Consider the following 72089-nt stretch of genomic DNA (forward strand, 5'->3'; position numbering starts at 1 on the left):
CTTTTTCAGAGATTTTAGAAATCGAATTTAAAGCTTACGAGGCCATTCACTTGCTCCCATCTACTACTCTCCACCACACAAACTGAAGGATGTTTTCTGAAAATGTCTCTCCTGTTGATTTATGATCTGGTGGAAGCTCTTTCTAAAGGGTCGGGTTAAGGGAATGATGGTTTCGTGGCACAGAACAGCAGATCGGAGGATTCAACTTCCCTAAGGTCAGTTTCAGAGCCAGATCAGTGTGTTCCAGGCCTTTTCTGCTACTTGGTGGTCTTCTGCTCTATAAAATGAACCAACAATAATGGCTCCCACACAGGGTTTCTAGGAGTTCATGTGTGTGAACTGAAAAGTGCCTGGTCGGTGTTCACTAATCTGGATGGCTGTGACTTCTGTCTTCCTAGACAAATGTGCTGGTCTCAAAGAAGTGTCCTCCTCTTGAATGAATGCTGAGGTATTAGAGTATGATCTAGTCTAGTTCCTATTACCTCTTCCCTTTCCTCCTCAGATGATCCCATCTCACCTCTTCAGTCTTTCTTTCTGCAGTGTCTTTGTCTGAGCATGAGAATACGCTTGCTTCCCTGTACCTTCTGCCTTAACCAGCTGCGCCTCCTGAACTCACACCTCCCTCTGGCTCCTGCTGCCTCCTGCCCCCACGATTGGGACTCATCTGTGTGCAGAGAGCCGTGTTAGGCTCTGGCCCCAGTGGTCGCTTAGTGGTCAAGACTCTGCTCCTGGACGTGGGGCCTGGAGTTTTCTAGTAATGCCCCAACCGGTGCCTGATTCTGGGGTGCTTGTTGGGGCTGCCCGTCTTAGGCGCGGTCTTGGGTAGTACTCAAGCAGCCATATTTGCATTCCCAGTGGCCTGATTCTTTTGCCTTTTTTAGTTGTACTTGGTTTAGAACTGAATTAGCAAGTGGAAGGGAATAATTTGTTTGCCTCCTCAAACCCCAACAACGGAGCAATGCCAAGATTTAAGGGACAGGTGGGGAAAAGTCGGCTGCAATTTGATCTGTGCTCGTGGCTTTATTATAATCCTGGTCAGGAAGCCACACAGAGCCCTTCCTGTCCCTCCCCTGGCTTTCCCCATGCTCCTACGGAACCCGAACGCTGTCTCAGAAACCCTGATCATCGCTGGGATTTGGGAAGCTGATACCAATCAACTGGCATTGATGTAAGAGATTAAACCCATCTGAAAGCCTGGACCCAGCTTGCTGATGCTCCTTAAACTGTGCCAGCAGCCCAGACAGGCTTGCCGACCCAGACTGTGCTCAGGACAAAGAGCAAACTTCTTCCTGTGGCACGACTGCCCTGAGCGCCTGTCACCTCCATTGCCTTTCCTCAGAGTTCTTCCTGCTCCGGCCACAACGAGCTTCTTGTGGTTCCTTAAATAAGCCGTGTAGTTTTGGGGTTTTGCAAATAGTATATACTTTGCCCAGAAGGAAGTTACCATTCTTCCCCATTGCTGACTGGGCCCATTTTGTTTATCCTCCTAACTGTAGCATCCCTGCCCCGAGAAGTTTCTCTAAGCAAGTTAGGAGCTTCTTCCTCAGGATTTCTTCCAGAGTTGAGTCTCCCCTGGACCCTCAGGGTGTAGAACAAGGCCTTCTCTATCGCGGGCACTGAGCTTGGGGTTATTGGGTGAATGAGTGCCTTTTCAAGGTCACTACAGATTTCCTACTCTCGTTTGTCCTGCTTTGAAGCCCACTAAATAATTCCCATTTCTCTAGAAAATTCCTGTAACAATTTGGCATAGCAAAGCTGGATAAACTTCACACAATGAACAACAGCGTGAGAAATCAGAGTAGAGTAGAGGTCTTGACATGGGTGAGATTTCCCTGTGTTTCCAATATAGATTCTGTCCCCCCAATGAAGAGAATGATGAGTTAGCTTTTAGTCACTTCAAATCTGAGCAGCCTACATATATAGGCTATACATAATACATATATAATATATATAATGTATATAATATATGTACGGCCTCTCATAAAATAGAAACTAAACACGTTTAGTCTGAAATTTTCCTCCAGATCATGTATGAAAGACATCATACATACTGTGGTGTTAATGGGTTTTTCTAAGTACTAGATCGGTCCGGACCTTGCCTCAGACCATAGCCTTGCCCCCCCACAATCCTACGCATTACTCAGTGCTACCAAGAGAAGGGTCGCCACCATCTGTCACCATACAACATTCTTGCTCCCTTACTATTGGGCTTCTTGTACCATCTCAGTTACAGTTTTTTTTTTTTCCCTCTTTACCTTTCTTTCCCCCTCCTCCACCATTTCTAGGAGTAAACGTGATGTCTTCAATTTATCACTTGTACACATGGAAGGCTAGTAAAAGCGTGCGCGCGCGTGCGTGTGTGTGCGTATGAAGATGTGGAAATGTCGTGAAAAGAAAATCCTTCTTTTTCTAAAACTTAAAGGAAAAATTAGAACTTAAACAACTTGAGGGGCTTTTAGCTTCGTGGTACATCTGGCACATCGGAAATACTTAATAAATTTTTGCTACAATTGCTCTCACAATTTTTAATGTTATTCCTAGTATAAAAGGATCCAGTACCTGAAAGCAGGTTGTTTTTATATCAAAGCATATGTGGGGACTATACTCTCTTGGGCCTCCATTCTCCATAGGAAGTGGAGATTGTATACATTAGCTGGAGTTCATCCAAGCTACTTTTGGGACAAACAGGATCATGTGTTTGGAACAGAGGTCAACAGCTGTTACTCCTCTGTGGCATTCCAGAGATGTGGACAGATGTATTTGGATTGACCTTCCTTATTCAGTGAGTGTGGGAACCCGTGGGAAGGGGTAGGGGGAAGGGAGATGCCACAGCGGGGAGGGCGGGAAGGCTCCCTTGGGGCCCAGTAACATGAGAGATCACTGCAAATACTGTTGAAGTGAACAGTTCCATTTCCTGGAGGTTCTGTGCTTTAAAACATGTGAGGGGATGAAGGCCCTTTAACTTTTTTTTTCTAAAATGAGGAAAACCAGGCATCACAGTTTTCCCAAGGCCAGGACAAGATCGCACTTCCTGGAGAGGTCAGAGGTTTCCTCCTTACCATTCCGCTGATTGCACAGTAGGGAATAGGCGAGGGTCAAATCAGGTTTAATACAAGATGTGGAGTGAAATACATTCCTCACCTTGCCCTCCTAACTCCAGTCATATTTAATTAACATTCCTGTTACTAGAAATACCCAAATGTCCCGGTGGTTTCAAAAAATCAAAAATTCAGCCTGACTCAGGGCCCTTGGTACCTTTGCGTAATGCCAGCAGTAAGGCAGGCGGTGGGTCTTGTAGGAGACTGAAAGAACATGGCTCCATGAGACCATCAGAGTTTCTGAAATAAGATTTGAGAACAACGTAGTAGACTTCCCTCATAACAATACCTCAGGGTCCTAAAACCTATAAATTTATAGTCCTAACAGTTTAGCCAAAATCTGATTGGTAGTAGTGGTAGTAGTCTTTCTCAATCTTCTATGATGATGACTGACATTTTCAGTACTTGCCACTCCCCTTTTGCTTTTTATTTATTTATTTTTTTCTTCAGATTACCACGTGAATGAACTTGTTGGTCATGAAACTGACCTAAAGCTCAGTTCAGCATTGCCTAGGCTCACCATGTGCCTTTGCGGGTGGTACACAGATTCCCAGTCTCCTCATGGTCGATTCCTTTCCTGATGATGTCAAAACTACACACATTTTGTTTCTTCCACTTGGCTGGGTCAGCAGGGAGGTAATGAGAACAGCGTACTTTTCACTTCAGGAAGACTTTGCAAGTCACATAGAATTCTTGCTGAATCTTTTTTTTTTTTTTCTGGTATTCTTATAACGTGTTATATTAGTTTCAGGTGTACAACATACTGATTCAACAATTCTATGCATTACTCAGTGCTACCAAGATAAGTGTAGTCATCATTTGTCACCATATAACATTGTTATAATAGTATTAACTATACTCCTTATGCTGTACTTTTCATTTCTGTGACTATTTTATAACTGAGAGTTTGTACCTTTTATCCATTTATCTCTTTTATCTATTCATTCGTCTCCCATCCCCCACCCCCCTCTGGCAACCACCAGTTTGTTCTCCATGTTTAAGAGTCTACCTTTTTTTTGGTAGGCTAATTGAACATAATAATAAAAAATAATACAAAGTAGAGTCTATTCTGTTGTTTGTTTCTTTGCTTCTTTATGAAGTTGGTGCTAAAGGTCAGATGAGCCCATTAAAAAAGACACATCTTCTCTCTAAAAACCTTGCTCCTAACCACTGCACTGTCAATTACATATTCAAGCTCTTGGTTGACCAGGATTTTGTCTGTTTCTACCACGACACATGCATCTAGACCAAATCACTCAAATCCCTAATTTGCTACTTACTGTGTGGTGGTAGGTAAATCACTTAACCTTTCTAAGTTTCTGTTCCTTGTCTATAAAATGGAGATATTAATAGTATACACTTTATAGGCTTGTTGTGGAGATTAAATGAGATAATACAGTGTAATGCTTAGTCAGCTACAATAACTCCTAACGGAAAGCCTCCAGAAATGTTAGCTCCACTTTTACCACTTGGGGTGTTAGGTCTCCCTAAGTAATTGTTTTAGGCTACTTTTTTTTTAAACCATATTTTTTCATGTAATCCTTGCTAATGCCTTCTAGATTGTTCATGCAGAAAGATCTTTTTGTAATAGCTATTTACTCGGTAGAAGTAATCAGCAAATATGACAGTAGTTTCCCATTTTTCATTTCTTTTAGGTGCATTTTTTTTTTCAGGCTTTGGTTCTGCTGGCTTGTGCTAGTATGCACGACTTTCTTAATGTTGTCTTTGTCTATTTTTTGAATAAGCTTTTCCTACCAAAAGCTGGGGTGATGCTACAGAGCTCATAGAGAATCTCAGGCTTCATTATTTTCCCACAATCGCCATGTGAGCATTTGAAACTCTGTAAGTCAGAGCTTTGAGGAGCATTAGAAACTAAAATGAAAGGTAAGTTTCTGGAATTTAGACCAAATAAGGTATTATCCTGGTAGGCTTGCTGTATATGATTTAGAGATAACCACATGACTTCTCATGGTTGACTGGCTTGACAACTAGAAATCTTCGTACTCTTCAATGATACTTTGTAGTTTTTTACTAGTGTATATTATTATTAATGCACCGAGCACCAAGGAGGAATACTATGCTAATTTCTAAAACAGAGTTCTGATGGTACTCATGCCATGAAGAAAAACCAATCCACATAAATATATTGAACATATATTCAACGATCCATTTTGGTTGACCCAACAAACATTTATTCAGCTGATTGTAAATGAGTATGAAATGGAGATCCATTAAATCTTGATTTCTATCCTAAGGGGGGCAAGATTTACACATTTGGGAGATATGAACTTGTTAAGTAAGGTAATCTCATCTCCATTTTATTCATGAAGAATTCAGGCTATCCATTTCTAGGATCAGATAGCTACGAAGTGGCATGACTGGGATTTGATCCCCAAGCACAAGGCTGCAAATCCTGAGTTTTAGTCAGTGGAATTCCAGATGCGTGATTTTTCTCCCGTATCTACCATTTCTCCAACACCAACTGGATGTCCCACAATTCAGTTCAGTTCTGACACTGTTTAGTTAGTGTCAGATCCTACAAATTAAGGGCTCAGTTCCAGGAAACTGCCTTCGCTTCAGATGCCGATTTCAAGCCTCAAGTTGTCACTCGTACTTCCATCTGACTGGCCTATAAACTGGGTTTCTTTCTTTCTTTCTTCTTTCCTTCCTTTTCTTTTCCTTCTTTCCTTTCTTTCTTCTTTTTTCCCGTCCTTCCTTTTTTTTTTTTTTTTTTAAAGATTTTATTTATTTATTTGAGAGAGAGTGAGAACATGAGAGGGGTGAGGGACAGAGGGAGAAGGAGACTCGCCAATGAGCAGGAAGCCTGATGTGGGGCTCGATCCTGAGACTCCAGGATCATGACCTGAGCCAAAGGCAGGCAGACACTTGACTGACCGAGCCACCCAGGGGCCCCTAAACTGGGTTTCTACCAGTCCTTGCTCAGGTTCAATAAATTGCCCCGAACAGCTCACAGAACTCATGAAAACACTTATTTACTAGGAAATTGTCACTCAGGAAATTCCAAGGGATTTAGGAGCTCTGCATCAGAAACCAGGGTCAAAGACTCAAATAGTAAAACAGAAGATTCTCCTAGCACCTTTATTGAGTAGGAAGTTCCAAATGTTTTAGGAGTTATTGGCAGGATTCAAGGACAAAGACCAAAATATGTCTTATATCATTTTCTTACACCCCCACGTCCCCCATAAGGCTCTTACCCCCCAGCCTTAGTTCCTATTATGTTTCAAATAGCCTGTAGAATTTGGCCACTTGTATTACATATTTTTTTCTGACAAGCCATGTAGTTGGGACTTCAGTATACTTGTTGATTGATTAAGGTCATTTGTTTCGTCATGATATATATGTCCTTGCATTTCAAGACCAGGTGTGGATTTAAGCAATCTGGAATTTCTTCAGGAAAGTACAGGTGCAGTTTTATGAAACAGTTTGGTTTATATCTCCCCTGTGCCATTTTGGGTCACTCGCTCTTTTCCTGTCCATACTCCAGTCACACAGACTCTGAATACAGACTCTAATAAGACATCTTGTTAAATAGGACTTGCAATGGAAAGGTAATGTATATTCCTTATTCTTTCATCCCGAAGGAATTTACAATACTGGGGAAGGATTGAAAGTAGGGAATCAGTCAAGTGCTGTGATTAGGGAACAGCAGTTCAAGTTTGAAAGATCTAGGTATTTGTTTGGTTTTGTTTTGAGAAAGAGAAAGAGAAAGATGGGGCTCATGCAAGTAGAGGGGAGGGGTAGAAGGAGGGGGAGAGTGTATCTTAAGAACGCTTCACAGTCAGTGCGGAGCCCCATGTGGGGCTCAATCTCGTGACCCTGAGATTGTGACCTGAGCAGAAATGAAGAGTCAGAAGCTTAACCAACTGAGCCACCTAGGCAGCCCAAAAGAATTAGGTTCTAATCCTGGTTGTACTCCTTCCTGACCCTCTCTCTTTCAGGGTCAGTCTTCTCTTCTGTGTAATGGGGATGACAATAGCATCTTCCTTACAGATTGTGCAAGTATTAAGTGAGATCAGGAGGGTAAAGCTCTTGGCATATTAGCACTTGCTCTTATTATGGGAAACGTAGTAGGGTCCCTTATTTTATCTCTATCATTTCTACTTCCTGGTATATGGGAATACTATTAAATTTCAAGAGGAAATGTGAAAGGATGCTAATGAAATGATTTACTTCTTTAGTGGGATACATGTTAAAAACATTCAAAGTCTGTGTTTCTTTTTATTCTAAAAAATGAAAACCAAATAAAATTGGTCAAGTAGTGAAATCAAGTACACTTAATTATTGTTTTGTGAGTTTGTGTAAGCCATCTAACTTCTCTGGGTTTCAGCTTCCTCCTCTGCAAAATAAAGGATCTAGACCAGATAATTGCATGGTTTCTTTCCACTTAATTTGATTCTATTAAGCACTGCCATAGATATAATATTAACTAGATGCTATACAGTCATCTTTAATATACTGAAGATAGTTATTAACTCATGCCTTAGCCTTTGTTATTAATCATAGGAAAATTTGGGGAGTCTTTGTTTCTACGGTACATATTCTTAATCTGTGCAATGAGCTTCAGAGCCTCAGATGGTGGATCTGAGCTGTCCGGTAGCTCCATAATAGGGATTATCTTTTAGAGAAGGGCACCTTGCCTTCTGTAAGTTGTGCCTGGAACGACATCAGGCCCTGGGTAAGATATAGAGGGTCAGAGCCAGGAATCCTGGGTCAAATTCGAGAAGTAAATCTTCCCCAGGACTGGGAACATGACTTTATCATTTACTTTTTAAAAAAAATTTTTTAAATATTTTATTTATTTATTTGACAGAAAGCGAGATCACAAGTAGGCAGAGAAGCAAGCAGGAAGCAGGCTCCCTACTGAACAGAGAGCCCAATGTGGGGCTCGATCCCAGGACCCTGAGATCATGACCTGAGCTGAAGGCAGAGGCTTTAACCTACTGAGCCACCCAGGCGCCCCTATCATTTACCTTTAATTCAGAAGTGTAAGTGAACCATTTCCAAGGATGAATTGTTCCAAAGGGCAGAGAGAGATGTTGGTACAAAAGGGTCACCAAGATCTGTTTGTGAGAAAATTGAAAAGGAGACAAAGAGGGTCTGTCAGCAGACAAATACTTCTGATCCATCATTTCTCAGATGAGGAGAAAGAGACATGAAGACTTCTTTCGCTTATAGCTAGATCATCAAAGATGTTTATGGTAACATTTTAAAATAGCAAAAAAAATTGGTAACAACACTAAGGGATTGTTAAACAATTTATGACATAATTATAGGATGGAGTATTATGCATTAACTAACAGTGATGTTTATAAAGAATGCTTAAGTGTCATGGGAAAATGTTTAAGGTGTAACAGATAATAGTATATATCTGTTGAAAAATATAAATAAAACATGATATTAAACATGTAAAAGTCTTGATAGAAAAACATATGGAAGGCAATGGGCCAAAATATTAACAATGTTTGTATCAGGGTGGTGAGATTATGGGTGAGTTTGTTTTAATAATAATTTAATAATTTATTTGCTTTAATAATACTTTAGTAATTATTTTTAACATATAAAAATGTAAAATGTATCTTTTAATAAGTTTTCTATGTGAATATACCCTACCTTAACAGTCAGAATAGAAAAACCATGTAAGTTATCTTAAAAAAAATACAGAACACCCCAACTTAGGGTAGTCATATAAAGCTTAGATTATCAGGGAAGGAGAAAAAAATTACCAGGAAGGTTTTGAGGAAGCCGTTGAGTACAAGATCTTGACCCGGATGGTAGATGAAAAGAGCAGGGTCGGCCCCACCAGTGGGATGACTCCATGTAGAAGACCTGGCCCGCCGAAGAGGGTTGCAGAGGTGTGGTTGCTGGCTTGGGGAGCCTGTTACAGAGCCTGTGTTCATGCCTCTTACTCAACCTTGAATGGCTCCTTGTCATGCTTTTGGAGTCTCCCTTTGCTCAGGAAATCCCCTCCAGATGCTCACTGGTTGGCACTTGCTGGTGGGGTGTGTTCTTGGAAGCGAGCTGGGGAAGGCTCACTATAAACCGAGCAGTGTGTGCTAAATGCTCCACAGGGCTACCTATGTCCCACACAAAAGTTCAATTCCTAATATCTATTACTCCTCCCACACTGATGTGGATGCTTCCCAAATCCCACATAATTCTTGTTGTCTTCTTGACACAGTCTTTCCTCATGCTCTGAAAATCTCTCCTCTGCGATTGGCCCTCTTCCTCCTTTAGAATACTTTGTTTGTCTGCCCTTCCATTCCTGCTGAATTCGAAGCACCTATTTCCACAGCTCGGATACTCGTGTCTGGAGAATAATTCTCATGAGCCCATCGTAGAGTAACTGACATTCTTTTTCAGTGACAAGAAAAGCTTGTCTTTAAAAGAAGAGGAAAAGTCTAAAGTCATCAAAACAATGTAATATCCTGTGTGAAATGTTGCAGTCATGATGCCTTGTGGTTTGAGTCCCTTGATCATGTGCCCCGAGGGAAAGAAGTTGGTGGGGGCTGTGAATGACGGAGACGCTCAGGCTTCGGCAGGTGCATCTTCTGTTCCCCTCACACTCTGCGCTCCTCGGGGAGGAGGGGCTGGAGCCCTGGCCCACCATTAGCACAATGATCCTCAGGCTCCTTCTGGCTCTCAACTTCTTCCCCTCGATTCAAGTAGCAGGTAAACATTTTTCATTTCTTTTCTCCTCGGGGTTTTTCTTTCCAAGTCTTTGGTGGGCTTGGCTTCTTTTAAATTTCAGACAACTTATGAAACGTGGACTTTTGAAATGTGGCTCTACCGTGGCAGCCCGTTACTTAGAAATTCACTGAGTCTCAATCTACAGTATAATATTTTAACAAACATTCTTTGGAATTTAATGAGATTTGTTTAGCTATTAATTGATAGTGTCCCAGGAAGCTATAAAAATGTTGCTTTTTTAAAAAACTGTATGATAGCTGCTTAAGTAGGTGGGTCCTGAAAGTTTTGGATTTAGACTGCCAGAATTCATACCACTGATCCATTTCTTACCGGCTAGGTTTAGATTAGTATGTGGACTTTCTAAGCCTCAGTTTTCTTCTTTATAAATTGGGGATGGTAATAACCTCATCTCAAGTTCATTGTCGGGATAAAATGAAATGGTCTGTGTGAAATGCTTAGTATAGTCAGAGCTTGGCTTGCAAGATGAATGTTAGTTGTAGTTACGACTCTACTCGAATTGAATGTGTCAGAATGAATTTTGGAGTCATTACAGAATGTGACACGACACAAATGCCAATAAATTACTTTCTTTTATAGTTGGCTGAAATCTGTTATCTTAGATTAAAATCCCTTAAGTTCCCAACGATGATGAGGAGGATATACCTAACACTATTATAACAGAGCTCCATTTCAGATGAAGAGACTGAGGGGTAGGGATGTGAATTTGTCCAAGGATATACAGATATTCGTTATGGGACTCAGGGTCTGAACCACCTTTAATCTGACTCTTCGGCCTATGCCATTGACCACGACATCATTCCACCTAACGTGATATGGTTTATAATTTCATAGCTCCAGAAAATTCCAGGGGCCAAACCATCTTTGGAAAATCACAATTCCAAACAGAAAGAGCTTGTTGCTTTGGTGGGCTGGAGACAGGTGTGTGTTCGACTTGTTCTCAGAGTTAGAAAATTGTCTCGCTTGGCTCAAGATTTGTATTGATGAATGAGCACGTTTAAATAAGAATCGTTCTTTTTCTCTTGACGATACATTGAAAAGCCAGTATCGTCAGTTTTTTTTTTCTCATTTATTTTGGTGGGTGTAGAGGCTGCATTATTTGCTGTTATTCTTAACATCGTGTGCATGGGCTCCAAAGGGTGTAATTTCCCAATGTGCACAAGTGATACAATTACAATTACGCCCATCTATTTTTGTTGCCCTCTGTGCCGGTGAGCATATTTACAAACTGTGTGTATTAATAAAATGTCCCATTCAGTGAAAGACATAAGCTGGTGAGCGGGCTTATGCCCCAGCGTCTATCTGGCAAGAATCTTTAAAATTTATTTTAAAGAAGGTCTTTAATATCTATCTTAAGGGATCTTTAGAATTTATTTTGAAAAATATTTAAAATTTCTTCATTAATTACAAGGAAAGGATAGACAGAATAGGCAGAAAGGAAAGAGAAGCTCATTCTCACAGAGACTATTTAAGTATTTGTACACAAAATACTTTCCTGATGTGCTCTTGGACATCCATCTGTCATCAACTCACTGAATCTCTTTTGAAGATGTTTCTGACTCAAAGCTTTAGATTTTTCCTTTAGAACATTTATTGAAAGGGGGGTAGCTTCAAAACCCTGTTAAGGACACACACATGTGGGACCTTTGTTTTCTCTTTTGAGATGCATCTACATTGCGAAGACCAACTCACCCCTGAAACAACTTTTACGATGTGATGCTGAGTGGCCATCTGATGAAGTAGGAAAGGGCTAGAGAAGGCACTTTTGAAGTGCTTCTCTCAATAAAAAAAACTTTTGTGATAAAATAACTACATCATACCAAAAAATGCCTGATCTATTCTAATCAATAGTGCAAAGCCTGCCGTATGCTCTTTGTCTGTATTTGTCCTCCATGAAGAAATTACAGATAAGGTAAAATTCTCTGGTCACATTGTCATCGTCCTCCCTAGCATTAAGAAAGTTTTCTGGTATGGCTGTGTTGAGATGTGTGTGGTGTGTTGTGTATGCGTGTGTATAGGAAAAACAGTATTACTTGGTATCTTAACTAACTGGAATTTCGATTAAAATTTTTTTAAAAAACAGGAAACTAATTTAAAGAGGTATAATTTAGGGAGCATGAGGAAAAATTCACTTACACAATTCCTTTCCTAAAGTCACATGTTTCCTACCAGATTTGAGTAATTATGGAATTGAGATCCAAAACTGAGAGGATTCTGTTGGATTTTCAAATAGGAGTCTGACTTAAAACTGTAGTTCCTTGAAAGAGAACCAATTTGTGATGGATGATAGAAGGAGTGTGCCTATAATAGATGGCATTGTTCATAGATTTTTCAGACAATATCAGCCATTTTTCAGCAAGGCTAATCATCCAGTATGAAGATAAAGATCAGGACAACTTATTTTTCCAGGAGAGGATTTCTTTTCCTTTCTCCCCAAACCTCAGCAAATAAACTGTCAAAATGGCCAGTTTGAACATGATTGATTTCTCCAATGCTTCTGGATTTCCCTTGGCACTTTTTTTTTTTTCCTCTGAGAGAGGCACAGAAAGCAGGAAGATGGTTGGTTTTTAATAAAAAATCATCAGCAAAGCAAGGTAATTAAAGAGTTCATTTTTAGTTCAGCCAATGCCCCCTTTGAGGTAGTTGTTCATAATGGCAAGTAACTGATCTCTTATAAGGAAGAGCTGCCATGAGGGTGAGCTTAGGAAAGTAAGAGAGAGGGAGAGATGAGCATTGAAAAGGCATTGTCGTCCGCAGATTGCCTATCTGCCTGATGTCCACTGCACAGTAGCCTGGTTTTTTTAAAATTTATTTTGTTTTTTTTTTTTTTTGACTTAAAAAATTGACTGGGTGTTTTGTTATCTCAAGTAAATTCAATGGGCATTTCAAATGTATAGATGTTGTTTAAGACAGGATATTACATTTTTTTTAAAGGCAACCATCCAGAAAAAACTTTTACAGCAAGGACTGTAAAATCAATATCAATATATCGATATCAAGAAATAGAATGAGTCATTTTCACAGACAGATTAGAAAGAGAAATGAATCTGTGATCGTAACTCTGAAGCTCTCACATTAAAACCTTTCTTACGGGTCGGGGGGGTGGGGATCTTGTTGTCTCTTCTTAACACATAGACTGTCCTCCCTTTTAATGTCTTTATTCTATTTTCGTGAGTGGACAAATGCCACATGAGTACCATTCAGCTTTTACCATGTGTGGATATTTTCCTTCAAGTATTTTCTGTAGGCAGTGTGCTGACATTTACAAAATGAAAATTTTTGTGCTACCAATATCCTAGAAGAAAATTCCGTTTGTGGTTTATCATCTCTGAAACAATAGCTCTTTTATTAACTAGTGTAGGCATAGATAAGGAGACACGATTGCCAACTTTCTTGTCTACAAATCAGAGGGCAGGTCTTTCAAAGCATAGTTATTTTGCAGCAGGTCACTGAAAAGGATAAAATCTTTCATTTTCCCCTTTAATCTTGGTTAAATGTTTGCTTGCCTCTTTTCTTCAAGAAGTTTGTTACTTATGGAAATACACAGAGGCCAGTATGAGTATTCTTCTCAGTAGATGGTTTGGCTGAACTTCTGGGAAAAAAAGACATCTGGGTGGTTTTGTGACTGACTGAAGGGGTCTCAGGTTTTTGAAGCTGTGTTAGAAAATCTGTCTCTTTTATGGCGATTTCTTGACACGGCGTTGTCATCAAAACATGGTACCCCAAGCTTTCAGACTGAGAATTGTTGCATAAGAATGGGTCCCTGGAGCTGGGGGGAAGGGAACACAGGCCCCATGGGGAAGTGGTTGCAAAATGGGTGTCTAACTTCTTGCTTGTTACCCTCATTTTGATGACCCTGAACTTCAGAAGAGAGGAGGACTGGATGGGGTCAAGGGCTACCTGGTCATTTGTTAGAGGATGTGAGAAAGAGAGTTTAGACTCCTTTGGTCTTGGTATTTAAAATATTAAGTTCACTGGCGTCTTGACTGGGTCTGTGTATCACCACGCAGGTTACGCGTGTTTATGTTTTCAGTGCTGGATGAAAACCTGCACTGTGGTGGAGAATTTCTTACTTAACTCTGAGCTGCAACGTTATCTCTGCATCACCATTACCGTCATCTTTTCATTTGTCATCATCTCCATTATCTGTGGGACTCTGGCTGCCACGGCAACTGTGTTAATGGTTCCTGATGGTGTCATAAATGTCACCCACTCATAGTTCACTCTGACCTCTGATCTAATCGGGGGCCCTTTTCTGCAGGATCTAAGTGAACTTCGTGGCTCACAATTCACCATGTAATGTATTGATTACAGCAGGAATTCCTGTTCATCACCCACTCTTCATACAAGAATCTGCATTACTGACATGTCTTACATTGTAATAGTGACATCGATTCCCTTGTTGGGAACATAGATGGTTGTTTGATTTTTTTTTTTTTAACCCTTGCTGAGAAGGGGGAGGGTTGTGCTTTTCATTGCTTAGGGATACCTAACAGATGTTGAAGTATCAGAACATCACTGTGGCTGTAATCAGCTTCCATGTAACCCGATGACTTTCTTTGGTATTGAACACTACTACTAATAAGGTTACAGAATTTAAGACCATCTTTAGGAATATTGGGTCCAGGAGGGTTCCATTTCTGATCCACAGACTCTGTCCCATAGAAACTGGGTGAGAATGGGCACATTTGGGAAGAATGTTTCCTTTTACTGAAGCTCCCGGGGGGACTAAAACAGGGTATTAATAGGTTACTGTTCTCTAAAGTACTAGGTTCCTGTTCTGTAAAGTTCCTCCTTCTTACATGTTAGCAAGACAAGTCTTCATTCGTGTGCCCATTTGATAGGTATTTATTAACATCTTCTAGTTGCTATTCTAGGTACTATGACCGATACAAAAACCCAGTCTGAGCTTCAATGAAGTAAAAATGAGAATTGTAGAATCTTTCTAGAATTTTTTTTCTTTCAATTTAGCATCATTGTGAATGATTCACTCTTTGTGGTAATTTATTTTATTTATTCTCTGTATGTAATAATTTAGTTTAGTTTAAGCAGCAGCATCCATATAACTGGTGAATTCAACCAGAGACATTCAGAGACGGGCAAGGACTTGGATATCTCTCAAGCTATTGAACCAGTGGCCATGATGATGGCTCCTGGAAGATGCTAAAGAAAAGTGATTTTGCAATGTTCCCTGGCATGTTTTGGATGATCTAAGGCTGGACCCCTCTTGCTTATGCAGTCAATCATCTTTCAAACCGCAATTTGCGGCTTTCTCCACAGTCCCTGTGAAGACTGCTCTGGGCGTTTTTGACTTTTCTGATGCTAGAGCCTTCCTGGGGTTCCCTCTCTCCCCCTTTCCACCTATCCAAATCCTGCTCATCTTTCGTTTCATGACTATAATGCAAGATTCCCTTCTTTTGCGGAAGCTCTCCGGGGGTATTCAGCCTTTATTATGGACTTGAAAGAGGAGTTCCAGTGGCAGTATAACTCAATCTAACAAAGACTTATTAAACCTCTGTTATATTTCAATCTTTACGGGAGTCTGAAGGAATATAAAAAGAGGAAAAGAGGTATAAGGACTTAGCACACAAGAACTGCTTGTGTAACTAACCAAGTTCTCTCTGCAGCCATAGACTTTTTGAAGCTGAGAAGACCCTACATGACATGATATAGCAGTGGGGAAACAGATAACGAAGTCTTTGGCTATTTCTCCTGCTGTTTCATGCCTTAATGACTTTGTATACATTATGCTCGTAATCTGAAGTGTCCCCTACACCTCTCACTTGAAGAAGCCTTCTCTGACACCCTAAATGGCAAAGTGAGGGACTTCTTTCCTTCTCAGGGTTCCCAAAACTGTTATTGTGCAGTGATACATCTGTTTCTCCTCCTAGAGTATGAGCTCTTTGCAGGTAGGATCATGTCTTATTCATCATTATAACTTCACAGCACAGCGAAGATATAACTGAAGATTCCAGCACAGTGTTGGAAGCATTATTAGGTGTTCAACAAATATTTGTTGAAGAAGGAGGTCAATCAGTTAGTACGAAAATGAGGAAGCATAACATCAATATTCTAGTAAGATTAATATAGAATAGTAAGCATTTATGGGAATTGAATGGTACATTAAAACTAGATACAATTTGAATGGGTAATGTTTTTAATAATTCCTAGCTCATACTGATTTTTCACTTATAATGTGCCAGGCACTATTCTCCCTGGATTCCCTTATATTAAATAGTGTGTTCTTCCCTGAAATCCTCCAAAACAGTTGCGAAGATCTTCTTATCTGTATGATGAGGAAATTGAAGGATGGAGCAAACAGAGCAACTTGCCTATGGTCACCCAGCTAGTAAGTGAGTCAATCCAGACCTTTGCTCCAGGATTCATGTTCTTAACCAATTCCATGTAACTTCAGAAGGGAGAAGCAATACAAATAAAGAAATTAAACCAGGGATATTGTTCTGTGTTCTCAGCCAGAACTGAATGTGTGGAAGTGTGGAAAGGTAGGGTAGAAACAGGTCAAACCAAGACTGAGCACTGGTACCCCAAGTTTGGACTTTATTTTCAAGGCATTGTGATGCGGCTGGAAGCTTTTGGAAGCAGGATGGTCTAGAATGTATAGAGACTAATGGCAAGGGGCCCACATTGTAACACTTTTCCAGGAGGGGGGTAGTAGTTTAGAATTTGGGTAGCAAAGGTGGGAACAGCAAGAAGTGACTATTCTGAGGGATGCTTGAAAAGTAGAAACTCCAGGATATAGTGCCTGGTTTGTGAAAGAGAGGGGGGGATCAAGAGTGATGTCAAGATTTTTGGCTTCATAGGGGAATGGTGGTATCACCACCTGCCATCAAGATGTTGTGCAACTGAGTTTTGGGGAAAACTGATGTTTAGTTTTAGAACATTGAGTTTGAAGTAAAGGCTTGAAATGGCAGAAAAATGTCCTGTACAAAGCTGAAGCTATGGGAGCCAGGTAAGAAGAAAATATCTAGGAATCCTCATCTTTGGAGTAAAGCTGATGTCATGGGAAAGGATGTCGGTAGAAAGGAGAGAGTTGACTTGTATCTGGAAAATTGCTCTATTAGGAGTTAGCTGAAGAGGATGATCAACCAGTGAAGGAGACAGAGAACATGTTTGGAGAGAAAAGAGGAGAAAGAGCCTTGATAGAACATCACTAAAGCCAAAGGAGGAAAGAATTTCAAAAAGAGACCGTGCTTAATAACATCAATTATATAAGGGAAGAAGTGAATAGTGGCCTGGGAAGGCTATTGGTTTTGACTAAAAGGAAGCCAGCTGGGACTTTTGAGCTTAGATAGAATGGTAGGAAAGGAAGATAAGACTTCAAAAGGTTAAGAAAAAGTGGAGGGGAACAAAATAGAGATAGTAGAAAGAGAGGAAATTGCTAGGTAAAGTGAAGACAACTGGGAAGTTCTATCAACTGTGATGTTCACCATTTATTGTATATGATATGGTAGGTATGTAATAAATGTTTGCAAACTCAGTGACTTTATTATGTTTAAGATGTAGAAGGAACCAAGTGCTGCTCTTGAGTGTGTGTGTGTGTGTGTCATGTTGAAGGGGTGGAAGGTAGAGAGGGCCATTAGGAAATAAAAAGAGAAGGAGGGAGAACAATGAAGGACAGAGGCAGTTTTCACCTGGAGATGGGGAGAAAGATTTGGAGCACAGAGGATGAGAGTATTAGAGAGAAGAGGACAAATCTCTAAGAAGAATGGGGAGGGAGAGAAGAGATTTATACAGGCAGCAATATAATGTCAGGATGGAGCAGGGCTAGATGAGTGATGATTACATGCTGGCATACTTGATATTAAAAGCTTTTCCTTAAAAAATATATCTATTTCATTCTCTCAGAACAGGTTTTAGAGTTAAACCTGTATCAACAAGGGCCACTGGATAATACATGCCTTGACTTTGAAGACTTCGCCCATCTCATTTTAAATTTGTTTGAGCCTTCAAAAATGTACAATATGGCTTGGCCTGGCCTCAGCTCATGGCTGAAATAAGAGGGTCACGAGGTTCAGATCAATCCTGCCCAATATCATGGGCAGGGCTCCAGTTTCCAGTCAGGAAATTTAATCTCAGCATCTCCCTGTGTTTTTTGGACCCAGGATGTAGCTGCTTGCTGTTGGCTTTGGGGAGGCCATGTCTGTTTTTCTACCCTGCATTCCCTTTTATTTTTTTCAAACTTAAAAGCTAACACCACTGATTTCTCAAGGTAGGGGGGATGTGATTAGGAGTTTTAGTGTGTTGAAATGTGACAAAATCCTTTCTAGGCCTTCATTTCCTTGTCTGATATGTGAGGGGGTTGGACTTGAAGACATCTTCGGTCTATTTCTGGCTTAAACATCCTTCTTACATGCAATAGAAGCGCTGGCTTTTATCAGTTGTAACAAGACAACTCAACCACCCCACCACTTTGTGGATGCTCTCACAATCTGAGAGAGAAAATAAAAAGAACCGCTGAGCAGCAATATCTGAAACTGCTTGGAGAGACCACAAACCAGAGTGTTAGGTCCAAAGATGCTTGGAAATTATGGCAGGACTTGGCTTTTTCTTTTCTTTTTCTCCTCCACCTTCCTATATAATATTAAGCTTCCATATAGTAATTATTTTCAAATTTCCAAGTCATGACATTTGCCTAGAAGATTCTGTATGTGTCAGGGTGGCCCTGCACAGACTCTTTGGAGATGTAAGATTGAGTTATTGTTATACTGTTTATGTAGAAAGCTATGAAGCCCTAGTTACCTACGGTTTGGATTACAGGCAACCTTTTAGGGTAATAAAATTGGATATTTGGGAGGGGTTTGGAAGCTTTTATATAAAGTGCTCTGCCTTCTTGGTCTCTTAGATTATCTTTTAGCATTAGGGACTTAGAGGACAATTGTAGACCTTTGAACTGTAGGGGCTGGGTCACATCATACCCATTTATGTTGCTTTGTGTTTAGGAAGTTTCAATCCTGGAGCGCTTACACCCTGCATTGCTGGGTAGTGTATCTGAGCATTTGGGATGGATGACAGTGCAGGCAATGGCTTTAGGCATGTTTAATATTAACTATCATCTTAATACACATGACATCCTGATGTACATAACTATTTGTAACTTTCTTGAGCTCTAGTCCAACACATCTAACTCCTGGACCTTTCCTTCGGGATGCTTTACCACTCAAACCCAGTGTACCGGAAACTGAACCCAACAGCTTTTCTCCAAACAAACATCCTCTCTTCACTTACCTAATTTTGCCAACAATGCCTCTGCTTTCACCCTTCCCCAGCCCACAAACTCTGTGTCATTTCTGATTCTCGTTCACTGTCAGTGAGTACAACCGGGTACCCACTCCTCATCCGTCCTTTCTATCCCAGCTGCCTCCTCTGCACCTCACACCCTGTGAGCTCACATCAAAGCTATTGCAACAGCCTCCCAATTGGCCTCATCCTCCTCTCCACCCTCTCCAGCAAGTGTGCTCTGCACTACTGTGCTAACCTTCCTGAGGGGGCCTTACCACCCTATTCTCAACTCAGGTGTCTTCAACGTCTCCCGTTGCCTTCCTAGCAAAATCCATGTGCCTTTTCTTGGCATTAAAGTCTCTCTGTGATTGGAAGCCAACATCTTTACCTATTTCCCCTCTATGTAAACGGAATGCTCTGCTGGTCCCCAATAAACCTTTAAACTACATCTATTTCCTTCATCTTAGCCTGTCTAAATTTACCCCTGACTTCATGGCCCAGCTAAAGGCCAGTTTGTCTTCATAAAAGCCTCGAAATCATCTTGACTGGAAACAAGGCCTCTTTTATATGACTGTTAAGATAGGGTCGTGGACCATCATGGCAGTAGAGTGTAGCTAATGGTGTATTTACCTTAGGGTTTCTCCTAGAAGAAAGAGGTTGCATCTTTTACATCTTCCATCTCCCAAGAACCTAGTACATTTGGTTCTATTATTTATTTACTGAATAAATGCATGACTTCATGGGGTGCCTGGGTGGCTCAGTGGGTTAAAGCCTCCGCCTTCGGCTCAGGTCATGATCCCAGGGTCCTGGGATCGAGCCCCACATCCGGCTCTCTGCTCAGAGGGAGACTTGCTTCCTCCTCTCTCTCTCTGCCTGCCTCTCTGCCTACTTGTGATCTCTGTCTGTCAAATAAATAAATAAAATCTTTTTAAAAAAAATCTGTGACTTCATCATGGCAGAAGTCAGAATACCAAAGAACAATTTTCGGACACATTGAAATTTCTTTTCAGAAAGTGCTTATTGATCATTTTGGTAATTTTTCACTCTTCATAATTGATGACTAGATACTCATTTGGGACTTTTTGCTACTGAACTATTTGATCTCTGAGTTACTTTCTGACAGTTGTATGAAGCACAATAGTTATGGAGCTTAGATTGGTGCTGGTTAATGTCAGCTTGCTGAGTAAATGTATTAATTAGGTTATTATTTCTATTTTTATTGCTACCTATCTATAATCTATAATTTGCATCTGTTTGAACTAAGGTCTCTAGATTTTGTATAAAAGTCACCCTTTCGATAAGAATAAATGTGCTTGACAGAACTGAGAGTTGTACACACACAGTCTTGGGCAGGGCTGATCCCATGGTCTCTTTGTCTGAACAAAGTCATTGCATCTGTCATGATGCCACCTCTACATGATTCTCTTTCCTTCTGGTTCTTGTAATCTCACTTTGCCCACGAGCATTTAGACCGAAGAGTGGTCATAACTCTGCTGCCATGAACTACAGTTTCTAGCATTTGCCTTGTGGCCTCCACACCTTTGCCAAGCGTACTTTTAAAAATATACCTTTCTCCTGTTGCCCAATTTTGAGTGTGCCATTTGTTTTCTGCTGGGCTCCTGAATGGGGTAACATATATGTTTATACCACATGCTTTTTCACAGCCCCTTTTGGGCAGAGCTTTCCTTAAATCTTAATCCTTGGGAAAACAGGGAGAGTTTCAAGAGGACAGCCATTAGAAAACTAGATGGAATGACCACAAAGTTATTTTGAAAATGTGATGTTTGTTACTCTCCACCCATTCTCCCGTCCACTTTATCATGAACTTCAGAGAGTCTGGAGCCATTTAGGGTATTCTAGGTCATTCATAGCTTTGTTTTTATCTTCCTAGTAACTCAAAGAAGATGGTGTAAGATTGATGAGTGTTTTTTTACTCCTCCTTCTCACATCTGTATGAGGCTGAGCCACCAGCTAGATTTCCAGAGCCACAGACAGAGGAAAGAGCCACTTTCCTCCCAGAAAGCACAACTGGTCTTACAGGGTTCTGAGCAAACACTGCATTGCCCTGTGAACAAGCCTGGCCCTTATGGAGCCTAAAAAGAAACAAATGGTCAGAGGGCCACGTGTTGAAGGGTATGCTAGGCCTGAACAGGAAATATACTCAGAGGAAAGTTACAGTAACTTCACCAGTTCTGTGGTCAAGAGGGAGGTGCTCTGTGCCAGGGAAACCAGCGTCACCTTCACAGTGTGTTCACAAACATCGTAGGGCAAGATGGTTGAAAATAGAAAGCTTTCATTTGCTCTGGTTCCTGCCTGACATGTTAAATTCTGTTCAGTCAGAATTTTAAAAAAGGAAATGACGTGATTAGGATCTTACGATCTGATGTTTAAGCTGCAAAAGAAACTGATTGTGATGTGCAGAGATGGAACCCAATGAAGTTCTTATGAGGTTCCGAAAGAAAGTCACATTTCTAATTAAAGACCTATCATATCTCCGTTTACCGCTTCCTTAATGTTTCGATGCAAATCTCTGTCTTGAGTGCTGTCTACTCCGCTCTCTGGTTCTGTTTCTCTGTGGTGCTATGATAGAGAAAAGGAAAGATGGCATATCCTAAATTAGACATGATAAATGTATGCAATTCACAAAGGTCCTGAGATTAAGAATTTGTCCAATGAGGTTTAGACTGAAAAGTGACGTTATATACGGACTAATGTTCATGCTCCAAGTGTTTTGTACAAACTTGGGCAAGCTGAAATGGGGGAGCTGAGATGGCATCATTGTTGGTTATAGATCTGAAATAATTTAGAAGAGGTATTTCACGTGATGATATTGTCTGTAGGCCTTATCTGGGATCCATCATAACCTTTAGGAAGTCTCTGAAATCATAAGCAAAATGTTTTGTGCACATGCATTACAAGCCAAGAAAGTTTGGAAACATACTTTTTCTAAATATGACCATGAAATCAAGTGAATCTGTTGAATGCACAAAGTTGGTTTTCTGAATAAAACATTCATGGCTTCAAAAGTTATTCCTAGAAACATAAATAAATAAATAAGTTTAGCTTTTCCATTATTTGTGTGACCTAGCTTAAAAAGTCATTTATTTTATTTTATTTTATTTTGTTTTCAGTTGTCTCTTCTATAAAATAAGGTTTTGGCTTGGATCACCTCAAGAGTTCCTTCCAGCTGAGCACTCCAGCAAAATGTTGGAGAAAATAAAATTTTAACTTAGTTTTGTCCTGATTCCACTCCATCTATTCCCCTATTCAATGGTATTTTCCTCCCTAACTCTCACTTCTAATACCATTCAATTATCTGTCGACTTTGAGAAGATCTAGAATTAATCACTGAAATTGTGTTGAAATTTTGATGCAAACTAACAGAGAAAAAAAACCCCACCAATAGATGAGAAGTCATAAAGCATGAACCAAGTCGTAAAGGTCACTTGTCCTATAAACTTGGGCAACTTGTTTGACCTCTTTAACCTCAGTTTCCCCATCTGTGAAATGCACATAGAGATGACTGTCCTATTTGTTTATTTCACAGGTTAATATGGAGTTCATATGAGATGAAATAGGAAAAAGCACTTTGTAGCCCTGTGAATGTAGGTCACAATTACTAATTTAAGTCAATGTGTTTTCCATATTGTCTTTTAGGCTTCATCTTCTTTTGAAATCCAAGCATTAACTGAATTGGTGAGGAGGGTCCTTTGAGGGGCAGGATTCCTTCTCTGATGTTTGGAACCACACCTGAGAGATGGTTACCCACTCCATCTGTGCAGAGAGTTGATGGGTTATTAATATAGTAATTGACCCATTTACAACAGGCAAAAAGGGAAAGTGTTTTTTTGTTTTGTTTTGTTTTGTTTTTTGTTCTTTTGTTTTTTGTTCTCATGGAAGCACAAGCAACTTCCCATTTTCTAAGTCAGCTGTATCACAAGAGTCACAGATTATCTGTGGGAAATCTTTTAGCTCACATTGCCTTACTTATAAGGAGCAGATAAGTACCTTTTCACCTCCAGTCTTACTCTTCATGTTGCCTGTTGTTAAGGAGGAGTTGTGAGGGAAAGAGGTTTGAGGTTACAGCTTCCTGTCTCCACACCTTTAGCTGATTTAGCTGCTAGGAAAGGCTTTGAAAGCAAAGCACTAAATTCATCATCAAAACAACTTGTCAATTCAGCTAGAGAAATGTCAGCCAAGTGAATCTTTTGATACCAGAAGCAAATACAATTGATGGATTGACAATGTTTTTCTTTTAATGCAGTAGGTTTGACCTAGGTGGATCTTGCTTAAATACTCACAAGAAGGAAAGGAAATGTTACATGGAAAGGCTAGGTCTGCAAAGACCAAAATAACCTGAGAAGGGTGCTCTTCATTCCTAGCACGAAAGGACTCAAATACAAGATAGTATAGGGAAGCTAAATATTTCTCTAATGTCTTCTGAGCCTGGGTATGTTCTTAAATTTTGCAATGTGTTCTTAAATTATTTGATGTCTTGTGGATTCCCTGAAACCCAGAGAACTAAAAACACATTTCAAAGTCAGATATCATTTGATGTTTCTGTTATTGGTAGCTATGATTTATCCATGTTAATACTCTTTCCAGTAGAGTGAGGGGTGCGCATTTTCACAATGCTCCATTTTAAGAAAAAAATAAGAATTATTGTGTCTACTGTAAGTTATAATGATCACATATATTCAGTATCATTTAGAGAAATTGGTTATCTTTTTCTACCACCAAAAGTGAATTTCCTTCATTTAGTGTGTCTTCAAAGCAGAAGTAGATTTTGAAATCCTAGGAGATGGTTTCTTACTTAGGTTTCTCCAGATGATTGACACGAACCAAGGTGGGACATAGGGCTATCAGGATATAAATGATGAAAATAAGAAGTTCTATCAGCCGATTTTTTTTTTTAAAGATTTATTTTTTTGACAGATAGAGATTAGAAGTAGGCAGAGAGGCAGGCAGAGAGAGAGAGAGGAGTAAGCAGGCTCCCAGCCAAGCAGAGAGCCCAATGCGGGGCTCGATCCCAGGACCCTGGGATCATGACCTGAGCGGAAGGCAGAGGCTTTAACCCGCTGAGCCACCCAGGCGCCCCCTATCAGCCGATCTTTAACTTGGGTTGAACCCAAAGCTTAGGGAATCATTGCCCCACACTAGCACATAGTTGGCACACCCCTTCGTGCATAGCACCTAACGTTAAAATTATGTGTTGACATGAAAGGCAGAGAAAAGTAAACATTGACAAATACATTGGATGTCTCTTTTTATCAAATGGCCATGTCATCACTATTTTTCAAGTTCTTTTCCAACAAATTTTAGTACAAGGAGTCACACAAAAAAGGACTTTTCTTTCCCCTTTGGAGTTGTTGGATGTGCCATCCACCAGGAGAATATTGACTATGTAACCCCCAGTCAAGACCCTGAGAACGTGGGTTACTTCTCCCTGAGAGATTGTGTAATTTGCAGTGCTGAGGTAGAATGGGTTCAGAGAAATCCCCTATAACCATGCTCACATTTGAATTTGGAGGCCCCATGATGAGCGGAAGTGAAGTCTTTTTCTAGTTATCCCACTACGTTATGTTTTGTGAAGGAAAGTTTCAGGAGAGAAAGACCACCGCTTCTCCCTTGTGAGAACAGAAAACAGTGAACTAAACTCCAAGGAGTCAATTAGTTTTGAGCTAACTAATATGTTTTCTACAGTGATCTCTTAGCTTGGAAGGATGTCCTTTTCATAGCTCAGATGTCTAACCTTCACCTCAGTTTCTCATAATGAGTGAAGAAAAGATGTAGGTAAAAGAAAAACAGCATTACTTACTGGTTGGTCTGTATGGCCTGAGGAGAATCATTTCTAACTCCTCTCTCACTCACCACATCTAAGCCAATGCTGAGTTCTGTCAGTTTTAACCTGTAAGTATTTCTTGAGCTCATCCACTTCTCTGTAATCATAGTTCAGGCACTTATCACCTCTTACCTAGGTCACTATGATTGGATCCTAACTCGTCTCCGTGTTTTTACACTTGTGCCTTTCAAATTTGCCTTCCACATTTTTACTAAAGTGGTATAGCAAATGCAATCACCTTTCTGCTTAAGATACGTCAATAGGTCCCCATCACCAGCAAGGGAGCCCAAGCTGTGAACCATGCTTGTTTTGCCAATCTTTTCTTTCACAAGTCATGGTCCAGCAAAATGGAGGCAGCTCTAATTCCCTACGTCTGCCTTACTCTTCCTCACCTCCTTATCTCCTCTGCATAGACTCCTCTTTTTCTCTCTTTGTCTTGTATTCCCTGCAGTACACGACCTCACACCCTATTCTCCAGCACACACACTCCTACCTCACTTCACCCCGACACAAAGGCTCATCTTGCAAGGCTTTTATTTAATAAACCTGTTGAATAAATGCATGCATACTTCCACATCAGGTCAGCAGTCACCTTGAGAAATCCTTACCTGATTTTCTAGTAACCCACAGAAATGCCCTGCAGATCACTGTGCCACTATCTTAAAAGTAGCTGTTATGAATCTTTCTTTCCCACCAGACCGTAGCTGCCGAAGGATAGAAACTGAGCCCTGTTCTCTTTGGGAAATAGACGTTTTCTTCTGTGTGCCTCTTGGGAGGGTGTCACATTCTGAGTGACACAGGACATGTTAAGCAAACTACTGGAGTATAGATGCTAGAGCTTCCTTCTTCCCTCTCCCTTCCCTCTCTCCACCTCACTGTGGGTGCTGGGAACGGGAACCCAGACTGGGTCCAGGGTTTCTCTCCAGCTTTCCTGCTTATGCTCCCTTTTGTTACCCTAGCAAAGAACTCCTATGCTCATTTTTTCCCCTTATGTCATCTCTCAGAGGCAGAGTAGGAAGAATTTGATTTGCCCCTTGACACAGAATCCAAATAATTAGGGACAGTTACAATCCCTGGAGGTCTCAGGAAGCAGAAATACCAGCACCTAATCCGGACTCCCTGAAAAGCAGGCATTTCTTGCTGGATTTGGCTCTTTTAATCAGAACTGGCCCAGTGATTCTAAGTAAATAAAAATAAAACCAAGCAAAATGAAACACAACAAAACAAGTTGAATTTCCCTATTTTTTTAAAGATTTTATTCATTTATTTGACAGACAGTGATCACACGCAGGCAGAGAGGCAAGTAGAGAGAGGAAGGGAAGCAGGCTCCCCACTGAGCAGAGAGCCCTGTGCGCATGACCTGAGCCAAAGACAGAGGCTTTAACCCACTGAGCCACCCAGGCGTCCCATGAATTTCCCTATCTTGATGGGTTGAAATTTTGGTTCCTTACATGTGCTTTTCAGTGCTTTAAGGGGGTTTTGAGTGAATAATAAATGAAGCTACTGTTGTTGTGGAGACACAAATTTTGAATAGGGATTTAATGAGATGGTAATCAGACCTTGCTGCTGATAACAATGACACAGTCAGATTACCACCTTTCACTTATTATTTAATGAGATCTTATCGTTCACACAGTAGTATATAAAGAAACACAACAGGTTGTCCTTGCTCAATGAAGACCCAGAAACTGGAAGTCTAGAGGAAATAAATACACAGAAAACTTGAAGCATATGAAGCAAGAGGTGTTCCACATGTAGAACCTGACCAAATGGCAAATGAGTGATACAGATAGTAATCATTTGAGACCTAAGAAGGGAGAGACACGCTAGGCCATGAGCTTAGTTAGAGTATGGAAGGAGGAATGCTCACACAGCCTGTTGCTGGGATGTTAAATAGTCTGGCTGATTGGGAAGATCGGGTTTGAGGAGATGAGACTGGAAAAACCTGTGGAGGCCTGGGAATTGAGGATAAGAAATGAATTTTCAATTGTTAAGTCACTGGTTCTCAAACTTGACTGCAAATTAGAATCTCCTGAGAAACTGAAAATACTGACGTCTGGGTTCTATACACAGAGATTCTGCTTCAATTGATCTGGGAATCAAGGGTTTTTAAACTGCAGCTGATTCTAATATGTTGTCACCTTCAGAAATCTGTTACAGGACTGTGATTCTCAACCCTCACTAAATATTAGAACCAAAGGGGGAAATCTTTATGATAATACTAAAGATGACCCACAGAATGGGAAAAAATATTTGCAAATCTCATAAGATTTATCTATGATAAGGAACTTGCATCAAAAATATGTAAAGAACTCTGATAATTCAACAATAAAAAGGCAGTCCGGTTAAGTGGGCAAATGATCTGAATAAACATTTCTCTAAAAATGAGAGACAAATGGAGCACCTGGGTGACTCATTTGGTTAAGTGTCTGCCTTGGCTCAGGTCATGATCCCAGGGTCCCGGGATCGAGCCCGGGATTGGGCTCTCTGCTTGTGTGCTCGCTCTCTCTCTCTCTCTGTCAAATAAAGTCTTTTAAAAAGAATGATAGACAAATGCTTAAAAAGCACGTAAAAAATGCTCCACATCATCAGTCATTTGAGAAATGCATATCAAACCACAATAAGATACTGTTTCATATCCACCAGAATGGCTATGGTAAAGAAAATGAGCAATACCAAGTGTTGGGAAGGAGGTGGAGAAATCAGAATCCTCAGACACTTTCAGTAGAAATGTAAAATGTGTACCTGGGTGGCTCAGTGGGTTAAGCCTCTGCCTTCGGCTCAGGTCATGATCTCAGTGTCCTGGGATCGAGCCCTGCATTGGGCTCTCTGCTCGGCAGGGAGCCTGCTTCCTCCTCTCTCTCTGCCTGACTCTATGCCTACTTGTGATCTCTCTCTGTCAAATAAATAAATACAATCTTAAAAAAAAAAAAGAAAGAAATGTAAAATAGTGCAGTTGCTTTGGAAAAGTTTGTAAGCTCCTCAAAAAGCTAAACAGAATTACTGTATAACCTAGCAGTTCCACTCCCGGTATACACCCAAGAGACCTGAAAGCATACGTCCATACAAAAATGTATGTACATCAATGTTTGTAGCAGCATTATTCATAATAGCAAAAAAGCGAAAGCAAATGATGAATGGAAAAACAAAACGTGGTATATATATACACAAGAGAATATTATTTGGTCATGAAAATAAATGAAGTTCTGATACATTTTGCAACAGAGATGAACCTTGCAAACATGATGCTAAGAAGTCCGACAAAAAAGGCCATATAGTGGATGAGCCCATTTATAGGAAATGCCCAGAATAAGCAAATCCAGAAAATAGTTCAGTGGCTGTCAGGGGCTAGAGGGAAGGAGGAATGAGGAGTGGTTGTTGACGGGTATGGGGATTTCTGTTTGGGGGCAATAAAAATACAATATTCTGGAATCAGATAGCGGCCATCCATTTACAATTTGTGAGTATAATTAAAAAAAAAAACCAACTGCCAGAGGGAAGGGAGGTGGGGGATGGGCAAAATGGGTGAAAGGGAGTGGAAGATATGACTTCCACTTGTGGAATGAGTAAGACTTGGGAATGAATGGTACGGCATAGGGAACACAGTCATTGGTATTGTAAACACTGATGCATGGTGATAGATGGTAGCTATGCAGTGGTGAGTGTAGCATGACTATAGAGTTGTTGAATCTCTGTGTGGTATCCCCGAAACCAGTATGACGCTGTGTGTCAACTATACTCGAATAAAACAAAATAAAACCCAACCACTGAATTGTGTATTTTAAAAGGGTGAACTTAAAAAAAAAGAGAGTGGCTTTATGGTACATGAATTATATCTCGTAAGTTGTGTGAAAAAAATGAGAAGAAAGAATACAAATCCCTTCTTGTGTCCAGCATAGAGTAATTAAATCAGGATTTTTGGAAATGGGAACTGGATATAAGGTGTGGTTTTTTTTTTTTTAAGTTTTTGATGTACAGCCAGAATGGAGAACAATGCAGGTGATGGAAAGCTGCTAGTAATTTAGTTCTATGCATTTTCCTTTCTCCTAAAGCAAAAATAAAACACCTGAGCACTTGAATGCAAATCCAGGGCAAATTGTAGGTTTTATTTTAATAGATTTTTATTTTATTTGGGTCTTCAGTATGGGTGTATGGGGTGTGGCTTCAAAAAAACCTTTTTTTAAAGAATGCAAATACATAGATAATTATTAGCATAACCCAAAGTAACAGCAATTTTTTTGGTATTAAATTTTGAATCAGAGACGCAAAGCCATTCATTATTTTTGAGAAATTCATTATTTAAGAGTGACGGAAAATTTAGGGAAATTTGCAAAGTTGATTCTTAGTGGTTAAGAATGGTGGTTCTAAGTGGTCCATTTCTCAGGTGGTGGTTGTTGGGTTTTTAGTCACAGCTTTGCTCACCATCTATTCAGCGATTTTAGAGAGGCCATGGGGGATACAGTGGGAGATAAGATGGAATCCATGTGTTCTCTTCCTCGTGTAGGTTTATAATACCTAGCTTCAGGTTCTTTGCTTTAAAAGTGAAGAGATTGAACTAGATGGTCTCCAGATTCTTTGATCATTTATCGGAATAGCATTGAGGTAGAAAAATGGAGTAAAGGGGGAGCTCTTGTACACCTCTTCCATCTCCTGTGATTTAAGAGAACAAATATGGGAAGTTCTTGAGAAGGCTCCTCTCAGAATTTGCTACAGAAGGTAAGTTAAGCTTTTTGGGTTATGTCTTCTCTTACTTTTTATCCTACTCTTGGAATGGCCAATAAACAAAGTCCAAACGTTTCAAAACATTTTAGTTCACAAAAGCCTGTATCACAACTTAAAGCCAAATCTATTTGTGTATTCATGTCAGGTGTTCCAAAGCCTTTCCAAGGATCCCACTCAATCAGGAAGATAACAATTAAGCATGATTAACATCTTTGGAATCTTAGTACAGATTCAAAAATTCCAAATGTGTAGCTGTGGTGCTCAGTGCCAACAGAAGGCCACATTCTGCCCTCCAAGTGAAAACACACTGCATTGTCCCAGTCAAAGGAGGATGCAGATAATATCAAAGTGCAAACTTTTAAACTCTCACTATAATTTTCTTCCAAAGAACTCCTGCATCTTCATCCACCAAGAGAAAGCCTTTGCTGGAGATCCGGTTATTTTGTTAATTAATATGTCTTGATTTCAGGGGGAAAAAAAAGTCCTCATGCTCTTATTCTAAGCAAATGATTTTTCCTTCTTCAGAAAACAAGATTTTGGTGAAGCAGTTGCCCATGATTGTGGTGTACAACAATGAGGTCAACCTGAGCTGCAAGTATACCCACAACCTCTTCTCAAAGGAGTTCCGGGCATCCCTTTATAAGGGAGTAGACAGTGCCGTGGAAGTCTGTGTTGTGAATGGAAATTACTCCCATCAGCCTCAGTTCTACTCAAGCACAGGATTCGACTGTGATGGGAAATTGGGCAATGAAACAGTGACATTCTACCTTCGGAAGTTGTTTGTTAACCAAACAGATATTTACTTCTGCAAAATCGAGGTCATGTATCCACCTCCTTACATAGACAATGAGAAGAGCAATGGGACCATTATCCACGTGAAAGGTAACACATAACTCTACCAGGGCACCGCTCTAAAGTCATAGTTTTCAGTGGCAGTCTTGAAAACTAGGTCATGATCAATGGTGGGGTTGGATAAATCTACAGAGAGGAAGTCTACACATTATAAACTGGTGATAGTTTGCATATTTTTATACCTTTCCCATTCTTCTATAAAGTTCAGAAGGAAGGAAATGCACTCAAGTGCCACTCCCATGTTTAACCCATTCTGTTCTGTTTTTCAGAGAAACACCTTTGTCCAGTGCAGCCGTCTCCTCAATCTTCTAAGCCATTTTGGACACTGGTGGTGGTTTGTGCAGTCCTAGTTTTCTATAGCTTGCTAGTAACAGTGGCTCTTTGCGCTTGCTGGGTAAGAGAAGCAACACTATTTTGTGTAACTTTTCCATGCATGTGTAATCTGAACACATTCAAGAAATTTGCCCATGTGGTTCATTTTCTGTTTAATACATGATTGTTAGTATTATTGCTGTTATTTCCCTTCTAGGTGTGGGTAGGTTCTCTTCGAACCTGTTTAGCTTTATTTGAGATGAAAATCTAATGTGAATTCTATTTTCCAGAAGGTGGTAATAGGTGGCCATGCAAAAAAAGAAGCTGAAAAGTGGGGATCGAGTCTTAGGGCCAGTTACTCCCCCCCCCGCCATTTTGCAACATCATGATGATATATAAAATAGTTTTGATATACATATATGTATAAAAATCTAACAATTTGGGAATCGAGGCACTGAAACCAATGCACAATTTTTGTTCAGGGTCCAAAATTGTGAGAAATTTGGTTACTGAAATTATGCATTCAAACCTAGCAAAGAAACTAGGTCTGTTTATCTGAGTCATATTTTTATCTCCTCTGAAGCAGTTGAATTTCGTGAGGCCAAGTATGGTTGCTGTCATTATGAAACCATAACGGGAGTTAGACTTTTCTGAGTTCTCAGCACTGAATAAAAGTTTACCAATTTGTGCAAATGTTCATGCAATGAGCTTGGTGTATTTTTCTTTACCTCCTTCAAAGTTGAAGATTTGAACACATCTTGATGACCATATCCACTGTTAAGATGGGACTCCCTTACCGACGGTCTTTCCCTTACTCAGAAACCTCCCTTTCTCATGTACACGGTGTGGGACAGAATGTCTCTTGCATTGGTTTCACGTTGTCTTTGAGTTTTTTTCCTATGTTAGATGCATGTGTGAGTCATTTCTTCAATAAGAAATATATGTTCCTCAAGGATAAAGGACCATTTCTCTTGATATACACCATCCATGTGGTATTCAGGATTTTTAATGATTAATGAGTGCTTATCAGATTTATGCATTAATAACCTTCCTAAAGACCAAACTAAGGACTTAAATGAACATATCTTTAAGGGATATTCTACATATCTAACTAACCCATAGATGGGTCAGTGATTTCTGGAACCCACACCTGGTGAAACCATTCTATTTACTAAAGACTTGGTGCTGGGGGGGCAGGGCAGGGGATGGACAGAGGTGAGGTGATTGGGTTCACAATTGTGTAAATGACGGATATAGCCTGAGATTTTTTTTTAAGATTTATTTATTTGAGAGAGAAAGAGCTTGAGTGTGAGAGTGGGGGGAGGGGCAGAGGGTGAGAATCCTCAAGCAGACTCCCTGCTGAGCACCGGATATGGGGCTTGGTCTCATGACCCATGAGATCATGACCTGAACTGAAACCAAGAGTCCAATGCTTAACCAACTGAGGCACTCTGGTGTCCTACCTGAGATTCCTTTATTTTTAATTAATTAATTATTTATTTATTATTATTATTTTTATGTTAGGCACCATACTGTATGTCACTAGTTTTTGATGTAGTGTTCCAAGATTCATTGTCTACGTATAACACCCAGTGCTCCATGCAATGGAGCCATCACCGGGCCAACTCATCCCCCAACCCCCTTACCCTCTAAAACCCTCAGTTTGTTTCTCAGAGTCCATAATCTCTCGTGGTTTGTCTTCTCCTCTGATTTTCCCCCTTCTTTTTCCCCTTTTTTCTCCTAATGTCCTCCATGCTGTTCCTTTTAAACTCTGTTGGCCTATTTCCAAAGTCTGCCTCTGGATCAATCCCCACATGCTGCTAACATTTTGGAAAACTCTAGGGGCAGAGATGGACATTGGTTAGGCTGCCTGTTTGCCTAATCTGTCTCTTCTGCAGAGTAGGGAACAAAGTGGCTGTTGATTCCTAGAAATCTCTTATACTAGATAGCAACTTGATATTTACCCGTCTTGCTTCCTCCAAGTTGCCCCACCCTGAGAGCCTTTTATGTAGAGAAATATTGCTTAAATTCTTTCTCTGATGTCAGTTCAGTCCCTCATCTTTCTTGATCTTGGGGTCTTCATACAAGTTATGTTCCCACTTTGAACCTCTGTGGTGTTTGCCAATGATTTTAGAGGTTAGAATCTTAGTCCCTATTTTTATCTCTTGGGAATTTCAACTTCTTAATCTAGAATATAGGTGAAGTGGCTTTATGGGTACACTTCCAGGACAGGTACTTCCTTGTTTATGCTGACCTAGGTCAGTGTCATTTACCAGCTTCCCAGGAAATCGTTTTGAGATTTACTTTAACTTCCGGTGGCCGGAAGGGTAGTGCTCATCATTTAAAATTTATTGTAAACACACATTAGAATATCAGTTACTATAATCGGGCACTAATTGGCTCAGTGACTGGAATCACGCAGAGGAACAAAAGCCTTCTCATTTTCAGTGAATTTAAACAGTTCACTTTCAACTTGGAAACATCATAGATGCTGCAGGTTTTTCTTTGGTAGCACTATTTGCTTTGTCTTGATAAAACTTAACTTTGGTTTTATTCTGTTTCGTAAGTTCCCTGTGAATTAGGAAGAGCCAGTGCTTGGCATGATCTTATCTTCTGCGGCCTCTTATAGTCGATTAGGTTGTCCAATAAGAACCTTATATTTGGGGCGCCTGGGTGGCTCAGTGGGATAAAACCTCTGCCTTTGACTCAGGTCATGATCCCAGGGTCCTGGGATCGAGCCCCACATCAGGCTTTCTGCTCCGCAGGGAGTCTGCTTCCTCCTCTCTCTCTGCCTGCCTCTCTGCCTAGTTGTGATTTCTCTCTGTCAAATAAATAAAATATTAAAAAAAAGAGAACCCTTTATTTGCCTAGGTCTTTGTACTATCTGACCAAAAGGGTGTGAAATAAATATGTATCTTTATTTTATAAGATAACATCACATTTCTTCCCCCACCCCCCGCCCCAGCTCATCTTTTCTTGCTGCTGTTACTGTTTAAGCAACCCGCAGCTTGTTGAGCAAGGCATCCTGGCCATTAGGGATCTGAGAGGTTAGCCATTTCCTGGGTCCTATCCTGGGAGCCTATTTTTGGCCGATCAGCACTATGTCTTGGTGTGAGGTGCTGTTCTCCGGAACTTCCTGAGGGCTTGCGATGTGCTACCGTAGGCAGTTGTAGGCTGAGCGGGTTTCTGGGAGCAGCTGCACATTCTATCCCAGCTCTTGACCTGTTGCTGACATTTGAATAAATGAAGTGCTCCCCTCCCCCAGCCGGTGCGGAACAGCACCTGCTACTGTCCCTCAATGCTCCACTCACGCAGCTGAGCTGGGAAACCTGTCCTCTTTCTTAGTCTAAAGGAACCTTTTTGAAAACATGGTCTTCTCCACGATCAGTCACAATGTGGGGAATGTGGGCAGTGCGTGGATAGGTGGTATCTTCCTTTAAACCCAGGGTACTCTTGAAGACTCTGTCTGTACGTGAATTGTGTCTTGCCGCTGCTTCCAGGAAACAGGTGGGTCAGGGTGGTAAGGGCAAGGTGGTGCGAGGGCAAGGGAGGAATGGTCCTGAAATCACACATCTTTAGTGGACTTAATAGAATGGTGAAGAGGCAGAATAGAGGACCCCGTCACACAGACTCACAAGGCGAGTACTCTCCACACACATAGGCAGGCGCACATGGACACTGTGGGTTCCGGATCATGTTCCCTCCCAGCCATGCGTGTGTCATTTCCATCCCACTGTTGTGTTTACAGCTTAGTGGACGAAATTTACTATCTGAACCTACTATCTGAGGGGAAGCATGGGAACGGATTGATCTTTCAGAGTCTTTGTGCAACCCAGAGAACCTCACTCAGACTTATGACATCTTCCTTATTGGGGCTTCTCTACCAGCTACAGTTGTGTTTGAGTGTTTGGAGGCAAGAACTGCCATTTGGTGTTCTGGCAAGGGAAATCAGAGCAGGAGTAAGTACTCAAGTGCTTTCCAGGGTATTAGCAGCAGCCTTCCACATTTATCCAGAGGCAGAGGTTTCCTTGCCCTTATCCTGCCCTGCCATAACCCTGTGCCTGAGAAAACGTGGTCCTTATCTATGGAAAGGATGTAAAGCCACGATGTTTGAAGATCAACTTCCCTCACCCACTTTGTTTCCATGGCTACCTCTCTTGAACGAATCTCCGAATTATGTCTGTTGAACACTATCCTCTTCTTTGTTTCAGCTGGATAACTCATCCATCATTTATATCCTAAATGACCAAAGCTGAATTTGTAACCTTCTCTTACAAATCTACTTCTCCTTTTGTCCTGCCTTATATCCATGGATGGAACAGCCTCCTTCCAGTTTCCCAAGCTCAAATCATTGGTCATCTCTGAGGATGAGCAAAAAGGAAAGGCCAAGCAATCTGACAATATTCATTCTAAATTTGGTCCCATGTTTTGTATCATTTTGCTTCCTTTTCATCCCATTCCTTTTCATGATCAGACTCCTTAGATCAGGATTTCTCAGTCTTGGCACTATTGACATTTTGGGCTGAGTAATTCTTTGGTGTCAGGGGCTTGCCTGTGCACCATAGTGTGTTTAGTAGCATTTCTGGCCTCTAGCCACTAGATGCCATAGCATTCTTTCCAGTGGTGACAAACCCCAAATACCTTCAGACATTGTCAAATGTCCTCTGGGACAAGGGATAGGGAGCTGGCAGTGACAAGGATGAGGCTTAGGAAGTCTTGGGCAATTGTATATGCAGAAGTGTCACTCACTGAGATAGAAACCCTAGCAGAGGACCAGACTTCAGGGGCGGATCTCAGTTTCCTTTTGGACAGGTTTTGTTTGAAGTGTCTTTGAGGTCCCATCCAGAGATATAAATTTGGGTGAATAGGTGGTAATTGAAGCTGCCAATGGGGATGAGTTTGCCTAGAGAGAGAGGATGGAGTGCGTAAAGGAGAAGGCCTGTGAGGAACTTTAACACGGAATGGCTGCATAGAGAAGGATGAGCTTGCAAAGGAGGCAAGGAAGGAGTAGCCAGACTGGTAGGATGAAAACCATCATGGTGCCATCTTATGGAAGGCAAAGTGGAAGAGTGTCTCAAAAGAGCGAGAGTAATCATTAGTAGAGAATGCTACCAAGAAGTCAAAAGATGAAGACTGAAAAAGATGAGGACATGTTAGTTGGGTTTAGTAATGTGGAGGTCAGGGTTTTTCCAGCTTGCTCATGCTCCTTTGACAAGCCTCAGGGAGGAGCATGGAAATAAGACCAGGGCAGAAGTCACTTGCTCACTTGCTTGTTCAAGTGTTCATGTCATTCACGTGCCATGTATCTACGCATCAGGCCTAGGTGCCTAGAAACAGAAAATTTTTTTCATAATAGGGAGTTCTGAATTCGGAAACCCAGGTTGCTATTTTTAGAATTTTTACGGGTCTTTTAACAAACGTGTAAATTTTACCATCATATTGGTTCAGAAAAGATGCTCCTAACCTCCAGTAAAAACTATGCTAAGATTCGTAGTGCATGTAACTCTTGCTCTGGGTTTAGTATTGCCCCTACTTCCCTCACCCCTGATAGAAATTCATCGAGAAGGAGGTGAATCTGAGGAACAGAGATAAGTGACACTATTATCTTTATGGAAATGTACATACACACAAGAGAATAGGAATGTAACTTGTTGTCTTGAACTATACCTCTCCACTAATTTGGACTCCAGGGCTATGAATTTATGATTATTTCAGACTCTAGAGGGGTGAAGTTTCTCTCGGATTAATGATGCAAAAACGGCTTGTTAAGCAAATGACAGATGTAAGAAGAATGCAGTGGGGATGCTTAACCTTTTCCAAAGAGGAAGGGCCTTCAAGAGTATTTACATATCAACAGTGGATATATTAATTAGATGTGCTTTTGGAATTTAGATCAAATGACTGCATTGAGGGTAACATGGGTACCTTCAACCCAAATACCTTCTTTGATTCAGATTTTGCATGTTAATTTCAAAGAGTCCAAAGAAGTTAGGTTTGATTAGGCACTATCCTGGTCCAAGGCACTCAGTGGATTCAGGTGTATTCAGCTTCATTTGTCAGTCCATGTTCTGAGTAGTTGCCACCCCCCCGCCCCCCGCCCCAGTCTTAGAGCTACTCCCACTACATCTCCTCCTGTTCCCTGGCCCCCTTCACAGAGACACTTCTCTTTTCTGCAGATGAAGAGTAGGAGGAGCAGGATCCTTCAAAGTGACTACATGAACATGACCCCTCGGAGACCGGGGCCCACCCGGAGACACTACCAACCCTATGCACCAGCACGCGACTTTGCAGCATACCGTTCCTGACATGGACGCCTATCCAGATGCAAGCCGGCTGGCAGCTCTTCACCTGCTCAACACAACTGCTCTGGATAGGAAAAACCTGCCTCGTCTTCAGCCGGCCACAGGCTCCTTCTACAGGCTCTTCTTAGGCCACTGATGCCAATTTTTCTTGAACGACTAGACCAAATAACATTATTTTGAGACTCCGAAATGAAGTTAAAGAATATTATTGTGGCAGGCTCTATCTTGTAGTGCCATGACCCAAATTCCAACTTACCACGTATTTATTGACTTAAGAGGTTATAGTGGAAAACAAAAAAAATCCGTGGATTCTGTCAACCTTGAAATCTGCTTTCCATTTCACTCCTTTCTCACTCATCATTTCATTGTGGTCAAGTGAAATGCGATATGGAAGGACGTTTTAGATGGAGAAGAAAGGATAGAGAAACATTCCTTTTGGTTAAATGGGGGTTTAGGGTGGGGATAGTTTAGAGTGGGGGAGAGGGGACGGAGACTTATGCATTTCAAAAACCATTAAAACACTGTCTCTCATTCCTGAAATGAACCACTTAGTTCCTATTTAATACTGTTGTAGTTTAGAAAGATATAGACATTATTTTTTTTAATTTTTAAATTTTTTTATAAACATGTAATATATTATTAGCCTCAGGGTACAGGTCTGTGAATCGCCAGGTTTACACACTTCACAGCATTCATCATAGCACATACCCTCCCCAATGTCCATAACCCCACCACCCTCTCCCTACACCCCTCCCCCTGGCCCCCCTCAGTTTGTTTTGTGACATTAAGAGTCTCTTTTGGTTTGTATAGACATTATTTTTTTGATGAACTCTGGTCATATTTAGTCATCTTGACCAATGGAATTCATTCGAAGCAAGTTAAGGCAAACAGTCTTGCTCTCCTTTACTCCCTGTGATGGGAATGCCATGTAGTATTCACAATATGATTTGAAAAGCATAAAATAGTCTTCCCCCTTACCGAGGAAGAATGTGTCAGGAAATGAAGCCACTTGATGTCAAAATCATTTAAATACTCTGAAGAAGGGTTACTTCTTCAGAAGACCATTCCTGTCAAATCATATAGGGGGCTTTTCTGTTCCCTATATTTCAGGTTTGTCTGGCTGATCTTTTTGTCATCTGTGTGGAAATCTGAAGTGGGAGACTGAAAGGACATCCAGAGCAGTGATGGTACTCTGAAAAGGGGCTGTTGGTATTCATGAGGGCATGGGGGATGAGTCCCAAGAAACTTCTTCTGGAGGAGAAGAATAGAAGGGAATCATGTGACTCTTGCCAATGTACTGAGGGGGTGGCCAATATCTGCTGGAAATTTTTTAGAAGACAGAAGGAGACAAGGCGAGAGTTCTTTTACAGTGACTTTATATGATTTAGGGCTCAGAACTCCAGAACTCTGTGGGTTCAGCTGTGTGTTTACCTTGGAGTTCCACTGACATGGAAAAGTATTTTGGGGTGTATCTTTTAAGACAGCATCAAAGTTCTCAAGATGCCCTGCAAAGCCGGACCCTGTAAGACCTGATCTTGTCATGACAATGGATATTTTTCTGCCTCTGGTTGGGGTCAACTGGTGTATGCCTGGGAACCTTGAAGAACAGCTTTACTGCTGCCTTTACAATTTGTTTCATGCTTTGATTTACTCAGATGTTAGAGGAGTCTAGCTTTTGGAAGCAGGTAAAATAGATCTGGTCCAAGTCCCATTTCTAGTTGGCCTTAAGCAAGTCACTGACTTTCTAAGGCTCTACTCTTCAACTATAAAATGGAGGTAATGATCATAATTGTTTGTCCCTATACTATAACCAACATCAGGGCATGGCCCAAGTTTGTCTTTTTTTTTTTTTTTCCCTGCTCGTCCCTGGCACTAGTACCATATCTGACAAATAATGTTAGCTACTATTATTATTGTCATATAGATAATGTATAAAGATTAAACTGGGGGGTACCTGGGTGGCTCAGTGGGTTAAGCATCTGCCTTCAACTCAGGTCATGATCTCAGGGTCCTGGAGTTGAGTCCTGCATCAGGCTCCCTTCTCAACGGGGAGTGTGGTTCTCCCTCTCCCTCTCAAGTAAAAAAAAAAAAAAAAAAAAAAAAAAAAATCTTGGGCCATGCCCCGAAAAGGGAGAGAATATTGTAACAAATTTAAACCCACTATCTAGGGATAAGGTGCTATCAACCCGAGAGCCTCTTAACTTCTACCATTTTCCTGTTTTGGAATATTTTAGCTTGTTATGAAATGTGCAGTGTTCTGTCTCCCACTTTTATGTATAAAAAGAGGTCTTCTTTAATTTTTTCATGATGTGGGGAGGGGAATCCTATGATTCCAGTGGAAAATAGTACTTTGGTTGACTTTGAAATGGGCATCCATTCCATGAAAATAATTAATTCAGAGAAGGTCAAACTCACTAGAACTGGAGTGGCAAAGAACTCTTGAATTTATACTGGCATATGTTCTGCATTGCTAGCCTCTTGGCACACAGAGTTCTTTAATCTAAGTTACTGAATTGGATTTGAAAATGATAGAGCTAGGGAATTTTAATAAATAGCAATGGCAAAAAATAAATTAAAAAAATGGAAAGATCTGATCTTTGGTAAAAAAAAAGGTTTTATTTTCTGATGGGAAAAATAGGCTTACCAAAGATGAATCACACTTTAGATTTCTCTTACTCACTCTGAACAGAACCAAAGTAGAAATGTTAATAGGGAAGTCCATTTTCACTATTAGTATGAGCCAAGAAATGGTTTAAAAACAGTGGTTAGAGCAATGCTTTTACAGTTTCAGATATAATAATTATGAAGAAAACAATGTCATTTGCTGCTATTATTGTAAGAGTCTGATAATTAGTAGTATTTCTATAATTTTTGATTGTGAGCTCACTTATTTTGGGCTGAGCAGGACAAGTTAAAGAGACCAAGTATACATTATATTTCTGTGTATTCAGTGGTAAAATTACTGAACTACCAGGTGCCTGTTTTTAATTTGAGCTTTAGTATTTGTCTTTCAGAGCAGGTATGTTTAACTTTTGGTCATGAATCTGGAGAAAACTTGCTACTTAAAGATGGTGTGGGATAAATTTTTTTTTTTAAATAAATCTCCAGCTCAGCTTTTTAAAAATATACCAAACTTTCATATATTAGTTTTATTTCAAGCAAGGTACAGCCCTGGTTTGTTTACTTGGCTTTAGTCACAATCTCTCATCAAACCAATGGTTTATATCTCTGGGGTGTGTGCATTCTGTGTGATGTGAATGCTCTGTGAGAGAGATCAGACTTCAGCCTTGACCGCATCCCTTGGGTTCACTAAGTGAACCACTAGTTCTCATGGCAAATTTAATGGGGAAGTTGATGGTTAAACGAATATCAGATCCCTTATTCCAGCTTTTTGCACTGCTCGATAAGAACCATGGGCTACCCAGGGACTGATCCCAGTGTTAAATTCAAGTACATGCTGAAGGTTGGAGATGGCGGCAGTCATGGACCCAGAACCAGGGTCATCACTGCCATAGACTGGTTATTAACCCAAGTCCAGGACCATGGCAATGACTTTCTCAAGTCCTGGACTGAGTGACTTCTTGAAATTTGAGGCCTAGGAAATCTCTGTTATAGATATATGCATACTTTCTGACATGTTCTTCCTCAAACATCACAGGCATGTACTCACCTCAGGGCTTTTGCACATGCTGTTTCCTATATCTGGAATATCTGTCTCCAGATAGCCACCTGGTTTTCTCCCTAATTTCCTTCAGGCCCTTGCTCAAATGTCACCATCCACCGTAGTTAACAACCTCCCTACCCCACCCCACCGAACCCTACATGCTTTCCTGACTTGCCTTTTTTCTATAGCATATCACCCTCTCTTACACTAGATTTTTTACTTATTTATTTGTTTATTGTTTATTTCCCCAAACTAGAGTGTAAGCTCCATGAGAGATGGAACTTTGTCTGCTTTGTTGATTGCCATATTCCCAATGCCTAGAACAGTACCTGGCATGAAATAAATATTTATTGAACGAATGACTTTAATATACCTTATGGATTAATGGTCAGTTTAAATGTACCAATCACATTCGGAGAAGGAGAAAGACAGTTCTGTTTTCTACTTTTCTATTAATAAGGACCAAAATCCATTTTGTCAGTGAAACAGGAGGTAATACATATATATATTTACCGCTGAAACTGGTGAAAGAAAACCTGATGGATGGAAGTTCATTCACATTTTAGAAATTTTTGTGCAGCGAGGAAAACTAATAATGTTAGAAAGAAACATCTTGAAAAGTCATGCTAAACAAGCCCCGTCAAGAGTAGGTTGATTTGGGGCGCCTGGGTGGCTCAGTGGATTGGGCCGCTGCCTTCGGCTCAGGTCATGATCTCAGGGTCCTGGGATCGAGCCCCGCATCGGGCTCTCTGCTCTGCAGGGAGCCTGCTTCCTCCTCTCTCTCTGCCTGCCTCTCTGCCTACTTGTGATCTCTCTCTGTCAAATAAATAAATAAAAATCTTAAAAAAAAAAAAAAAAAAAAAAGAGTAGGTTGATTCTCCACTAAAGTTTCCACATCTGTTCTTAATGGACTCTTGACTATGTTTTAAATATTACTTTAGACTAAGACTTCTAAAAATGTTGCCTAGTTTAAATCCCATTTTACTATTGAATTGCTACTCATTTCTCTCCCTCTCTGTTTTTCTTACCCCCAACAAATTCAATAAGTGCCTTTCCTGGCTATGATTCAAAAAGAGCTCAAAGATGAGAATGCTGGGGACAGACAATTTCAGCTGCTTTACCTGTTATGCTCATAACTGAACACTCTAACGGCTTGCAATAATTTAAAAATAAAAGAACAGCAATGAACAAAATTGGAGCACTTGGAGTAAGCTGAAAATTCAAATCAGACATGTTAATCACCATGCACAGACAGACACACAGACACAGAGCTTGTGGGTAGGGGAAAGTCCTTGAACAAGATACACAGGGCTGGTCTGAAATTTACATAGAAGCTCCTATTTATTTCATTGCAAACTGTGCTTTCAAAGTGGCCTGAAGTCAGATAAGCGTACCGTGAGTTCTTCTCCAAAGCGACTCTTCTTTGTTGAAATGGAGCTCATTAAGTTAAATAAAGGTGAACTTGAAAAAAAATGAGCTTATATATGTCATTCTACTCCATGAAGGACTGAAATTAGCTAGTCACTCATGAATTCAACTGGGCGAAACAATTCAGTCGGAAAGGGACAAGATTGGTCAAAATTAGCCTTAAATGAATCTGCTCAGTAAGCACTCCTTTGTTGGGCTAATAAAAATAGTGTAACCTAGTTCTGTGAAAAGGTTCTAGTACCTCAAAACCCAAGTTCAAAGAGCAATAAAATGCAAACTTCATAACTTCACCTGACAGACCTCCCACCACGTTCTAGCTACTAACTATGTGAATGGTGTAATCGTTCACAGCCCCAAATTAACTTTTTTTCTCCAATCTAATAAAACATAGGGATTTCTTTTAAAGCAGCCCCCTTTCTCCTAGCTCATCTTACCTGTAACAAAGATAATGGATGAGTGAGAAAAAATCAAGGAAACTTCTGGATCTATCTTAAAGGATGTTTAACCATCACACTAAGCAGCAGCAAAAGGGAGGGTGGGGGAGTCATACCGGACCCTTGTTTGGTAACTTATCTGTGTCTCCTAAACTGAGGTAACCCTCTAACTCTTGACTTTTTGTTAGTTTTCCTGGTCCTCAAAAGAAGTTTGGTTCTTCAGGAACAAATCTGAGTGGGTGGACCTCTCAACTTTCTCTGCTTTGACATCCCAAAGGAGTGTGTGTTTTCCCTTCGAAGATTCACGGGTTCTCAGCCCTTAGAAACCTAGACCACTGTCCAGAGCACACTTTATTGGCAGTTCTTTTAGTTCTTTTCAGGGTGTATGGACACTTGGGTTCCAGAACTAAAAAAAGCTTGGGATGAAATATGGGTGATCCAAGAATATTTTGTCTTTTATAAACTGACCCCACTGCTGAGGCCACTCTGAGGACCAGACTGTCTGCTTTCCAAGCCCCCGTTTCCTATCCTTTTTGCCAACTGAAACTGTGAAAGTTTTGGCATGCCGGGAATTTGAGAGGACAAAGAGTCACAGAAGGGTGAATTTATCTCAGGGTGGGGGTGGACTGGATTCTCCTTACACTGCCTCTGATAGTGCTATCTCAACGACAGATTAAACGTGCCTCTGGCTCCCGAGAACAAGTTGTGAGAGCTGGCTGGAAATGTCAGTTGAGACAAAAGAGCAGCAAACAGCTTTGTTTTCCTACAGTTGTGGTTTTACTTGCTGATGATGACACACGAAGATGAAAATGTGCAGCAGGAACTCCAGGTGTTATCTGAGCGAGCATCTCTGCCAACACTGAAGGATATGTGTGGGTGTCACCTGCAAGCAAAGAGAGAGAGAAAGAAAAAGAGGCCCCGTTTCGGAAAGAAGAGCCAGTTAATCAAAGATCAACAAGTGGTGCTGTTTATTTCATGAGCTTTATGTTCGATTTCCTTCCCCTCGTTAATCTCCAAGTCTCAATTTAGTCTCTGGACTAAATATGTAAGTGTCTGGTGATGGAGGAAGGGGTGGAAAAGGTGGGCTCGAATGGGCATCATGGCTGTAACCATAGTGTGGTCATATCCTTCGTCTCTTGGGTGCGTACTTAGCATTTGATATGTTAGCTTCCAAATGGTATGTTAGCTCCGAGCTCTTGAGAACCCATGGCATATTATACAAGGGTAGACATACTTGAGTTTGTTGTTGGGGAGACTTTTCCACTCCCAACCCTTGTTTCACTTGTTTTATGCTTCCTCCTCCTCCCTTCCTCTTCATTCACTCAATAACTACTTTATGAGCACCTGTCTGCTCAGCTCCAAGAAGCAGGCTAGGTCCTGGGGACGTGGCAGTGAGCAACATGGGCATTATTCTTTCTTCCTTGCCATGTGTAAAATGTAGGCTTCATCCAGCCCTTCTTCTTCTCCTTCTTCTTGAAGTGCTATGCTCCTCCTCTGGATAACCACTTACTCTGAATTATGGGCTTACACCTTCATGCGACCCTTTGATAGCCTTTGCTTGGTTGGTTTGCCTGAAATTGATTTCTTTGAGATGTTCTTACTTAACATTGCTAACACATTTAATGTCTTAGATAGGGATGGGCAAACTTTCTCTGGAGAGCGCTGGAGAATAACTAGTCTAGTCTTGGCAAACACACGGTCTTGTGCAGATACTCAGCTCCTGCCCCTCGAGTGCAAAACCCACCATAGACAATATGTGAACAGATGAGCATGTCTGTGTTCTCATAAACTTTTATTTGTAGACATTGATATTTGAGTTTCATATAACTTTCATATGTCACCCAATGAGTATTCTTTTGATTTTTTTTCCTTCAACCATTTATCACGTAAAATCCATTCTTAGCTCATGGGCTGTTCAAAGGCAGCCTGTGGGCTGGATTTGCCTGCAGGCTGCAGTTTGCTGACTTAGACCCAAGCCACAATTTTAGCTACAAGCACGTCTTTGAGTTCCAGCCACCATCTGCATTTGTAGGGCTGGAAGCAATCAGTTTGGATGTGTTAACGGCTTCTTGGGAGTGGTGAATGTTAAATGTCTGTTTTGAAAGAAGGGCATGGATCATTCAAGAAGAAGAAAGAAGAACCTTCATCAGAGGGAAAGCCGTTTTAAGTGGAAGGAATGGGAACATTATAAGGAAAGAGGAGGAGAAGCCGGTTCAGAATGATGGAGTCCCCTGCACATTATTGCTAAAAGCCTCCAGATCTTGGGAATGGTGGTTACTCTTCTCTCAAGTTGTGCGTGCCTTTTCTGCTCTTTTCTAAGCACCAAATCCTCTTCATCTCCAAGGAAACAAAGTAAATTTTGAGTCACAGCAAGCAGAGGGCAAAAAATATGGCCTCGTCTTACGTAACGAACAGGACTACTTTCCCTGCGAACGCTTCCACACATAGCACAGTCAATTCAACCTGGGCTGGGTGCTGCAAAGGTCAGAAGCAGCTGTCGCAGAACTAGCCTTCTACTTTCTGCCCATCACCTGTGCTTTCAGTCTGAACCTGGCTGCCATTTTATGGGTGACCAAGAATGACTCCCCCCCGCCCGAATTAAAACTTTCACAGGTAACTGATGAAATCGATTTTACTCAGATAAGGAGGGCACTGACCCCATCCTTACCATTCCTTCATCCCCACTCCTGACTCCCGTCTACAGCTGCTGGTTACACCCAAGGTACAAACAGTTCCTGGAAGCAGTCCAGCATACGTGGGCACCCCAAGCCACACACCCATTCACACCATCTGGGCAATTTAAAAATAGGGCCAAATGGAGCATTTAGCCTGATCTGTTCAGCCAAGATCAGGAAATTGCCTCTAAAAGGTCGGATGATTAAGATCATTGCACCAACAGTCCAGGATGTCAGTAATGAATAAAGATTCTGGCAGGATGAATTTATCCTGACTTTGTTGATGGCATTCAAGTTCTGAGTCTACATGAACAGCCTCAGGAATTCTCAGATTTTTCTTCTCCATCATTCAGGGCTACCGTGTGCATTTATGTGCTATATGCCGCACGCAAGGGCCCCAAGCCAAGGGGGCTGAAATCCAGTAGGATCCCCTTAAGCTACTCACCTGCAAGACCTATGTCCACTGGGAGAGAACACCTTTCTCTAATATCCACACATATGGGCTACTGAGACGCTGACAGGATGCTTGGCTCTCTGCCACTGAGCTCTCTATAGAATAAATTAGATCTTCATTCTCAAAACAGGAATTATCTAGGATGAGCAAGAGTTAAAAATCAACCAAAAAAGTGGAATGGTTCTTAATACAATAAAGATTTCTCTCCTGGGTCCCTTCTTTAGTCTTTTCCGCACAGTTTAATTCAGTTGGTTGATTTTTCCTGAAATGCATCTTGATGGGCTTAAGGGGGAGGTTGTTTTTAAGGAGTAATGTGAGAAGAATCTTCCTGGCTCAGATCTCAAAAGAAAAAAAACCTGTGACCTGGAGAACACTAGGTTTGGAATTAGTTGTGGGGATGTCCTTGGAACTTTTCAGTTAATGGCAGAGTCTACTCTTACTTTATAGTTATCAGTACGTGAGGGGTTTAGACTAAATAACCTCAAGCCTGATACTTATAATAGTTTTCATATTCTTTATTATAACTCTGCCCCAAATAAATGCCATTGTTTTGGGGTTTTGCCCACCATTACATTCCTGTTTTATAGATATAAATATTTTATGTTTGATATTTGTCAGTAAGGATTATTTGAATACACCTACCATTTCCTTTAACTCTTAAATTTAACAATTTAGCACCAAGGTTTCCATCACTTTCTTTTAAGAAAATAATGAATTTTATTCATAAGTTTAGGCTAGAACTCATGAAAAATTTTTGGAACTTGTGGGCTTTTTTTGTGAATTTAGTTCAAATAGCACCTTCACATTATAACATAAGAAACTATTACATCATTTTTAGAGTTTGTCATTCTACAAATAATAAATTTCTTTCTTTTCTTTTTTGAAAGTGTGAGCAGTGGGGAGGGGCAGAAGGAGAGGGAGAGAGAGAATCATAAGAACTCACACTCCACTGAGCATGAAGCCTGGATGCAGGGCTTACTCTCACAACCCTAAGACCATGTCCTGGGTCAAAATCAAGAGTCGGACGCTTAACAGAGTAAGCCACCCAGGCACCCCTGAAATAATAAACTTCTTGATGATATAAACTTTATATTATTTAGTCTCCCATGGTGAACTCTGTCTTGAATATGACAGGTGCTCGGATGATCTTAACTGAATGAATAAATGGATGGATGAATGAACATCTTTTATGTGATTAAATATCCGCAACCTGTTTAGGTCTTTGACAGATTAGATGAACTACTATGAAGACTTGGGAAGACTGGCGACTACTGATGAAGATTCAGCATTTCTTAAATTGGTGAAATGTATTCTATTAGTATATACATTTTCAGACATTGTTCAGACATTCAGAAGCAATACCCATTTCCCCCTCCTTGGCAACAAACAGAACTGTAATTGTGTTCAGGTATCTCCCCTCCATGTGTTTCTGGGGAGTTCCAGGGAGTAGATAATGATTGGTTTAAGCCAGAATAGAGATCCTATCTTCTCATTAGTGACTGTCCTAAGCAGGGATACGTGACAATATTCTGACCAATAGCCGTGGCAGTGTGTTCGAAGTTTTTCCTTGCTCTTAAAAAAAAAATGGTCTGCGGAAATAAAAAGTCTCTTTTCTGCTACAGAGTGTTGTGTCTGTAAGCGGCATCTGGAACAGTCATTTTAGGACTGTGAGGGGAGTTAGCCTGAGAAGAACATGCTGAGGTAGACAGAGCTGGAAGAGGGACGGAACCCAGGTTCTGATGACATTGTTGAGCTGCAGATTGAACCAACACTGAAGCTGCTCTTTCTTCAACTTCTTGTCATGTGAGACAATAAGTAGCTGTATTATTTAAGGTATTTGAGTTGGATTTTCTATTTCGTGACTCTTAAAGCATGTAACTAGTAATTCCATTTCATGCTTACTGATATTCATAAATATTCATACATTATATTACTTGCAGATACACAGAACTTGACTCAATAGTATCTTGTCTTGTTGACCTGCTCAATAATTGTCCTCTGATAACCCCGAATAACTAAATGTTACTACCACACTCAGGACAGTATTCATATCTGCTGACATGTGAAACTTGGGACGCTTGCTTCCTCAAACATATTACCCATTGGGGTGTTATAGATTGTAGAATAGCAGAAGATACAAGACCCCCCACAAGAGATCTGTAAGATTTTCTCCTTCTCTTCCTTCTATTATATGAACTAATGAAAAGGAGCACCTCTTGGAAGGAGTCTGGGAAATTCATAGTTATTTTTGAATTAAATATATATGTGAAGACCAGGAACATTGGCTTTCTTCCTTGCACTATAGGACATTACACACCAGTCAAGTCTTTCAAGATTCTTCTAGCTGAGTAGTCTCGTTCTATTCCTGTATTTCTTAATGCTCCTTAAATTCTAGAGACCAGTAAGAGAGAGAAGTCATAGTAGGTATAAAACAATAAATATTTAAAAACATATTAAATTAAAAAATCAAGGTATACCTTATTAAAAATATAAATTAAAAATTATATTTTAAATTTAAAAATTAAAATTAATTTAGACTAGTGGGTTAAAATTAGGGGGAAAAAGCCCCTCTTTCTTTTAATGAAATCTTATCAGAAGATCAAAGTAGATTTACTAGGCTTGACCCTGACTGATTCAGTTTCTCTTAGCTTCTGGCAGTGATTACTCAGGTAAGACTGATTTTCCTTGGGATGACACATGAACTTCTAGAGTGACTCTGGGATCTCCTGGAGGAAGCCATGTGTCCTGTGAAAAGAATGCACACTGAGCACGCATGTGTTCATTATAGTGATAGACACTGAGAAGGACAGAGTGGTTTAACCCATAGTCCTGACCTCAGAAACTTACTATCTGGTTGGGGAAATAACTGGTCATAAATAGTAGATACTAAGCTCCGATTAAATGATACAGAATTCAGATTCAGAGGTGAAAGGTGCTTGTGGACTGGAACTTCATATCTGGCTCTGGATTGGAATGAATATTATTGTATATGCATCTTCTCAACCTTGTGTGAAGTAGAAATGCTTTGAGGAGGAGTGCTGGCATTTTTAATTTTTATTGTCAATTTGCTTTGCATAGAGGTCCTACTGATGTTGGAGAGAGGCTCTCATCCCATTTACTACCAATAATACAGTGTTATCAACACTTTTGATCTTTGCCAATTTGATAGTTCAAAATGATATCTTATCACTGAATTAATTTGCATTTCCTTTTTTATGAATCAGATTCATTATCTTTTCATATGGTTAAGAGTAATTTATATCTTATTTTTCGTGACCTGTCAGTTCGTATTTTTTGTTCATTTCTTTCAGCTGTTCTATTGCCTTTTAATTTAAGACCCTTTAAGGAAACTAGCCCTTTGGTTGTAACCGCTTCATTTTAGTAACAAAAGATGTAAGCTGTTGACTCATTGTTCATTTTTCAATATCTAGGAAACACTCATTTGGTACCTGCCCTGAACATGGCACAGGAGTTAGAAATAACCCCCATCTTCAGAAAGCTTCCAGGCTATGGGAGATCCAGTATCTCTCCCATGTTTTATTGATATATTATAAATAAGTTTTAGGGAGATATTGGAGCTCAAGGGTGCAGCAGCATTTAACGCATGGGAAGAGTGGGGGAGACTCAGGAAAGTATTTGGGGAGCACATGACACAACCACATCTTAAATGACAAGGGAGACTTTGCCAGAACACAGAAAGGAGATTTACATTTCAGGTCGAGAGACCAATTTGTACAAAAGCACGAGCACAGTGCCTTTGAGGAGTTCAGTATGTGAATTCAGAGTGGCTGGAGAGCAGGTTAAACGTGGGAGAGTGTAAACGCTGAGAGCAGCATGGGGCTGACATCATATTGTGACAAACTCATGCCAAGAAATTTGGAGTTTATTCCAAGGGCACTGGAAAGCTAACACAATATATAAATAAATATAAACATTTACACATATTTATATATATCTTCACTTTAAATTATTATAATTTATAATTAATAACCTTACATATGGAAAACCACAAAATGAAAACTAAAAGTCTTCTACTTCCTTGTCCCCTCCCTTAGTTCTAGTCTTCAGTTTTTACAGTTTCTATTTATTTTCATAATAAATAAGTTTATGTTCTGGGGCGCCTGGGTGGCTCAGTGGGTTAAGCCTCTGCCTTTGGCTCAAGTCATGATCTCAGGGTCCTGGGATCGAGCCCCGCATCGGGCTCTCTGCTCAGCAGGGAGCCTGCTTCCCCCTCTCTCTCTGCCTGCCTCTCTGCCTACTTATGATCGATCTCTCTCTCTCTGTGTCAAATAAATAAATAAAATCTTTAAAAAATATGTTTATGTTCATATTTCTTGATTTGTCAAACTTTACAGTACTTACGGACTCTCCACAGTGAAGGGTGAAGAATATAGCTCACTTCCAATAACTCCCACCCTCCCAATTTTTGGGAAGACTTTTAAGCATACGCGGGACCCAATTCGATTAGCATTTTGGAAAGAGAGTTTTGCTAGCATGTAAAGGGTGCTCTAGTAGCTGCTGTAGGAACTGGGGCAAGAATGTGGGATGGAGGGTGGGGTTAGTGAAAGGTACTTGGAAAGGTGAGGATGGAAGCTCACTAGGAGATATTAGAGGGAGGGGAGAGGGTGCTCTCTGGGTGCTCACGTGTGCTACACCAGGTGGTACTTACACTGAGAAAGGGATGCAGGAGGAGACAGTGATTTTAGTGGGAAAGGAAGATGATGAATTTCACTTTGGTTATGTTGAATTTGACATGTTTCTGGGAATCCAGGTGGAGATGACTTCTCAGGCAGTTGGACACAGAATTGTGGCACTCAGGAGTCAGACCTGGGCCAGGAGATAGATTTTTGAGCCAGACATCAATCCATTCGTTCATTTTCTCATTTATTCCTTCAACACATATTTATTGAGTATGTTCTATGAGCTACATGCTGGGTATAAAATGCCGACAGCAGGCAAGTTTCTTTACTTCATGGAGCTTTCAGAGAGGAGGGAGATAAACAGTAACACAAAAACTTACAAAAATATGCATAATTACAGATTGAGGTAGGTGCTGCGAAGAAAAGAATATGGTTTATGAGATAGAAGAACAGCATAAAACAAACCTGAACTGGGGAGCAGAGGGAGAAATATGTGGGTAGGTAAGTTTTCTCTATTGGATCTGCAGAGTGCGAGCATTAAGGAGGTCTTAAACAGAAGGCCTTTTAAATTAGAAGTCATGGGCAGACCAAGCCCTAATCTTCATGGAGCTTGGGATAAACTACCCACTGATGGAGGGCCCAGAAAATACCTAAACATCATAAATCAAGACAACAAAGTGTTAATAAATATGTTCTATTCCCCTACTGGGACAAATATACCTTCATGATGATAAAATAGAAAAATATGTGTGAAGACCAAGAGTTAGCAGTTGTCAATGACAACTGAATTTGTCATTGGGTCAAATGAAAAATGAAAAAAAATGAAAAAAAAAAGACCCATGGCTGGGTCTTCTGTTAATGGGCTGAGATGTCTGGATGAGCAGTCAGATTAAAACACATATCATGCTCTGTTTCTTAAACTGGGTGCTGGGTTTTGTTTTGTTTTGTTTTGGTGTTGGTTATTATTTGCTCTGAAACTTCACCGAGCTATACACATATGATTTGTGTACTTTTCTGTATTGTTCTATCTTAGCAAAGTGTTTTTAAAATTTATCATGTACTGATGCCATAAAATTTATTCTTCTTGTTTTTATTTCAGCACAAATCATAAGTGTTATAATCAAGATTTTAAACATAGGTTGTGTACGTATTATTGACTATAATGTTGAATGAGACAACTTATCTGTCATCATTGTAATTCATTGTAATTCCCATCTAAATTGAGACTGTGACTTGATCTCAAATGGTCAGAAAAGAGTCTGTAGAGAAATTAGTTTCAGGATATTTATGGGTGGATCTTCTTCATATACATTTCTTTATATTTTATTAAAATGCCACATTTGTTGTATTTTTCACATGTAGTTTTTTTCTCATTTAGAAGAATAATTTACTCTGAAATAAAAATACTCTAAGTTTCTTTTAAAAAGAAAACATCCACACTTAGATCTATTTCTTTTTATAATATGTAACAAGTAATAGTCCATACCAAATTAGTGTAGCCAGAACAAGTATGGAAGTAATTTCATTTTCCTAACAAGACCACAATTTGTTTTTTACTCAAGGATCTTCTGTTATTTCACTTCATTCTTCTAATGGATTCTAAGGTCTAAGGTAACTCTAATTGCTTTAACAGTATCTAGTTGGATTCCCATCATGTGTTTAAAAGCAGTTGTAAAGTCAAATTTACTGTTTCATGAAGGTTTCTGTCTTTTGGCAAATCCATAAAGTATTGCATATAGTCTTTCAATTTTTTCAGAGAAAGTTACCACTCACAGCATATTTGAAGTCATATCTCATATAGTGCCAAATACAAACAATGAGTCTTATATGACCTCTGTATTTTGGAACAAAATTCTGGCTTGCTTACATTTTTCTTTCCAACTATGTTAGCCTTATTCTCATAACTTTCTTTTGACTATTGAAAAATTATTAAGATAAAATTATTTTATTTATTTCTTTTGAAGATTTAACTAAATGATAATGTTTTTATAAATATTGTATACTTCATGATTCTACCATGTAATGTCCATTTAGTTGCCCATGCAATTGTGGTGGGTGCTAAAGATGTGCCATCCAGATTCTCTGCAGGACCAGCCCTTCATTTCTGAGGCGTTGGAGTGCTTGCTTCTGATGGTACCCTTTCTAGGAATTACTCTCTGCTGATGGCAATTGCTTTACCCAGAGTTACACCTTCTCCCTTAGAATATCCTTTGTTTAGTGGTTGGTCAATTTGAAAGTTGCACCATTGGGAGAGTTCAGAAGGGCCAACCATCTCTGCTCCAGAACTTCTAGTAGTATTGACTGAGTCTTCTGTTAAAACAGCAACTGCATCACAGTTTTGTTTCTCCCTGTGCTCAATCGTAATTCTTTCATTGCTCTCCCTTACTGAGTATTTTTTTTTCCCTGTAAAAGCTCTAATAATTTCTGAGTCTCAGAGTTTGGTCCCAGGAAACCTAATCTATGATACTTAAGAGTCAACCTCAGTCTTCATACATGTTGTTTAGGCTTACAGCTATATAATTTTTGGAGTCTTTTAAATTGTTTAATATTGCAAAAATATTCCAAAATATTATGTGCCCTTATTGCAAATATGTGCTAATTTTTGAGCACCTCTGGAACCACAAACTGGAACTGAAAGAGAAGCAAGAAAAAGGATGTTTAGTAGTAGTGGGAAGTGATATCTTGTTTTAAAAGGGTCTAATGAATTTTTACTGAGAGGAAAAATTTAATGGGTTAATTTTTCTTTTGATGAAAAGTTCCTGGCACTCAATTATTCTCAAAACTTGGAAGCAGAGTCTGCATCTAAAATGGGCAGAGGTGCAACTTACAACCTTGAGTGGCATTCACCCAGCATTTTGTGGTCATAGGATAAGAGATGTAGAAAAGCATTTCCTGCACCCTGATATGCAGGATCCTCAAGACAGATGTTTTCCTGTGGTGTTTTCAGAGTGAGAAGAAAACACAGCACCCTAGAGAGTACCAACAGCTAAGAAAAGGACTGAGAGAGGAAAACCTGCAGAGACTTAAAGGAGCTTCTGGAGAGGAAGGGAGTAGAATGCTAGGTTGAATCATGTGAAACTGCTAGTATTTGCCATTTAAAAAATTAGTACATAATTCTTTGAAAGAATAGTTTTAGGCTTACTGCAAAGTGAGGTGAAAAAGTAGAGAGAGATCCCATATACATATACATGGGGAAGGTTCTGTGCCCCCAAAAGCCTTCCACACAGTCAACATCTCCCACCAGACTGGCACATTTATTACAATCAGTGGAACACCACTGATGCATCATTATTGATCAAATCCATAGATCACATGAGGGTTCGTTCTTGGTGTTGTACATTCCATGGGTTCTAACAAATATATAGTGATGTGTATTCATCATTATAACATATGGAATAGTTTCACTGTGCTAAAAAATTTCCCTGCATTCTACTATCACCCTTTTCTTTCTTGGCTATTTGACTATTTTTGAACTAAAAATACAGTTATGAGAAAACATCACATTTATTCTAAAGAAGAAGGAAGTTCTATGCCTGACAGTGTGGTCAGCAGTGGTCATCAGGTGAGATGAGGGATGAAATCAGCCCTTTGGATTTAGCAATTGGGGCATGGGTAAGACTAATTACAGTGAAACAGTAGGGGTAGAAGTGAAATCCTAACAAGAAAAATTGGGATCGGACAGGGAAAAATGGGAAATCAAGAGAGCAGAACTTCTGGCAAGAAATTTCCTTCTGAAGAGCAGTTTCTTGGCACCTGAGCTCCTTCACTGGTCTCGGAGCTTCTTGATTGTATCTCCAAAGTTCAGCACACTATGTAGTAACTGGTTCATGGCAGACCCTCTAATGTCTATTGGTTTGTAAGCAAGAGGGAAATAATTAGGTAAAGGAAAGCTTGGTTGTTGTTGTTGTTGTTGTAAGAAGGCAAAGATTTAAGCTGTTTAAGGAAACAGGGCAGCTAGTAGAAAGGCAGAAATGGAAGCTGAAGGAATAAGAAGTTACAGATGGTGAAAAGTCCTTAAGCAATGGGGTGGGATGATAGTGCTGGGGAACGGGATCTAGGGCTGGTTTGAGCAGTGAATCTTGGCCTGGAGAGAGATTCTGGTCACCTTTCACTCATACATACATGTACAGAGAGCCCTGAGCATTCATTTCTTTTAGAGTATGGGGAAAGGCCAATTCAACCATCCAATCCTGACCTTTTTGCTGCACTATGTGCTGAATAGAAAGGAATGGACTAAGCGGGATTTGTTTTCTGCAAAGCAAGCTCTTCGATTCTTCTCTCCCTGCAAAATGTGCAGGATGACTTGATATCAGAGGGGCAAAGACAAATCATCAGAGCTTGCACTATATTCCTTTTACATATGGGGAGAGCTATTTCCTACATAGATCAACTGGTTCTTTGAGGGTTGTTGCCTATACCTACAAATAGTACTGAAAGCTGTGAGTGTTCTCTCCTCATCTGTACCCTTGTTTCCATTCTGTTATGTACAGGTATGTAACAAACCATCCCAAACTTAATGGCATATAACAGCAGCAGCAGCAACAACAACAGTATATTATTATTATTATCTCTTATTGTTTGAGAGTTGAGTAGGCTCAGATTGGTGAGTGGGCCTCTGGAGCTTCTTGAAAGCTTCCAGGCTTTCCAAAGTTTTCCAAGGCTTTCCAACTTGAAGCCTTCCTCGTATCGTCTGGCAGCTGATGTTGCTGTCTGGCTAGGATTTCAGGGGATGTTATTAGCTGGAGGCTGTTGGCCAACATGGACCCTCTCCATATGGCCCAAGATTCCTAATTGTATGGCAGCTGGAGGCCAAAGGCAAGGATCCCTCAAGAGATCCAGCAGAAGCAGTTTAGAGGTTAGAAGTGAGTCACTGAGACCAACCCATTTTTTAAAAAGATTTTATTTATTTATTTGACAGAGATAGATATCACAAATAAGCAGAGAGAGAGGCAGAAAGAGAGGAAGGGAAGCAGGCTCCCTGCTGAGCAGAAAGCCCGATATGGGGCTCGATCCCAGAACCCTGGGATCATGACCTGAGCCGAAGGCAGAGGCTTTAACCCACTGAGCCACCCAGGTGCCCCAAAACCAACCCATTTTTAAGGGAAGGAGAATTAAACTCTATCTCAAGGTGGGAGGAGGGGCAGTGAAACAAAACGTGGCAGAGAGGAACGGGTATAACATTTGGAATCAGGAGATTGACTTGGTGGGTAGTTTGCTATGTAAGCTCACTTGAACACTATATTCTCTCTTTTTTTTTTTTTTTTGTTTAAGATTCTATTTATTTATTTGACAGAGAGAGACCACAAGCAGACAGAGAGGCAGGCAGAGAGAGAGAGAGGGAAGCAGGCTCCCTGACAAGCAGAGAGCCTGATGCGGGACTCGATCCCAGGACCCTGAGATCATGACCTGAGCCGAAGGCAGCGGCCCAACCCACTGAGCCACCCAGGCGCCCCTATATTCTCTTAAGCTTGCAGATGAAGATGCCAAAATATAGTATCATTGTTTGTTGGGACCCTTCATCCGCATTCATTATCTCTGCAGCCTGTATTACCTCTAAATTCCTTCCAAATGCCATGTATATATACATGTAACTTTCCATATATTGGCATTCAAGAAGTTAATATTTGAATCTTTAATAGTAATGTATGGCCCATATTTAGAGAATGCTTACAAGCACCAAGCATTGTAACGTGTCCATTATATACATAGTTTTACCCAATCTTCACAACTTTTCTATGTGATTGGCTCTATTATTTTGTTCCTTTGAGATACAATGAAACTAAGGCTTAGAGAATTTAAGTGGGTTGTTAAGGATTCAGACTCAGGGAATATATTTCCAGAGCCACATTCTTATCCATTTTGCTTTACGTGGTCTCTTCCAACTTGTTGCAAGTCATCAGTGCCCATGACTTGTGATGATTTCTTAGATGTGAATCTGAAACTTTTTTCCCCATGAGGTTCACCTGTGGAGACAAGTCACTTACCTAGAGAATGAGCTATGCTAGGAATTGCTTGGATATTGCAGGTTCCAAAGTGCTTACCACTGCCAACCCCTTCACATTTTTGCTAGCAACTATATAGTCAAATTCTTTCAACCCTCTGTGACTAAGCCTAGGGGCCTTGAGGGTAGGGTCTGTATGTGTAGGAGGGCTAATGAGCACATGCTGACCTGACTGAGCCTGAATTTTTATAATCTCTTCCTATTTATCTGAATCCACAGTCTCCTCTGTTGGTCCTTAATCTAACCCTTGCTACCATCCAGCCCCAGCGTCTTCCTCCTTGGGCAGTTGGCAACCCCAACATCAAGGACACACTTTGTAACTAACTGCTAGATAATTTTCCAAAGAGGGAAAGGACTGACTAGGCAAGCAAGGAGTTTCTCATCTCTAAAGTGAAGATAGGTGGATGATCATTTGTTAAATATACAGGAATTAAACAAGTAAATAAATAAGATCTTAGCTACCATTTATTTGGTGCTAAGCACAATGTTAAACTTCTTGAATATATAACCGTCTATGCTCATGATAAACCTGAACACTATTTTCAACATTTTTCATTTGAAGAAACTGAGACCCAGGGAAGTTAAGTAACTTGTCTAAGGCCATGTGTCAAGAAGTGGCAAAGTCAGCCATTTTATCCAACTTCAAAGCATCCTTTCTTTTCACTAGTGCTCACATCGGTCTTGTTGTGGGCTAGGTGCTTAAATCATCGTGACCTTCAGAACTCTTCTAATTCAGAGATTCTACAATTCGATGAGCTTTTGTGTCAAGGCATGAAATAATATTGTATGAGTTTTCCTTCCCACTTGTTTTTCTTTTCTTCGTTTTTCTGGGGTGGGGGGAGTAGTCCAGAATTTGAAGTGATTAATACATCTTCATAACTCTTTTAACAAACAAGTGCATACGTGGTTTTCACACTCAAATCAAACCCAAGGTTGTTTTCTGACTGTAGATGGGTCTTTGCAGAATGTAGTCATTTATAAATTAGGTGGAGCTTGTGCCTGCTTCCCCTAGCTCGAGTGGAGAAAATGAGCCATGAGGGTCTGTGGGAGTGTGGGGGTCGTGCTGGGAGAGGTGTGGGCAATGTTTTGAAACACAAACTACCACAGTCACAAATATGTTACACCTGGGTGGCCTCTGGGTATTTGGGAAGGATTACAAGTACTAAATATAATACAAAAGGAAAAAAAGCAGGGCAGGGGAGTTGGGTCTGGCCCAAGAACTTATGATCTGACTCATAGAAGCATAAAAACATTTGAGAGAAGGGGAAGGTGTGTGCTTTAGGCAGATATGAATGGACACACATAGGACAGCAAATTTGTGACTTTGAGAGTGTGTTGGAACTTTTTCATGCCCCAGATTAGGAACTGAGTGTCACTTATATTGTGCTAAGGCCTAAAATGTGCTAAATGAAAAAAAACTTACCATGCATTCTGTCTTTATATTTGCATGCAAGCCAATGCCTATTGAACCCCATGTTGTATAGCGCAGGCACCTAAACTACCATGTAACTCAAAACTTGAAAAACTGAGATGGTGGGTGTTGAAAATCTACAGTAAAGGGACCTACAACTAAGACTTCATTTCATAATATTATCTCATAAGAAAGAATAATTAAATATAAATTATGATGTTGATTATTTATCTTTATGAAAACCTGTTTTGTAGGTCAGGAAGTATAACTACAGTGTAACTCGTGTTTTTGATTCCTTTTAATAATATGTTCCCTTGTATTCTTTCTTTAAACAAAGATTCTATTTATTTATTTGTTTAGAGCACTCATGCAGGTGGGGGTAGGTGTGGAGGGAGAGGGAGCAAGAGGATCTCAAGCAAGCTTCCCACTGAGTATTTAGCCTGACTCAGGCTCAATCTATCTCGTAGCCCTGAGATCATGACCTGAGCTGAAACCAAGAGTTGGATGCTTAACTGAGTGAGCCACCCAGGCATCCTTGTTCCCTTGCATTCTTCTTCTTCTTTTTTTGAAGATTTTTTTGGTCTGTTTACTTATTTGAGAGAGAAAGGTAGAGAGAGCACAAGCAGGGGGAGAAGCAAGCAGAGAGAGAGGGAGAAACAGGCTCTCCACTGAGCAGGAATCTTGACATGGGACTCAATCCTAGGACCCAGGGATCATGACCTGAGCTGAAAGCAGATGCTCAACTGACTGAGCCACCCAGGTGCCTCTTCCTTACTTTCTTATATGCTATAGTACATTATATAGAATGGGCTTACCCATGCAGTTTGTGCTCCAACAAAACAGTATTTTGGAAAATCTATTATTCTCTGCCTATTATTAGATTTCTAACATAAAAAAATTAACATGTCCTAAGAGTAACAAAATATACAAGTGCAAAAATGGAAGAGAATGGGCAAAAGATAAAGTTGTGCTTGCCAGAGATAGCATTTTGCAAAAAGAAAACAGATGGGGTTCAAAAAATCTGGGGAAACACTACAGATAATATTCCCTTCAGATAGTGACCATGTACATTAGCATATTAAATGTTCTGAGAGGTCTTGTAATTAAAAAACTGATTTACCCTTTTTGAAAATTGAAGTACTGTTGACATACAATGTTACATTAGTGTCAGGTGTCTAACATAGTGATTTGACAACTCTATAGGTTGTGTTAATGCTCTCTAAAAACTGATTTACTTTTTAGATAAATGTTTCCCAACTAATTTTGATCTTTCCACTTATTTTTAACACACTATAATTGTTAGTAACTCATAGAAATAGTATTCTGCATCACGTTCTTGGGATGCTGGTTTAGGATTCTTTTTGTTTCTGTCCTTGGTCTCTACAGAAGGTTGCTAATACTTGTCTTACCCAGTGTGAAGCTGAGAATTAAAATAATAGCAATAAAACCAAAGTTGTACATTACAATTCAGCGTATGAAACGTCACATATACTTTCTCTGTCGATCTTCATGGCAACACTCTAAGGTAGACATATTGTTCAATTTTATAGATGACGGAACCAAGCACAGAGAGTTGAAGTGGTTGTTATGGTAGCACATGCACTAGAGAAAGGAGTTGAATCTTAGCCTTCTGCATATATTGTACTATTAGAAAATTTTTTAATGAATCTGTATACCTAATTGAGCATATGTAACTGGCTGAGAGGGAAAGGAAAGAGAAGGGTACAATTAGGAAACATCAGTGAAGGTCCTAATCTTTGTCTCTAGACAGCCAGCACTCCCTCCTGGGGCAGATGTGTGGATGTGGAGAGTTTTCTTGCTTTCTTTAGGCTGGTATTTTGCGCTAGGGTTGCCCTAAAGGAACACCAAAGTAATTTAAGGAGAGAAGAGTAGGCTGGGCTACTCTGGAAATTCAGACGAATGGGTGCAGAATCCATCCATCTTCAATATCTCCAGTGGATGCTGGAAAAAAATGGATTATTTTGTTTATTGACATGGATTTCATAATGACTCCATGTTTATCATGATTTGAATGATTCAGTTAACATTCTTTTTAACTAAACACTTTAATCATTGGGAAGAAAGGACATGGCACCATAACAGAACTGCAGAATATTTTATCCCTGTATTTGGTAATTGGATCATGGATTAAAAACAAGGGCAATAGAATTTGTCAGTTCCCAGAAAGATTTCTAAATAGTCACAGCCAAAAGTTTTAACAAGAATTCCTAATGGAATGTGAAATTAGAAATTTCACAATACTGTTCTCAAAATCAAATCAAAGTTTTAATCTCTAATGCATAGCATGCGACTCTATGTGCATGTGTGATTGTATGATCATATGACCACACAAAGCACAATATAGTTAGACGACAGGATCTTCATGAGAAACCCAGTTTTAAGGTCAGCTATTGAATTCAAGGGTGGGAGATCTTTTGATAATATGAATCAAGAAAAAAATCATAAACAAGTAAAGAGACTTATAAATAATGGAGGGGAGAAATTCAGGTCACAGTATGTCCAGAAGCCATACTTTTTTCTTCCTTCAAGTAAAGAATCTCTAAAAATATAATCTTTATAGATATAGAGAACTTTTTTAATAGATATCTTTTGTAGGAGACTATTTGCAGATAATATTCCAGAATATAACTCTCTGTTAGAGTTTTACTGATTTTTCCTGAATTGTCAGCCTTTCCCTGGGTGATAATGCATAGGAACGTAATGAGCTATATCAATCGAGACATAGTTAATGAAGCAAGTGGTTGAATTGGAAAGTACAGGTGAAAATGGAAGTTCTAGTAGGTGAAGAAATTGGGAATGTGTTGTAAACATGTTGCTATCAGATTTGACATAAGAATGGGGTATGGATCAATATATTTCATTGACATCAGTGTGATCAGAGGATCAAGACAGATGACTACAGTTGGGACTAGAATCCCGAGGGTTTCATCAATAACCTTTGCTCTAGGATATCATTCAGGTGAGAACCAAAGACAGCCTGGCTTTAGTAGCAAATTGCTCAATCACAAGAAGTTTCCTACGCTGTCCAGGGCTAATACAGGGGCTAAACCACATGATCAAAACCTGGCTTGGGGGAGTCTGGGTGGCTCAATCAATTGAGCGTCCGTCTTTGGCTCAGGGTCCTGGGATTGAGCCCCAGTCCAGCTCCCAGCTCAGCGTGGAGTCTGTTTCCCCCTCTTCCTCTGTCCCTCCTGCCTGCAACCCCCTCTGCCCACCATGTTCTGTTTTGCATGCTCTGCTCTCTTTCTCTCATAAATAAATAAATAAATAAATAAATCGTAAACAAACAAAACCCAGGCTTATTCTGTCTTCCCATGCCACCATCTTTCTCATGTGGCCATTGTCTTCAAGGTTGCGTGTAATTTACTTCATTTCTGGGAATCATATCTATAGAACACTAAGGAGAAAGGTTGAAGTGTGAGCTTGTCTTCTTCTTTTCCTTAAAAGTGTTATTTTATTATAAGCTGTATCATACATACAGAATATTCCAAATAATGTACATGTAATGTGTGTACACACACATAATAATATAATAATATAATGAAAACCTGCAGACAACTGTCCTAGAATAAGAAAGGGAATGTAGAATACAGCCAGTATCCTGGAAGCTTCCCGTATTCATCTTCTATTCCATGTCCCTTTTTCCTTATCTGAAATAAATATTGGTTTGTGTTTTGTCATTTTCTTGGTTTGCTTTAATTTTGCTATATATGTATGCGTCTTTAAGCAAGGTACATTTTAGTTTTGCATGCTTTTGGCCTTTATGTAAAGAATCATTTTATGTTTTCTTCTGCAACTTGCTTTTTCGCTCACTATTCAACCTAAGGTATTTATTCATTAGGATGTTATTCATTTTCACTGAACTATGGTTTTTCTGTTGTTTGATTATATATCAGTCCGGTCTCCAATTTAAGTTGTATTCTGCTTTTTCCCTATTTTAAGGAAGAAAGCTAGTATCTCCTTGTGCATGCACAGAAGATTTTCTTTAAAGAACACATACCTAGAGGCAGAATTGCTGTGTTACAAGTTATGTTAATTCCTAATGTTTGTAGACAATGGCAAATTCTTTCCAAGTATTGTATGTATTGTATCAATTGGCAGTGTTTAAGATATCTGTTTCTCCACCTCCTTGCCAACATCATTATCATTTAATTTTTGTGAGTATGATGGGTATAAAGTCATATCTCAATGTGTTTTACTTTGTCTTTTTCAGATTACAATGAGTACATTTCTTCAACTTTTTTGGCTATTTATATTTTCTTTTCTGTGAAATGCCTGGAGAAGTCTTTTATCCGTTTATCTATTTTTTTGGCCGGGGTGGGTGGGGGGGGTGGGTGGATGGGTCGGAGGTTCTGACTTCTCATTTACTTTAAGGAATTCTTTAGATTTTCTGAATTCCAGTTCCCTATTACTGATTTGTGTTACAAATACGATCTCCTATCTTGTGGTTTACCTTTGCCTGATCTTTATAGCGCCTTTGAATAAACATAGCTAAGATAAAATTGGTAATTTCTGTTTATAAGTTTTGCCCTTTGGGTTTGTGTGTTTTATGTCTAATTAAAAAATCCTCTTACCATGGAAGGTGCCTGGGTAGCTCAGTTGGTTGAGCATCTGACTCTTGATTTTGCCTCAGGGCATGCTCTCAGGGTCCTGGGATCTGGCTCTGTGCTCCATACTCAGCAGGGAGTCTGCTGGACATCTCTTTCTTTCTCTCTCCCTCTCCCTTTGTGTCTCTCCTCCATGCATGCACTCTCTCTCTAAAATAAATACATCTTTTAAAAAATCATCTCACCTGAGATCATAAACATATTCCCTTCCAAATATTTTTGTGATTTGCTTTTCATATTTGTGCCCACAATCTATTTGAAAGTGATTTTTGAATAAAGTACAAAGTTGAGATAGTTTTATTTTTTCCATGTAGATTCCATTTGTCCTATCATCGCACTGATACCCAATGCCATTTCTTCCTCAAGCCCCCACATGGGTATGGGTCAATTTCTCGGCTTTCTCTTTTGTTCCAATTGTCTAGTTGTCTGTTTTGCTGAGCTGAAATTGTGCTCCCCTAATTGCAATAGATTTCTGGGCTTCTACATCAGCAGTACCTTACCTATTTGGTCTCTATATATGCTGCTTTGCCAAGGTCCAAGAAAAATTCTCTTGGGATTTGGATTGCAGTTTCTTTGAATTTAAAGGTCAATTTGGGGAGAATTCACATGTTTATAATATTAAGTTTCCCCATCTAAATACATGGCAGAATGTTGCATGTATTTCGTCTTCTAAAAAATACCATTTTAGAAAGTAATAAAAATATGGCATCTGGGGTGCACGGGTGGCTCAGTCAGTTGGGTGTCTGCCTTCGGCTCAGGTCATGATCCCTGAGTCCTGGGATTGAGCCCCTCATGAGGCACCCTGCTCAGCGGAGAGTCTGCTTCTCTTTCTCCTGCCACTCCTCCTGGTTGTGGTTTCTCTCCCTGTCAAATAAATAAATAAAATCTTTTAAAAATATGGTATCTAGGAATGAATCTGGAAAACATATGTAATAACTTAAAGGAGAAAAAAATTATTGAAGATACAATTTCTAATGTTTTGTTAGTGACGTACAGTAATGTAATTGACTTTTATATATTAATCATATATCCAACAATCTTGTCAAACCCTCTTTTTAATTCTAACAATTTTTCTGGCTATTCTTTTTTGTTATATATGTTCTTATGTTATATATTCACATATGAATAATGATGACTTCTTTTTCCTTTCCAAGCCTAATATTTTTTATTCCTTTTTCCTGCTTTTTGTTGTAACTAAGAGCTTCAGTACAAGGTTGAACAGAAGTGGTGAGGGCAGGTATTCCTATTTTGGTCTTTATTTAAAAGAGAAGGATTTCAATATCCACTGTTCAGCTTGATATTTGCTCTAGGTTTCTTCCTTTCTCTTCTCTCTCGCTTTCTTTCTTTCTTTCTCTTCCAATTAAATATATTCACCTCTAATCCTATGTGCTAAGGATTATTTTAAAATCACAAATGGACACTGAACTTGAACAATGTTTTTGCTATATAAAGTCAATCTTATAGCTTTTCTAGTTTTTATCTATTAATGTAGTTGTGATGCACATGAAAACATGTCACTCAGCTTTCCTGTTGCAAGGAGCATGATTGACTGTGTCCCCAACTTTGCCCTAACCTGATCTAACTCTGTGTTCACATAGAGGCCCAAACTTTCTGTGGGCTGCTGCCAGCCAATGACTAAAAGGGTGAGAATTCGAATGCAGGCTATTTCTGCAAAATGTGGGACTCCCTGATGAACCATTGTGGCTTTTGGTGTTGAGTTGTATAAGTTCTTTATATATTTTGGATATTAACTCTTAGTCAAATATGTCACTTTTGAATATCTTTTCCCATTTAGTAGGTTATCTTTTAGTTTTGTTGGTTGCTGTGCAAAAGTTTTTTACTCTGATGTAATCCTAATAGTTTCTTTTTGCTTTTATTTCTAGACATATCTAGAAAAGTGTTAAAAAAAAAGAGAAAGAACTTAAAAAAATTTTTAAGGGAAAAAAAGAGCTTTTGAAGAACTTAGTAGAAAGGAGAAAAAGAAGGAAAACATACTCTTTGGCCAGGGATTATATGAAATGACATTAAGAAGAAAAAATGACTAAATTCTTATTTCATTTCCCTGTTTTCTAGAATGGAAAATTACCATCAAACCGAGATATGTAAAATAAACATGGTTAAGATAATTTCTGAGGCGAATTTGCTGGTTAGTCTCCATCTCTATCTTTTCCTGCTCTGCTCCCTATTCTGGGAGACAGCCCTAAATGGATTATATCACAAGAGCTCCTTTGTTAACTAGCTTCTCGGTGGGTTTGAATCCGGGGGCAGGAGTTGAGAGCTAGATAAGAGAGAAGGTGTGTTGTTTTTCCCTGAACCCTCCCCTGCTTTGGTGCCTCCTTCCTTCACATCTACAGCTGTCCACCAGATGACCCCTCTTCCTCTCCAGTTCTAGTTTGCAGAGGGCTCCAGCAATATTTCATCCTCTTGTCCCTTTCAGCCAAAGGAGCTATGCTGGCTATCCTTTGCAATTCTGGATCTACTTACCCTTATTGTCCCTCTTGCTCTGTGTCTAGGAGGCTACTCTGTATGGACTTCACCAAAAGGCTCCCTTTTCTCTGGCTCCCAGGTGTGTTCAGTCAATGAGAGGCATCAGTAGGATTTCAGATGGTGGGGGTGGGGAGAGTGAGATTGGGGTATTTATTCCTCTGTCCCCTATCCCTCTCTATCCTCCCTCCCCTTGCCATGATGTGTTGGTTTTGGGTGGTGGGCCTCCACCAAAGGCCAAATCTAGCTTCTACCAGAGCTACTCCATACTGCAATATCTGTGGGTTCTAGCAGCAGCTCCCTCCACTTACTCATTCAGGCTTAGGGGATACTTTTGTTCCTAATCTCCCCCCCTTACTAGCTCTAGGATTTACACTATCACTCCTCATTTACCCTAAACACTGCCCAGGGCTTTGTCAGCAAACTATTCATTCCCTCAAGTGTGTCATCTATTTTTTTACTGGTACCCTGATTGATTCAGGGTCTAACCAGCTTCCTGCCATCTCTGGTCTTTTTATCATCCCTGTTTTTTTTTTTTTTTTTTTTTTTTTCTTAAGTCTGTCCACATCCCTGTAAGTGTTCTGCCTGTTAAAGTCTGTTGATATTATCCCTCTGGGAGTACGGAGGGGATTCCATGTCCTTCCAGGACCTTGACTGATACACTAAGTAAAGATATAACAGACATTTCCTTGTTGCTTTGTGGGCATTTTAGTTCTCAGGCACAGACAGATTGTAACCCGTAGAACCGACAGCACTTGCATTAACACCCTAGGAGTTATTGTCAGTAATTTCTAAAAGACTGTGGGAGGAGAGGAGGCATGACAGGAAACTAGAAATGAACAGCTGTAGTCCTTAAAGTTCCGAAAAAAGGGGGGAGAAAAGTGGCTTCTAGAAAATTAATATCCATGAAAACATAGTTGAGGGATGTACATTACCAGATATGTCAAGACTGATTAAAATAGTATTTGCAAGAGAGAGGCAGACTGACTGAAGGACAATTATGGAAAGTCTAGAAGCAGAATCCATGTGTACCTATTACCTGAATATGACAAAGGAGTTACTCCAATGCAATGGGTAAAGGATGGTCTTTTCAATAAATGGCATTGAGTCAATTGGATATCCAAATGGAAAAAACCAACTTGATCCCTGCCTCGTATCATACCCCCAAATTTAATTATAGTGAGTTGCCAATATAAATTTAAAAGGTAAAACATAGGGGTTTAAGATGGTGATATAGGAAGAGCCTAGATTCACTACCTCCCATGGTTATATCAAATCTATTGTTACATGTGGAATAGATCCCTCTGAAAAAGAACTGGTAGCTGAGCAGCTGCCTCCACAACAAGGGGTAAAAGGGCCACATCTAGATGAGGAGGAGAGGCTGAGATGAGGTCTCACCAAAAATCCCACACCCAGTGTGGTGACACACAATAGGACAGGAGCTTAGAGTTTGGAGTTTTCCTCTGAGGAATGAGGGGTTTGTGCCCTACATTGGACATCTCAACCCTTGGGACCTGAACCAGAGAAACAAGGACTCCCAAACATCTGGTTTTGGAAGCCAACAGGATTCATGTCCTTGAGGCCTGGGGATCATAGGGATCTGAGATGCTTCTTTCAGAAAGCTTGCATGTAGACTCACTTATACCAGGAACCAGCACAAAGGCAGCAGAATGAGAGAAGACTGGATTATATGTAAAGGAGATACATTTGCTAATACTAAAGCATCTGTTAGGAGAGCAGGGACCAGTTAAGACTTTTTTAAAATTGTGTTGTGTTAGTCGCCATAAAATATGTCTATGCTGCCTAGAGCAATCTATATGTTCAACGCCATCCCAATCAAAATACCAGAAGCATTTTTAAAAGTGCTGGAACAAACAATCTTTAAATTTGTATGCAACCAGAAAAGACCCCAAATCGCTAAGGAAATGTTGAAAAAGAAAAACAAAGCTGGGGCATCATGTTGCCTGATTTCAAGATTTATTTCAAAGCTGTGATCACCAAGACAGCATGGTACTGGCACAAAAACAGACATATGGACCAATGGAACAGAGTAGAGAACTCAGATATGGACCCTCAACTCTATCACCAAATAATCGTCAACAAAGCACAAAAGCACAAAAAAACAGTCTCTTCTATTAATGGTGCTGAGAAAATTGGACAACTATGTACAGGAGAATGTAACTTGACTGTTCTCTTACACCATACACAAAGATAAACTCAAAATGGATGAAAGACCTCAATGTGAGACAGGAATCCATCAAAATCCTGGAGAACATAGGCAGTAACCTCTTCGACATAGGCAGTAATCTCTTTGACACTGGCCACAGCAACTTCTGTCAGGACATGTCTCTAAAGGCAAAGGAAACAAAAGCAAAAACGAACTTTTGGGACTTCAAGATAAAAAACTTCTGCACAACAAAGGAAATAGGAGAATAAATAGGCAACCACAGAATGGGAGAATATATTTGCAAATCACACTACAGTTAAGACTTTCTTTTGGGACAGAGGTGCTGGTGGGCACCATTTTTACACTCTTCCTTTACCTTGGTAGTGTAGGCAGGCATGTATGGACACAATCTTGCTAAATCTGAAGGCGTGCCCTGCCCCAATACCCTTCTCCTACAACACTAAATCCCCGCTGCCAGCACTCTTTCCTGACCCTGCTAAAGCTGTGAGCATGCGTCACTCCCAGTGCTCATCCCAGGCCTCACTAAAGCCATGGCTGTGCCCCACCCCAGGTGTGCTTCTCAGGCATTGTTAAAGCCAAGGATGTGCCTCCCCCTCAAAACTCTCCTGTAGCCTGGCCGAAGCTGGCAGGCAAATTGTTCAACAGGAGATGCCTCTTGATCTCCTGGCTCTGGGGGTCAGAGGGGCTTGTGTTCCTAGCGCTCACAGGACTATAATAATTAGAAAGACAACCCTGGGCAGGCTACTACACCCATCACATTCCTACTACACCCTGAAACACATTCCCAGTCTGCCTGTAAAAAGGCTCATTTAGTTGTCTTAGAGCTTCAGCCTGAGGGATAGACTTCAGGTTTGCCACACAGCTAGAGGTTACAGAGGTACTCTAAGAAAATGTAGGCTGGAAGACACCATCTTTGAGACCTGGCTAGAATCCCTTCCTTTGGAACACTGACAGGTCTTAGCTTTCCCTCAGCAACTGAGACTCATCAAGAATAAGTTAGGGTAAGGCGAACCATAAGAGACTATGGACTCTGAAAAACAACCTGAGGGTTTTGAAGGGTCAGGGGTGGGAGGTTGGGGGAACAGGTGGTGGGTAATAGGGAGGGCACGTTTTGCATGGAGCACTGGGTGTTGTGCAAACAATGAATACTGTTACGCTGAAAAAAAAAAAAAAGAATAAGTTAGGGTATATAGACAATCATAAATGTTCAAAAGACAACCAAGAGCTAGGGCACGGTTGATCAATCAGGTTCATCTTCTACACAAAGTCACTCATTGAAAAGTGAGAAGAGGTAGCTATTTTGCCCAAACATAGAAACAAACACAAAGAAGTCAAGCAAAATAAGGAAACATAGTATGTTCCACATGAAAGAACAAGACAAAACTTCAGAAAAAGACCTAAATGAAACAGAGATAAGGAATCTATCTGAAAGGGAGTTCAGGGTAATTAATGGTCAAAAAGAACAGAACTCAGAAGAAGAATGGACAAACATTGCAAGAACCTCTACAAAGAGATAGACAATGTAAGAAAGTACCAAATAGAAGTCACAGAGCATAAGTATGCAGTAACTGAATTGAAAGATACACTGGAGGAGTTCAACAGCAGGCTAGATGAAGTAGAAGAACAGATTAATGACCTGAAGACAGGGCAGTGGAACTCACCCAAACAGAACAGAAAACAAGACAAACAAAAATTTTAAAAAGTGAAGATAGCTTAAGAGACCTATAGGACAACATGAAGTGAAATAACACTTGCATTTATAGGGGTGTCAGGAAGAGAGGGAGAGAAAGGTGTAGAAAATTTTGTGAAAAAATAATGACTGAAAACTTCCCTAATCTAGGGAAGGAAACAGACATCCAGGCCCATGAAACACAGAGTTGCAAATAAATGATCCCAAAAAGATCCACCCCAAGAAATATTATAATTGAAATGTCAAAAGTTAAAGAGAGAATTTTAAAAGCAGCAACAGTAAAACAACTTGCTAAGATGTGCAAGGGAACCATAAGACTTAGCTGATTTTTTAGCAGAAACTCTGCAGGCCAGGAGGGAGTCACATGATATTTTCAAAGGAATGAAAGGAAACCAACCAAGCAACCAACCAACAAACTTCCAACCAAGAATACTCTACCTGGAAAGGCTATCATTCAGATTTGAAGGGGAGATAAAGAGTTTCCCAGACAAGCAAATGTTAAGGGATCTCATCACCACTAAACCAGCCTTATGAGAAATAAGAAAAGGGAATAATTAATAAGAAATCACATGAAATTAAAAATATCATAGGTAAAGGTGAATATATAGTAACAATAGTGGATAACCCACTTACAAATCCAGTATGAAAGTTAAAAGACAAAAGTAGTAAGATTAATTATAACTAGAATAATTAGTTGGAGGCTATTAAAAAAAAAAGATGCAAGATATGACATCCAAAACATAAAACATTGGCAGTGGGGGGTGGGGCGTGGGTAAAAATGCAGAGCTTTTAGAATGCTTTCAAATTTCAGTTGCTATCACCTTGAAATAGACTGTTGTATTTATAGACTATTATATGTGAACCTCATGGTAACCACAAAGCAAAAACCTATAGTATAGATACACAAAGATAATGGGGGAGGAATCTAAACATAACACTAAATAAAGAAGGCCATTAAACCACAAGGGAAGAGAGCAAGAGAAGAAAGGAAGAGACAGACACTACAAAAATTGCCAGAAAACAATCAACAAAAGGGTAGTAAGTACATACCTATCAATAATAATTTTAAACATAGGGACACCTGGGTGGCTCAGTGGGTTAAGCCTCTGCCTTCAGCTCAGGTCATGATCTCAGGGTCCTGCAATGGAGCCCCACATAGGGCTCTCTGCTCAGCGGGGAGCCTGATCCCCCCCCCTTCTCTCTGCCTGCCTCTCTGCCTACTTGTGATCTCTTTTAAAAAAAATAATAATAATTTTAAACATAAACGAACTAAATTTTTGATCAAAAGACAGAATGGTTGAATGGATAAAAAAAAGTCATCTATATATTGCCCATAAGAGATTTACTTCAGATCTAAGGATACACATAAATGGTAAGTGAGGCGATGGAAAAAGATAATCCATGCAAACGGAAACAAAAAGAAAGTTGGTATAGTTATAGTTATATCAGAAAAAAGACTGTAAAACAAAAATTGTAATAAAAGACAAAGAAGGGCATTACATAATTCTAAAGGGGTTAATCCAACAAAAGGGTACAATATTTATAAATATTTTTGCTCCCAAAAATGAGCACCTAAGTATCTAAAGTGAATATTAACAGACCTGTAAGGAGAAATTGACAGCGATGCTATAATATAGGGGACTTTAATACCCCACTTACATCAATGGGTGCATCATACAGACAGCAAATCAATAAGGAAACATTGGCCTTAAATGACACATGAGACCAGCTGGGTTTAATTAATATGTACAGAACGTTCCATCCAAAAGCAGTAGAATGCACAGACATCTCAAGTACATATAGACATTCTCCAGAATAGATCACCTGTTAGGGTTACAAAATAAGTCTCAATACATTTAAAAGATTGAAATCATATAAAGCATATTTTCTGACCTCAATGGTATGAAACCAGAAATTGATTACAAGAAAAAAATAGAAAAATCAAATATTTAGACATGAAATAACATGCTACTGAAGAACCAATGGGTCATGAAGAAATCAAAGAAGAAATTAAAAAATACCTTAAGACGAATGATAATGGAAATACAACACTCCAAAAATCTATGGGATGCCACAAAAACAGTTGTAAGAAGGAGGTTCATAGCAATACAGGCCTACTTTAAGAAACAAGAAAAAAAATCTCCTATAAGTCATCTAACCTTATACTTAAAGGAACTAGAAGAGGAACAAACAAAGCCCAGAGTTAGTCAAAAGACATAATAAAGATCATAAATAAATGAAATGGAGACTAAAAAAAAAAAAAGGCAATACAAAAGGTCAACGAAACTAAGAGCTGCTTCTTTGAGAAGATAAACTAAATTGACAAACCGTTAATCAACAAAAGTCCAGGACCACACAGTTTTGCTGGTAAATTCTACCAAATATTAAAGATGATTTAATATCTATCCTTCTTAAACTCTTTAAGGAATTGAAGACAGAAGAATGTTTCCAAACTCATTTTACAAGGCCAGGATTACCTTGATACTGTAACCGGATAAGACACCACAAAAAAGAGTTATGGTCCAATATCCCTGACAGAACATAGGTGAATCTCCCATGAAATATTAGCAAACTGAATTCGATAATTTGCTATAATAGCTCAACAATAATCAGCAACAATCCTATGATTAAAAGGACCATAGACTATTATCAAGTAGGATTTATTCCAAGGATGCAAGGATGGTCCAACATCTGCAAATCAATCTATGTGATAAAGGATAAACATCATATGATCACCTCAACTGACGAAAAAAGCATAAAAAATTCAACATACATTTATGAAAAATACTCTCAACAATGTGCGTCTAAAGGGAGCGTACCTCAACGTGATAAAGGCCATATATGACAAACCCACAAGTGACATCATACTCAATGGTGGAAAGTGGAAACCTTTGCCTCTAAGATCAGGAATAAGATAAGAATGCCCACTCCTGCCACTTTTATTCAACATAGTATTGTGAGTCATAGCCATGGCAAGAAAAACAAATAAAAAACATCCATATAGGAAAAGAAGAAGTAAAACTGTCACTATTTGTAGATGACATGCTACTACATATAGAAAACCCTAAAGACTCCACCAAAAAGCTGTTAGAACTAATAAATGAATTCACTAAAGTTGCAGTTACATCGCCATATAGAAATCTGTTGCGGGGCGCCTGGGTGGCTCAGTGGTTTAAGCCGCTGCCTTCGGCTCAGGTCATGATCTCAGGGTCCTGGGATCGAGTCCCGCATCGGGCTCTCTGCTCGGCAGGGAGCCTGCTTCCCTCTCACTCTCTCTGCCTGCCTCTCTGCCTACTTG

At 39.9% G+C, this 72089-nt stretch overlaps 1 protein-coding gene across 1 annotated transcript; it reads left to right on the plus strand.

Moving 5' to 3' along the window:
- The first annotated feature begins 9631 nt into the window (after positions 1-9631).
- CD28 (CD28 molecule) lies at positions 9632-37786 on the plus strand. The gene is made up of 4 exons (XM_046019390.1): positions 9632-9788; positions 30154-30510; positions 30750-30874; positions 36969-37786. Exons 1-4 carry the CDS (start codon positions 9632-9634, stop codon positions 37095-37097), a joined length of 768 nt encoding a protein of 255 aa, XP_045875346.1. The 3' UTR covers positions 37098-37786.
- Positions 37787-72089: the final 34303 nt, after the last annotated feature.

The sequence above is a fragment of the Meles meles genome, chromosome 9, assembly GCF_922984935.1.
Source record: "Meles meles chromosome 9, mMelMel3.1 paternal haplotype, whole genome shotgun sequence".
Lineage (NCBI taxonomy): Eukaryota > Metazoa > Chordata > Mammalia > Carnivora > Mustelidae > Meles > Meles meles.

Bases quoted from the DNA above. Each gene is read 5' to 3' on its own strand.
- CD28 (XM_046019390.1), top strand. From the start codon at position 9,632: ATGACGGAGACGCTCAGGCTTCGGCAGGTGCATCTTCTGTTCCCCTCA. The intron at 9,789-30,153 runs GTAAACATTTTT...TTCCTTCTTCAG, and splicing joins CCCCTCGATTCAAGTAGCAG to AAAACAAGATTTTGGTGAAG. The intron at 30,511-30,749 runs GTAACACATAAC...TCTGTTTTTCAG, and splicing joins GACCATTATCCACGTGAAAG to AGAAACACCTTTGTCCAGTG.